General features: G+C 45.7%; 4 protein-coding genes and 1 pseudogene across 4 annotated transcripts; 2 read left to right on the top strand and 3 right to left on the bottom strand.

The window, feature by feature from the left end:
- Positions 1-17,886: 17,886 nt before the first annotated feature.
- Positions 17,887-27,724, bottom strand: LOC127213910 (cadherin-16-like). Its single transcript, XM_051174375.1, is given in 20 exon segments — positions 17,887-18,067; positions 18,772-18,888; positions 19,206-19,313; positions 19,454-19,696; positions 20,300-20,433; positions 20,940-21,181; positions 21,264-21,452; positions 21,527-21,603; positions 21,684-21,911; positions 22,086-22,236; positions 22,413-22,535; positions 23,087-23,218; positions 23,220-23,284; positions 24,769-24,927; positions 25,252-25,390; positions 25,461-25,571; positions 25,573-25,617; positions 26,492-26,578; positions 26,840-26,897; positions 27,559-27,724. Coding segments are annotated over 19 exon segments (2,493 nt in total). The 5' UTR covers positions 26,885-26,897; positions 27,559-27,724; the 3' UTR covers positions 17,887-17,969.
- Positions 27,725-31,513: 3,789 nt separating this feature from the next.
- LOC127213903 (GTP-binding protein RAD) lies at positions 31,514-33,982 on the bottom strand. The gene is made up of 4 exons (XM_051174362.1): positions 33,601-33,982; positions 32,917-32,990; positions 32,624-32,828; positions 31,514-31,863 (listed from the first exon to the last, which is right to left on the bottom strand). The coding sequence occupies exons 1-4, from the start codon at positions 33,965-33,967 to the stop codon at positions 31,586-31,588; spliced, it is 924 nt and encodes a 307-aa protein (XP_051030319.1). The 5' UTR covers positions 33,968-33,982; the 3' UTR covers positions 31,514-31,585.
- Positions 33,983-41,443: 7,461 nt separating this feature from the next.
- Positions 41,444-43,306, bottom strand: LOC127213892 (cytosolic iron-sulfur assembly component 2B). The gene is made up of 5 exons (XM_051174351.1): positions 43,132-43,306; positions 42,894-42,973; positions 42,515-42,640; positions 42,089-42,134; positions 41,444-41,676 (listed from the first exon to the last, which is right to left on the bottom strand). The coding sequence occupies exons 1-5, from the start codon at positions 43,280-43,282 to the stop codon at positions 41,579-41,581; spliced, it is 501 nt and encodes a 166-aa protein (XP_051030308.1). The 5' UTR covers positions 43,283-43,306; the 3' UTR covers positions 41,444-41,578.
- Positions 43,307-50,678: 7,372 nt separating this feature from the next.
- LOC127213968 (pyrethroid hydrolase Ces2e-like) lies at positions 50,679-59,654 on the top strand. The gene is made up of 13 exons (XM_051174425.1): positions 50,679-50,780; positions 51,903-51,966; positions 53,577-53,781; positions 54,920-55,061; positions 55,680-55,813; positions 55,888-56,146; positions 56,577-56,675; positions 56,919-57,083; positions 57,206-57,265; positions 57,481-57,625; positions 58,138-58,275; positions 58,757-58,829; positions 59,256-59,654. The coding sequence occupies exons 1-13, from the start codon at positions 50,679-50,681 to the stop codon at positions 59,440-59,442; spliced, it is 1,773 nt and encodes a 590-aa protein (XP_051030382.1). The 3' UTR covers positions 59,443-59,654.
- A 555-nt stretch (positions 59,655-60,209) lies between these two features.
- Positions 60,210-66,572, top strand: LOC127213935 (liver carboxylesterase-like; annotated as a pseudogene).
- Positions 66,573-69,708: the final 3,136 nt, after the last annotated feature.

The following is a 69,708-nucleotide window of genomic DNA, read 5'->3' as shown; positions in this document are numbered from 1 at the left end:
TTTAAAGCTCGTTAAATTTATTTTAAAACTGAATCCTCAAACTTGCGTTTAGAGCCACTCATCTTGTATTCTCAGCTGAGGATGAGAGGGCCAAGGTCTCTGAGTTGTCTGAATTTAATTGAATAGCCTTTAGTCCCTTCTTTGAGTCAAACCTTTGAGCCATACTGGGAGGTAACTTGTGTCTAATCCCTAACCCCCGGCTTTCTGCTCAGTAAAATGTTCCTCCAGGTTTAGCCACAGAATTATTCATAATTCTCATTCTTTCTGATTATATCCTTCAAACACTACCTCTGCTATGCTGCCCAGCCTCACCCTGCTGTTACTGGAAAATCTTTCACTTGTTCTATCTTCCAAAGTTTGGAAGAAAGGCAATGGTGTGGCCAGGTGGTAGTTGTGGACATTGAGGGTGGTCTTATTCAGTGGTTTATGAATTTAAGATTTCAGCCTGAGTCTAGAGTTGGGAAAAGAAAGCCCTAAGAGAATAGCCATGAGCCAAGGCTTTCTCTTTGCATCTTGGAAAGGAGGAGGGAGACTTATCAGATGGGACACCTGCCCCTGCCTGTTATGAATTGCCATTGCTATGCCTCAGGGATTAGACCATATTTGGTATGAGAGTTGGGTGGAAACTGAGATGCATCTGGTCATAGGGGCTGTAGAATCTTTGTGTTTGCTTGAAAGTTAACCCACATGGATCCTTTTTAGGGGATACATTTCTCCCTCTCTTTGGTGGCTGTGGCATTAAACAGCAGGAAATATGTCCCTAAATGGAAACACATGTTTTTTTTTTTGGTAGTTTTAATTTCCTATACCTCATCAGAGCACCTTAGGTGAAGTGTTAGTCCATTCCTTGTCTCTTACCCACTATGCCATCCATGCACTAACAGGTAACTAGGTTTGGCCCCCTTGCTTTTGCCAGTAGACATTCTGTCAAGAGTTGGGGTGGGGCTAGCAGAACAGCTCAGTGGATAAAGGCTGCCAACCCTGGAAACTTGAGTTCCATTCCTGGGACCCACCTGGTGGAAGGAGTTAAAAGTTGCCCTGTGATCTCCACATGGCACATGTACTCACAAAGTAAATAAAATGGGAAAATATGGGGATTGTTCTTCAGACATTTTCTAGTGATACAGTCTCATGTTTTTCAAATGGGACTCTTGGGTCCTTTTATTCTGAAACCATTACTGTTACTTCTGATCTCTCTCTCTCTTTTTTTTTTTTTTTAACTAAAAAGAACGAGGGCAGTTCTTTGGAGGGACCTGCCTGTATCTACGCTTGGGTATGTTCACTTTCTGTAACTCATGCTCTCAGGTGTGACTTACCTAGGGGAGGGGGGGGCCTTTCTCTTAACCCTCACGTGTAAGAGTATCCTAAGTAATTACCCCAACTGTTGCCTCAAAGTAGAAAAAACCTGGGTGTGCTGGCACATGCCTTAATCCTAGCACTTGAGTGGTGAAGGAAGATCAGAAGATCATGACACCCTGACTACCAAAAAAAAAAGTGTCCAGGTAGGCACAAAGGCCAGCCTAGGCTATACAGTGAGAACTTGTTTCAGGAAAAACAAAAACAAAAAGGTAACCCCAAATGTGAGTCATTATTATTCTAACTTGAGGATTTGCTGTTTGAATGGAAGACACTATTTGACTTTTTTTTTTTTTTCTTTGTTTTTCATGCTAGCTAAACCCAGGAGTACTCCTGGGAGCCTTAACTGGTATTCAATATCTGAGTCCTATTTTGGAGGCTGGCAGAATGGTTCTGATTTAGGTAACTTATCCTGAAGTTGATAGAACACAGGCCTCACATTTGTGTCTCCAAGAGTTTCTGTGTTTTCTCACTGCTAATGGATGCTCCTGTTTTCCAGCTGAAATATTAAGAAGAAAGGCTGGCTTATCTGCCTTTTCTCTCCTTCTGATCTCCTTTCTGTGCCTGCTCCAGTGAATATTATTGCCTTCAGGTTACAAGTCAGTATGTCTGTCTCCCTGGCCATGGGTCTTGGCCATGGCCCGCTGAAGCAAATGAGCTTTTTTGCTTTGGGACACAGAAATGGGAAAGGAGATTCATGGTCCTTGTCAGTTCTTCTAAAACTCTTATCATCCTTTTCATGTAGAGATTTCAGTTTTTAGACTTAAAATTTAAATAGTGAGATTGGCCATTTAATATTACAGATGTAACTTGAAGGAAGTATGTCTTGGTGCTTAAAATGACATTTATGATTTGGGTTATAAGACACTGATGGAAATGGTGTAATTTAGATATTCAGTGTTTTTGTACAGCGTTGCTGATTTCTGAACTTAGTAAAGCTGTAGAAAAGATAGTTTTGAATGTATGCTAGATCATCTTAATAAGATTCAGTTTTCTGAGATGTTATTTATAACGTGAAAGCTAATTTATTATAATGTAAACTTTGAGGTGTTGTAATATATGGATGTTTTCCCCAGAAGTACATTTGGCTTAAAAGCTAAAAAGCTTTTAGGCACACTGGACAAAACTTAGTTGAGACACAACTTTTAAACACAGGTAAAATGTAAATGGCTTGACCTTCAGATAAAGAAGGGTATAATTATGCAGGTCAACAACATACTTGTTTTTCAAGTATGTTGAAACAAACAACAGCTTGTTTTTCATTGGACAGCTAGTGGGAAGCTGTAACCCCCCAGGTTAAACCATAATCTGGAATGGAGCCATCAGTTTCATGTCTTTGAAGGGCAGGCGCTTGCTGTGTGTAACTCCCTTTGGATTTGAAGGTCAAGGCTAGTGATGCAGCCTGTGATGTAAGATGTCATGTGTGTAGCCTGGTGGGGAGGCATGTGTAGGCTATTTCCTGAGCCATCTGAGGTTCCATCCCTTCTTCCTTTGGTTCCTGGTGTTTAACTTGCCTCCTGGAAAAATATTTCTTACTATGCATTTTCTTGGAACAATCATTAACCATGTTCTTTAATAATTACTGGCATTTGTATTTTAAGCTGTGTACCAGTGTTCCTATCTGACCCCGATTTTGTAACCTTTGAGGATATTTAAGTAACTTTTAAATAAAAGAAGCAAAATAAAATTTGGTTTCCCGTTAGTTTGAACATTAATTTTTTAACCCTTAGGATGCTGGCCCGACTTTTGTTTCAGCGTTTTTATCTGACCAAGGACAAGTTTGGACTATTGAAGACCCTGCTCCAAGGAGAAGCATAGTGCACTAAGACTTTTAGTGCTGAGCACATGGGAAGTCCTTTTTAAGAAGTTTTTATTGTTTGTAATGTTTTATTTTAAACTAAGTATGTGCATTTGTCTCTGTGGGTGAATCATGTGAGTGCAGATGCTCAGGGAGGAGTTTGCAGTGGGAGTTACAGGTTGCTATGAGCTGAGTTAGGTACCAAACTCAGGTCCACTTGAACACACTTAATACTGAATCATCTCTCCAGCCTCTGGAGGAATCATTTGTTTGCCATGTAAGTGGAGAACTGAGAAGGGAAGGCAGGCCCACTATGCACTCTGGGCCAAGACCTGCTAGGATTTTGTAAGTTTACTTCGAATCTGCTTGCAAAAACAGCTTTTGTGTTACTAGTTGTAATTTAAAGAGGCCATGTGAGATCTTGGGTGGAAGGGTTTTTTATTGGAGGAGAAAGTGAATGGAAAAAGGGGAGGGGGAGGAGAGAGGAGACTGGCTTCTGGGGGACAGGAGTAACAGAAGAGAGGAAGGGAGGGAGAGAGTAGGAGACAGGAAGAGAAATGGGGGTGACTAGGGCCCTTTTAAAAGGGAACATAATGTGCATAGGTGGTGGTCTTGGTGGCCACAGCTTAGGGCATATCCATCCTATCAGAACCCGAAGACAGGCCAGTACAGATGCTTGAATACTTAACACTATTAGTATAAAGCCAGTCCTGGGCTTGCACTGTGCCTCAATGGGTCCAAGATCGAATTGTTCAGTGGGTCCTTTAAAAAATGTCGGTACAGGGGCTGGAGATATGGCTCTGCAATTAGAGCACATGTGCACCAGCATGGCTGGCAAACATTGGGCATCATGGTCAGATCCAGTTCCTAGTACTACATAACTACAAATTAAGGGGATCCTATGGCCTCTGCTGACCTTGGGCATTGTACATAGATGGTGTACATAGACACATATCTAGGCAAAACACATCTAAAAAGTTTTAATGTAGATACAAATCTTTAGTCATTAGTATTTTAGTTAGGGCTTGGTAATTAAACTAGGTCTCAAAGAAGTAAAGATGTTTTGATTGAGATATAAAGGCATATTTATGGGGTACATTTTGATGTGTCAATTTGTGTATATATTGCATAATGACCAAATCAAGGTAATTGGTATATTCATCACTTTTGGTCATGAACAGAATTTGGTAAAGGAAAAGTTAGAAAAAGGAGTACTGGGGATTTTTTTTTTTCAAGACAGGTTTTCACTGTGTAGCCTTGGCTGTCCTGGACCAGGCTGGCCTTGAACTCACAGAGATCCACCTGCCTTCTGCCTCTTGAATGCTGGGATCAAAGGTGTGCACCATCACCACCTGGCCTTACTTTATTTTTATGTGTATGGGTATTTTGCCTGCATGTATGTGTAGATACCACCTGTGTGCCTGGTACAGGTGGAGGTCAGAAGAGGGCACTGGATCCCCTGGGACTGCAGTGACACATGGTTGTGAGCCACCATGTGGGTGCTGGAAATTGAACCAGGGTTCTTTGGGAACTACTGAGCTATCTCTCTAGTACCAGATTGTTTGTTGAGACAGGGTCTCCCTAAGTAGCCTTGGCTGGTCTGTAACTTGCTATTATATAGACCAGGCTGGCCTTGGACTCATAGAGATCTACTTGCTTCTGCCTCCCGAGTGCTGGGATTAAAAGCCATCACACCCATTCCCTTCATCCTCCTAGATTCTTTTCAACACAGGGTCTTGCTAATTGGCCTGGACATCTAGACCCTCGTGCCCCAGTCTCCAAACCATCAGGATCACAGGTATGAGATACCATCACCCAGCTGGAAAAATTAAATGATTAAATGTATAGATTTAATCTTCCATCACTAGATGTTTCTTCTTTTTTTTTTTTTTTTTTTTTTTTGAGATAGGATTTCTGTCTGGCTGTCCTGGAACTTACTCTGTAGACAAGGCTACTAAATACCCATAAATAGTCTCTAGTAGAGACTAACCTGAATTGTCTGTGGCCAGATTCCCAAGTAACTGGTTCCATCTGGGGCTGGTGAATTTTTACTATTTGTGGGAGTGCTGGTCTCATTGGTCTCTGACCTTTTCTTTCTCAGTGTACGTCTTAGTCTGGGCAATGGCTTGGATAGGGCAGCAGGAGCATAGTGAGGAGGTCAGGATAACTCTTCTGATTTTCATCAACAAGGGTAAAAGTGGGTGGGCAGGGCTCCCAGGAAAGCGATTTATGGAGGAGCACCCTGGAGCCCGCTGTACCTGCCCACAGATCTGCCTGCCTTTCCCAGACCCTGGGAAGCCCTCACCAGCCCCCAGCCCCCTGCATTAAGAGGAACAGGATGTTTTCCCAGGGCCGCAGCTTTGCCTACCCTCAATGCACAACCTTGTATGTCCTGGAGCTAGTCATTCAGGCTAGAAAGGGGTGAGAAGCTCATGCTACCGGCAATATGGGACAGGAAAGGGCCGTCCATAGAAAGGGACACAAAAATGAAGCTTGAGAAATGATCCAGTCAGTGTCTGGGGACAGGGCTTCTGAGGCATTGAGGAGGTAGGTGAGAGAGTCCCAATAATGTGGGAAAAAAGCTTTTAAAATATGCCTGGGTGGGCAAGGAGGGGCCCTCAGATTACCTCTCAGGAAAAGAGGATGGTGCAGGGTAATCTGGGTATGGTGTTGTGGGAGACCCAAGGAACAAGAGCTCAAGGTCGTGCTCAGGTGCCTGCCAAGTACAAGGTCAGCCTAGGCTGTTTGAAACCCTTCCTAGAGGAGCTAATTCAGAGTGGCCTCAGAATGGGTATAGCTTCTCTTAGGTTAGGGCAGAACCAGGAGTTCTGCCTCATCTCTGTTTTCCTGTGACTTTACCCTGTGACGTTAGTGTTTGTCCGTGTTAGTCTTCCCACTCCATTCTCCGGCCCCTCCCACATACCTACCCCTGTTCCATCCCAGGGATACAAAAGCTGGTTGTGAAATGAGTTAGGAAAGATGGCTGGGTAGACACCAAAGAAAAGAGAAGGATCTGCAAAAGAGGAGGTCGGAGAATAGGAGGAAAACAGCAAGCTGTGGCATGGAAGCAGAAAGAAGGGAGGAGTTTGGCCACGAGGATCTAGTATCAGAGAACATGGATGTGGATAGGCAGAAATTACTAATAGCTACAAAAAAGCCCCACTGCAAGGGGGGAAATGGCTGAACCATAATCTCACTTGGGTCTGGGGACATTGTACCAGTCTAGATGCTGAGGGAGAGGAGAGGGTTGGGTGGGTGGTGGGAGTGTCATCCTCAGCCAGCATGTCTTTCTGTTTGTGAAAGAGAAGAGGATCCAAAGTTCATTCGGGAGTTCTGGGATTTTGCTGCCCCCAAATGAGGCCATAGCATGGAAAAGTGGGAGACTCTTGAACCCTGCCTGGTGGCTGGGTCACTAATTTGTGAGGATACAGGGATAAGAATATCAGCAGGGAGTGCTCTGCTTTGTGAATGAGGTCACGGCAGACACGAGGCTACCTCTAGATGTCGCCATCCAGCTGTGCTGGTGTCAGCAGAAGCAGGCTTGAGGAGGGCTGCCCTGAGCAAATGAGGATCTGCGTCCTAAAACGCTGAGCAGCATCTCCCTGCGGTGCAGCCTGATACACCTTCAGGAAGCCCCACAGTGCTGGGACTTGGGGGGGGGTATGGGGTATGGGGTGGGCTCTGTTTTGTGCTTGTGGCCATCCAGTCTTGCTTTGTGGGAAGGGGCTGTTGAGACCCAGGCTTGCCAGAGCAGGTGGTAGGTTGCAGGTGGTATCAAGTGGCTGCCATCCCGACCAGCTGTCTTCAAGGTACTTGTTTTCCTCTGTGAACTACCTAACAATTATAACCAATTGCATTCTTATTCGGTTCCCTGTAGCTGGTCCTACAGCCAAGCAGCCTTTCAGTAATCCTGCACACAGCTTGTCTCAGCTTTAAGAATAGCCTAAGTCATTTCTATGCCCCAAAGGGAAGCTGTCCCCGCCCCCAGGCAAGTGCAAAGGCCATACAGCAGTCAGATCTGAACTGTTGCTTCTCTGCTCACTTCTATAATCCTTTGGGTGAGAGCTCAGATGCCTTTTCCCTAGACAGGTCTTCCTCCCTGCCATAGTCATGGAGAGAGGTTTTATAATGTATCAAGGCTTTGGACTTGCTCTTCCCTATGGCTGGGACACCTGGCACTTTCTACCTCCTCTTGGCTTACCCAGGTCTTTGAGCCTGATTCTGCTAGATTCTAGCTTGTCTGGGAGACTCCCTGGCTTTCTAGGTCTCTCTCCCAAGCAATCCCTCTCTATTTTTAGCACTGAACAGTCCTATTTATTCTCTCCATGGGTCTCCCATCTCATCTGTCTGCTTTCTTTGTAGCACTAGGATTCTGGTTTGGCTTTCCCCTGGATAACTGTGCATCAACCCAATATGTGGCATGAAGTATACACTCAATATTTAAAATGTGGAAGAGGCTGGGGATGTAGCTCAGTGGTAGAGCACTTGCCTAAATTTATGAGGTCATAGGTCCAAACCTCAGTGTCACAAGACAGACAGACAGACAGATAGGTGATAGGCAAAATGCTAGGGATGAAAGAATGAAAGAAAAGGGAAGATTTTGGTTTTCTTCCACAAGATAAAGTGGAGTTTTCCCAAGAGTTAGAACATTTCTTCTGGCTGCTCCTGGGACAGAGACTAGAATCTTTTACTTCTCATTGTGATTTGAATAGTACCTCAAATTCTTTCACCCTCCACCCATCAACCAGTGGATTCTAATTAACTTTATCCTCTTTTTTTTTTTGTTTGTTTGTTTGAGATAGCTTTTGCTATATAGCACAGGCTGTGTTTAAACTTTCTGCCTTCTTCCTTTAGGCCTTCCAGTTGCTGTGATTAGAGGCATGTATGACCAAACAAATTCCCAGTCTCTTGAATCTGAATTGAACTTAGGGACTTGTAATCAAGACAACATAGCAAAGGGTACATTGGGGACTGGGTAGGTAAGGTGGCAAGCTCTGTAACTGATGATTACCCATTATTATACTACTCACTCTAGTTATGGTTATGTTGGAAATTTAATTTTGTCTTTTCCATTTTCTTTCCTCTTTTTTTTTGTGTGTGGTAGGAAGGATTTAACTCAGAGGTCTGTACATGCTAATAACTATTCTACTGCTGAGCTACATTCATCATCCCTTTTATTCTGATGTTTTCTTTGTTGTTGTTTTGGAACAGACTCTTTCATAGCACAGGCTTGCCCTTGAGCTTTGCTGTGTAGCTGAAGCTGACCCTGAACTTCGGATCCTCCTTTCACAGTCCCAGATGCTAACTAAGATTAGTGCACTTCCATAACCCAACACATGTCTGGGAATTCTTTTTTATCACCATCAGTGACATCTACCACTCTCTCCTGCTTCCAGTGAGAAAAATGTCTGGGTCCCTTCCTGGTGTGTGGGGGCTAAGTGTGAACTGGCTCCACCCATTCACCCCTTCTACTGCTTGAGCCTCTCTGATCCATTTTCAGCCAGGGAGGGACTATAGCAGATGCTCAGTTTATGATAATTTGAAATAATACATACATTTGTGTATGTTCTGGTCAGATGCTGTGCCAAGCACTTTATATGTATTATCTTCTTCAAGCTAGGACTGCCTCCATCCCCAACTACCCCTGCCTGTAATCAAAGTGATTGGCAGGCTGAGACAAGAAGTTTGTGGTTTGTGAGTTCTGGGCTAGCCTGGGATATGTATTGAAACTCTCAAAAATAAAGAAACAACAACACAAACCCCAAAGCTGGCTATGGTGGCACAGATCTGTAATGCCAGCTGTCAGGAGGCAGAAGCAGGAGGATTGGGAGTTCAAAGTCATCCTCAGCTATATAGTGAGTTTGTGGCCAGCATAAAGTATCCTGAGACCCTCTCTCAAAAACCCAAAACACAACAAAAACTATGTACTATTGTATTTAATCCTCACACAACCCTTTGTACTCAGAAAAACTGAAGCTGGATAGATGCTCTGCAATGCCCAAGGTCATAAAGTAAGGTGGAGCTAAGCGTCAATTCCTGCTGCTTGACTTCACAGTTGATTTCTTCCTTGTATTCATGCTGCTGTGTTGATATTTATTCCTCCAACAGGAACATGCTCCAGCAGCTGCACAAAGGGTCCACAGCATTCTAGAAAGGAGTGAGATGTGGGTTCACAGAAGTGACATAAGCAAAAGTTGGGGTAGCATTTGGAAAAGCATGAACCGAAAGGAACAGAAGGGATCTGCTCTGAGGCTAGGACTTCTGTCTATGCCTGAGATCAGAGCCACATTGATACAATTCCTTGCAAGGGACAGGAATGCTATGAATGGATTTTACCCTGTGTCCCCAGGCAGCTGGGCCTTTGAGGCTGGGAGAGCAAGTAGAAGCTAGGGAGTGTTTCTCTCCAGTGAGCAAGAGGAGCCAGCAGACCTTGGTATGGCCTTCTTTCCTGATCCCAAGGTCTTGCCCTGGTCTCTGACTCAGTCCACTCATCTTGCCTTGGGACTGGCATCTTTAGCTTGGAGATGGGCCCAGAACCCCTTAGGCACATAGTGAGGCTTGCTTTCCCATCCAACACCTGTGAAAGTTTATTTCAGAGGGCGAGACAGAGGGAGGGTGGGCCAGACAGCTATACCAGAGCATTTGAACAAAAATGGTCATGGCATTGGTGTTTGTAAAAGAGAAACAGTGTTGACATGACTTCACTCAGCACAAGACACAGACCCTGCTGCAGCCATTTCAGCAGGTTTTAAATGTGACTGAAAAAAAAAAAAAATGAATGTAATGGCTGAAGAACTTTATGGATGATATTGTAAATAAGTAGCGTAATCGGAGATCAACAGAATATACAGTGTGACTCCAAGTTGAAAGAAATCCTTCTCCCATCCCTCATGCTTACTCTTCCATCAGCTCCCTCGTGACTTACCCCATTGGCCAGGCAGGCAGTGGGGGAGGGGAATGAGACTATCTTGGGAAGGGGATGAGATCATTCTAAGGCTGGCTGATTTAGAACTGGGTAACTTTTTCCATCCATATGGCTCTCAGAGACTTCTGCACTGGCTCATAAACCTTGGCGCCAGCCTTGGGGATCGGGTCACAAGGCCCCTCCTCACTGTGCAAATGGGGGCAAAAAACTGCATGGGGCTGGGGTTAGGGCTTAAGTTGAAACAGAGTGACAGAGGGATGTGGGGATGGGGGCATGCACCTAATGAGTCTCGGTGTCCTGAAGCTCTCTAGGAACCAATATGGGTAGATGGTGCACTTTGTGGGTGAAAGTCACCTTGCAAGGAGCAGAGCTTTGCCCCAGGCAGTTCCTCTAACACCTATATTTGGGGATTCCAGTTGGCTAGCCTCTCCTGCTCCCAGTCCCCCTCACTTCCCCCACCCCCACCCCTGCCAGGATCCCTTAGGCTCTAGCCCTGCAAGGAGTCGATGTGGAGTGGAGATCTGGCCTAGGAAGAGACTGAGGCCAAAGTCTAGATCAATACTTGATTGGCTTCAGTTTGCTTTCCTCTGACCTTATGCCTCCAGCCACAGTGTCAGTCAGGCTACCTAAGTTCCAGCCTTCAGGTAATAATAAATAGTCTTGGACCTTGAGCTTGGTCACATCTCTGAGCCTTTTCCTAGGGAGTTCACTTATTCTTCCCTCTTCCCTCTCTAGCTGCCTTTGTCACCTCCTTAATCCCGAGATGAGTCAAGTACCAACTGACCCCAAGTCAGTGTCCAGCATGACAGTTTATCTGTGGTCGTCTCAACCTGGGGCTTGTATCTAGGGGAAATTCTAGTATACATTGAATAAAGGAAAAGAGGAAGGCCTTGGGATAGAGATTAGACAAAGACTAACTGTATGCTCAGTTCTGTTCTGTGCCCTACTTATTGCTACTCTGTGCTAAGACTTCCAGGGGCAGCCAGCAGCGTCTGGCATCTCAGGCCCTATCATACAAAGTAAGAGAATGTGGAATGAGGTACCTTCACTGGGCTTAGTAGGCAAGGAGCAGAAGCTGGGCAGAACCAGAATGGGCTGGAGTATTTCTTTAGCCTGGGTTTTGGGCAGCAGGGCTGGGAACAGAATACTATGGTTGGATGGACTTGTTCCTGGAAAATCCCCATAAGCCTTTTCAGCAGTGTGCTTTGTGCCTGGCACTCACTCCTTCAGAAGGGAAGGAGCAACTCCTTTTCTGCTCCTGAACCACTCAGGCAAGGCGCTTGCCCTCTCTGTATCCAAGCTGGGTTCTGGACTGGCACATCTATTGAGTATTGTCCATTGACCTCACCAATTCTGCCAGCCATTCTAAAAGCAGGGGTCAGGGTTCCTATAATTTGAGAAGGAAGTTGGAACTCTAAGATGCTATATGGCTTGGACAAAGCCATATAACTGCATTAGGGTTGGAGCCCCTATCTACTGATGGTACATGGTGCCATTCTCCCATTCCTACTTAGAAGTCTCCAAAGGGCAATGTGCCCACAAGCTGAGGATGCCACTTCAAGCTCAGTGACTTCTGCCCAAGGCCTAACCTGGCCCAGTGCCTGTCACTCTCAGAATAACCCTGGAGGTTCTGGGCATGGATTGCAGTCCATTACCTGGGACCTATTTTTATCCTTCGGGTAATGAGGAAGTCTCACCTTGTGCAGTAACCACTTGGGACAAGGCTGGATCATGTGGCCTCAGCTCCAAGTGATCTTGCTGCCCTACTGGGAAATGACCCCGACTGGAAGGGGGGAAGACCTGCCCTAGCCTCTTCCCAGAATCCTTACAGCCTATCATCCCAACATACTATACCTCAATGTCCATGCATACATGGCCAGGGTTTCCAGAGCATTGTTTGTTCTTCATGTCCAATGTCTTATGCACTTGCATAGCCAGAAACTCTTTCTTCTGTGTAGCTTCTTTTTCTTTAATTTAGTTAAAGGGTTCTCAAATCCAGGTACAGGGGCCATTTGGAGATTTAGTATCTAGAACTTGACTTTCAGAGTTTAGGTGTTAGGATGCTTTGGGGACAGTGAGTGGTGGTGTTTGAGGGGGTGACAGAGGTTGTGAGCACACTCACACAAACTCTGAAAGGTCAAGTGATTCATAACCAAGGAGTTATGGACCCCAAAACTATTTATATAGAAGAGTCAGTCCATAGACACATGGGGCACCTCATAGATCTCCTCACTGCTAAAATAGATGCGTATGTGTCTCCAGAGGAGGAGGAACTGTGTCCTGAGCCTGTCAAGGGAAGATGCTCAGAGGAAAAGACCAGAAGGAAGCTTGGCATGGTGGTAAATGACTGGAATCACATTGCTGGGAGGTTGAGGTGGGCCATTTAAAATCTGAAAACCCCAGCAAAAGTAACAATCCTATCTCAAAAACAAAGACAAAGAAACACTGGAAGAAAACTTGATTCTTAGAAAGTTACCATAGCAACACAGTCTACAATGACTGCAGCTAAGGTGACAATAATAGTAGTAGCTGCCCCACCACCACCTCCTTTAAGGCCAACATGGTGTCCACCCTGTGTTGAGTCAGGGCTCTGCTTATACTATCTCAGTGAGCCCCACAGATGGTCCTCTCTTGGTGGAGAATGGGCAGTGGGATGAGCTCCATAAATGTGATTGAGTTCTGCAGTATCTGCAGCTTTCTGGAGGTGGATGCTGAGGCCTCTGCCCTCAAACACCTTGCTGCAGTGCAGGGTATCAACAGGAGGGCTGGCCCCTTGGGGATACCATCAGAGAGCCAGCCAGGCCAACGGAGTGAGCTTCAGTCCACTTGGCCCTACTCCTCTTGGCGCTGGGGCTGGAAATAGCAGCTGCTCAAGTGCTGACAATCAAAGGGCAGCTAAAAAAAGGCCCCTCAGTCTGGGCACTGTCGCACTCGGCTTGCAGGGCCTATTTTGGGGGAGAGGGTGCCGACGTGCCAATGGAAAATCCATGGGTGGGAGTCTCCAAAGGTGGGGGGCCCATATGACTTCCTCTCTCCATATTAGCCTCCCTAAACATGAGCACGTATACACACACACACGCATTGCATGTTTAGCCTTCTTTTTCAACTGTTTGACCTTGTCATTGCATATAGTAATCCTGAAAAGGGATGAAGAAGCTGAAACTCAAAGAGATGTATCTCTGTTAGTAGAGAGTTTGCCTACCACATAAGCAGTTCTGGGCTCTATCTCCAGCACTAAATCAATTGGGCATGGTAACACATACCTGTAATCCCAACACTCAGGAGATAGAAGCAGTAAGATTAGAAATTCAAGGTCATCAATCTCTGCTACATTGAGAATTTGAGACCAGCATGGAATAAATGACACCCTGTCTCAACAACCAATGCTTACCCCCATCCCAAACTCAAGTGACATTTCCAAGGAAGGTCTCACAGCTAGGAAGCAGGGGGGGGGCATGGCACCCAGGCCAGTGCTGTTCTCTAGAGACAACCATCTCACTGAGCTAGAAAACCTACTGCTTTCTGAAGAGGCAAAAGCTCTGTGATGGAACAATGAAGACATGTTCTGTGTTGAATGAGTATGGACTGAAGACACATGGAAAGAATTCCTATTGGAAAGCCCAGGTTAGTTCTGAGGGGATTTTGCCTGACTGTAGGAGAGGCAGCTCCTGAAGAGAACCCAACCCCCACCCATCCTGTGACCACCTGCTCCCCCTCTGCCTGGGCCTCCAGAGACCAGCTGCCCCTGCCAAGTTTCCAGGGAACGTGTCAGATAAGGGGCCTGTGCTCATGACTCTCCCTCACTGGTCCCTATCTCTGTCCCTACTGCCATCACCAAGCGAATAAGAATAGCACAGTCTGGTGAGGGACACACACAGGGGCATCAGTCTCCTCGCCATCAGTGCCAATCCCACCCAACTGCCTGTTATCCTGTGCCCAAAGTCCACCACACATAGTAAAGTGCCAGTTTCAGCTGCAACTCCTGCAGCTCTAGGGGAGGATCAGGAGGAAGCCACATTGCTTGTGTGCTTTGGTCTCTGTAGTGGAGCCGTTTGATCCCACAGCTAGATGCTGTCTCTCTCAGGAAAAAGTGGCACAGCATTCTATAAAGTCTGACAGCTAGCTGGATCCTCTCCCCAGGCTATGGCCCCTGATAATGGAGGCTCTGCCTGGGTTCTGAATGCCCTTGAGAACTCTGACTCTAGCCAGTGAGGATTCAGATGGGGTAGGATCCCTGTGTCCTATGTGAAGCTGTCCCTGGGGTATGGTTATAGGGTAAAAATGTATGCCATGTTATTGCCTCTGCACAAGTCTCCTTTTAGCATTCAATGCAAGGATATGAGGGAAGGGTCTGTACTTATGGAACCCATGGTCAGTGTAGGCATGACATGGAAAGGGGGCAGAACCACATTTCTGAGTCACTGTGATACCTGATTGTAATTAAGGCATCTGAGTCCCCCAAGTCCTCTAATCACTATCCTGTATAATGCTCTAAGTCTGACTCACCATACAGACCAGCAACCCAACTTCCCTCCACCTAGATCATTGTCTTCATCACCTCATTTTCATGACTCTTTCCCTTGAACCCCAGCTTGCCTTCTGTCCTTCTGCATTACCCACCACTCACAGAGAGGCAGCCAGGGATGCTAAGGGAAGAGAAGAGATGGTGTATGGGTTTCTTGCATACTCATACACATACTCACACCACACAGAGAGGACCACACCACACTTACACACTCTCAGGCTTACACATGCATGTGCTCGACAGAGTGGCAAGTCCACCAAAAGGTCCCAAGCTCAGTCTCCCAACATTGTCCCTGCAGGTGGGTCTCCACAACTCCTGGATTCTTGGGATCCTGCCATCCCTCTGAGGTCTTCATGGTACAAACTAACAATGTCTTCCTGCAGTAGCAGGATGGTTTGGAGTGAAACCTTGGGAAGAACTTTCTTCCCTGAGGCCCAAGCTAGAGTCCTGGGGTAGGTGTAGATGTGTTTGGGTCCCAAGGTTGTTTCATTGTTTTGCTGGTGAGGTCTGGACTGACCTTGGAGCCTCTAGCTTCAGGAGCTCTATCGCTGAGGCTGGAAAAAGTTTAAAAATATCTCCATGTTTACATTCTTTTCAAGCCTGTCCCTTTGATCTGGCCCTATGCCTCTGAAAGGGGCCTGGGAGAGGTGGGAGCATAGCCCCCCGCTGTGCAGGCTCCTTATGTCCCCAGCCCAGTCAGAATTATGTTACACCCCTCACATCAAAGAACCAGAGAGAGCTTCCATCAGTGACCCATCAATACCAATGGATGCTGGATTTGGGCTCTGTTCCATACTTCTCCAAAACTTGGGCCTCAAATGCCTCTAGGGAGTATGAATGTGGGGCTGAGGGCATTTGTGATAATCTGAGGAAAGCCACAATTACTACTACAGAGTGCCTGGCTATGTGCTTGCTAAATATATTTTACAATTATATAATGTAGTTCTCCCTGAAACCTCATTTTATAAACCAGTAAACTGAGGATCAGAGAGATGAAGTGATCTAAAACACATAGCAAGGATGAAGCAGGTATGGTGCCATCTTCTATTCAGATAGACCACTGATCACTTACACATACACATCTTGTCTTACTGTGGTGTAGTAATGATGTATGATCTTACTGACATAAATCCTTACAGGTTCACCAACTCTCTCACTATGTGTTTTTCTTCTTCTGTGAGTTGGGAATGATCCTATGTGATCCTCATCTTCTTTTCTAGAATGGAGCTATGCATAACAGAAAAGTTTTGTGTCTACATATGCTCAGGGTCTGAACCTTTTAACACTAGTGGTCATCCTCTATCTGATCCTGGAAAGTCAAGGAAGATGTTGTCCAGTTTTTTTTTTTTTTTTTTTTTTTTTTTAAGACAGGGTTTCTCTGTGGCTTTGAAAGCTGTCCTGGAACTAGCTCTTGTAGACCAGGCTGGCCGTGAACTCACAGAGATCTGCCTGCCTCTGCCTCCCAAGTTTTGGGATCAAAGGTGTGCGCCACCACTGCCCGGCCAGATGTTGTTCAATTGGGACAGATATCTCCATTTGCTCTGGGTTCCTGTCATTAATCCTTCCCTTTGTTGGTTTCCCATCTACCTACTTACCAACTTATCATCCATTTATCTAATCCATCCCACTACTTATCCATCTATACACCCATCCACCCAGATGCTGATATCCATCCGTAAAAGGAGCCAGTGAGTACAAAGATACCAGCTTGGATGCTGCATGAACCCTCTTCTTTTTGGTCCACCTCCCAGTTTTACCAGAAGGAGATGGTTGAGTGATCTCTAAGGTACTATTGAGGGATCTTGAGGGAACAGAGACCAGCTGAAGGATGAGTACACTTCTACAGAAGTCACAGAGACCTCAGCCACAAAGGTGTATCTTGTACTCTGGTTCCAGACTACCGGATATGTTTCTTAACCTCTATGACCTTCATGATCATCTACCTGAATATGGGGCCAATAATCCAGCCATAGCAAGCTAATGGAGAGTTGAAATAAGATGTTACCTGTGAAAGGGTTTTTTTTTTTTTTTTTTTGTATACTGAAGACTTCTGAGCAGGTTTAAATTAGACAGTGAATGGAGTGAGGGTAGTAGGGTGGAGAAGGCCCTGGTTGGGTTGGGGTGGTCAGTGCTATATCCAGTGTAGATGTGTGAAGTGTTGGTTTCTGAGTCCAGGGCAACTGAGAGTGGCCTCAGAGTCTATCTGGAGGCTCCCTTCCAGGCCAGCTGGGATGCCTGCCCTGTTCTATTGCCTGGGCTTGGCTATCCCATAGCAACTGCCAGCAGCAGAGAGATTATCTCCTAAAAATAGGGTTGAGCTCTACTGATGTTGTTTTCTCTCTTCCCCATAATTTATCACCATCAACTCTTGGTGCCTAGGACAGCAAGTCTTTCCCTAGATGCCAGGGACTATTAGGAAGGGGATGTGTAGAATCAACCTATGTGCTGTCATAGGGGCAGGGATCACAGATTAGTCCTGAGGTATTTGTCAGGCACTGGGGACATCTTTTAACCATGGGCAAGAGGCAGGGGTTCACCTGGAACTGGGAACCATTGAAACCTCCTGACTCACCCCAATGGTGTCCATCTGAGTGACCCCCCCACCCAATTTTCTGTAAATGTGCCCATGTTCTCCTGTGGGTGAGATCCAGTGGTGTGGAGCCTGTGGTGGGACAGAAGGAACTATTCCCAGTTTTAGCTCTCCTGTTCCTGCCTCAAGCAGCCCTCAACACTCCTCCAGAGGCTGAGGCACCTCTGCCCATCCCACGTGTAGTTGACTCATGCACAGGGATTTGAGTATGCTCACACATGAATGGAGGATACATATTCACAAGACTGTGTATCCCCATATTTCAGAGATGTCATAAACACAGGAATGCCTCCTGGAAAGACACTCCACCTTACCTTCATAGTTAGGGCTGGTAGGCTCTTGGAGATCCAACTTGCATTGACCCCAAGTTCTCAGCAACAGCTCAGATGATGTCCTTGTGTTCTTTACAAGTCACCCTACCAAGCTTCTGGACTTATTTTGTATAGCAGGAGAGGGGGCAGGCATGGGGGGGCAGGTGTGCTCATTCACACATGAACACATGTGCATCACAGTACAGTCATGCTTTTCAGGGTCCAGCCTGGCTCTCTGAGCCTTTATTATTGGGCAAAGAGCTGCCATTTGGAGTGCTCCCATGGCCATCATGTAAAGTCAGTGCTCAGGCTTTGGGGACATGCCTGGTGATAGTGTTTCCACTCCAAGAAGACAAGGGCTCTTACTCTGTCTTGGTCTCCAGCGTATCTTGGGCACTGGGTCCTTTCTCAGTGAGTTCAAATGGAGCTGGGGCCAACCTCCCAGCTGGGGCTGCTTGGATGACTCACACTGCTGCCTTTAGGGGCACACTGTCTGCTGGCTGATCCAGGTCCTTCTTCCTTGCCAGGGCCAGATGGGTGAAGACAAGAATGAGGATGAAGCCTGAAGGGCCCAAGAAGAACAGGTAAGTCCTTAGCAGGGATGAAAAGGGTACCTCACTAATCTCCTTGTCATTGGTGTTGGTTCTCTATGGTATTTTCTAGACAGTATCCCCATGTTGGGTAATGAATCCTAGTGTCTGATGAAATCTGATTGGTTGGTCTATTCTGCTCTTAACTCACCAAAGTCAAAGCATAACCCAGGTTCCTAAACCCCCCTTTCAGGAGGCTGAGGCAAGAAGATAATATGTTTGAGGTCTATCCAGGCTACAGTGAGTTCCAGGCCAGCTGGCAGCAATTTAGTGAGACACCCTTTCAAAATAAAAAGTTTTTACAGCTTTCTATTAGAATCATCGAAGAAAATCATCAAAGAACAAATTTATCAGAGTAACGTAGTAAGGGATGGGGAGGGTGACTTGAAGGAATTAAGCTGAACTCCTCCACAGGCAGTGTAACCTCAGATAAGTCACCTAGCTTTTCTGAGCTACTGTGGCCTCATTAACAAAGTTAGGAGACAGCAGGATCAAACTCCCAGGCTGTGGGAAGGATTTCATCATGTGTCTGCTATAGCACCCCGCTCCCCATAGGCAGTGGATGATAATGTGATAGTAAATGCTATTTCCTGGGGTGCACAGGATGACTGATACCTAGGGCAGTGGCTCCAACCACTCATCACCCTTATCCTTGCTGGAGCTCAGCCTTCATTACCTATCGCTGCCAGGGTGCCCAAAAGGACACCCACTGCTGACAGCTTCGTAGGCATTCCCTTCATGCGGCCCACCTTACGCATGCATTGGCCTTCCACGTTGCAGCGACACACGATCACTGGGGTGAGGAATGAAGATGAGAGTGTTAGAGAGGCTTCCCAGCTGCTTGGAACCTCCTGTCTGGAAAGCTGGCTGATATATGTTTTTGTGCACACCTCTGTAGGTATGTGTGTGTGTGAAGGTGCATACTCACTCCTCTGTGTATGTGGCAGGATGCACAGATATGTCGGCCCAGCTACACATATGCAAGTGTATAGGCATGCGCTGTCTATGTGACTATGAATGATGAATACCCAGGCTCTTTCCCCTGTACCCTGATGGCTCCCTCAGGAATTAACGATACCAACCTTGACTGCACCCAAGTCCCAGACTTACCTTGGACCTGGAGTTGCCACATCTGGGCATCATGGTGGACATTCACAGGTACCGTGTATTCACCTGGCTCTACCCAATGCAAGGCCAAGGTAAGGTAGGCATGGGAATCTGTTGGGTTACAGAAAATAATTAGGGTCACTAGCCTGGACAGGCTCCATCAGACCTGCTCCCCTGTACCCAACCCTACCTGAACTCACTTTTAAGTGAGCCTACCCTCTATAGTCCCATTCCCTTCCCTTGCCACATACCATTCAAAGACTGGAGGTGCCAATCCCGCTGCACTGTGGGGTTGGGACCAAGAGTGAAGCTGTAGGGACCATGTCCATTGGCCGGGTCAGGGTCCGCACTGGCCCCACTGACAACTACACCATAGTCTTGGCGGGGTGTACAGAGGTGTCTGCTGGGCCCAGGGGCCAGAGTCAATGCTGGGACTGGAGAGGCCCTCAGGAAATGAACCACAATGGTGGCAGAAGTGCTCAGTCGTGGCTCATCTGCATTGTTGGGGAGTGAGGGTAAGCCCTAGAGAACCTGGGCTGCTCTCCATACACCCCACACAGTTCATCAGTCTTACTCTGCTACTTCCCTCCATACTCCTGCACTCCAACCCCTTCTTCCCACTGTCACTTCCCGCATCAGTCTCTTCCTCCTCATGTCCTTCATCCTTTCACTCTTCAAAAAACTGTCAGACCCACCTGCATCTCTCTCGATGCCAAGTCTGTCTTAGTGTCTATGCTACCATGCAGACATGACCTGACCCTGGGGGAGTACATCTCTTCTGATTTCCATGGAACTCCTGAAGTACCCTTCCCAACACGCTTTCCCAGGGCCAGCTGTTTATCCTATTAGAATGCCATTCACAGTTTCCAACACCTGGCTTCAGTGTCCCATCTCCTAGCATTCCTGCCTCAGACACAGCTCCTGGCCCTCCTTCCACTTCCCTAACCTTGTACTCATTGTCTTGTCTGTCCCTGGAGTTGGTACCCTGAGAAGCCCAAGGGAAATTCTGAATGGCAAACTTAAAGGGTGGTTTTCATATAAAGTTCCCAAGTGGAATTGTAACCCCCTGAGAAGACCTCAGTGCTGCTTGATCATACCTGTGTCTTGGGCCTCCACAAGCACAGTGTAGGTGTCTCCAGGCTTGGCACCTTGCAGGGACTGGGCTGTGTGCACCTCCCCCGAGACCTCCTTGATGCAGAGCCAGCCCTCTGAGTCATTGACCAGGGAGAACCTGGGGCCCAAAGAAGAAGGTATGTTTAGAGACACACTGGAACAATATACAGGTTCTTGCCCAGAAACTTCCAGGATGACATGGTCCACTCAAATCCCCTGTGATTCAGGGGCAACAACAGTGCTGGTAAGCCCAGCTGGCCACTTTCAGAATTTGTTGGTGATGAAGAATTTGAATTGTAGTTAGAGGAAAGATTATCAGAACATGGGGAGCAGGACGTGGTCTGGTTAAAATTCACTTGTTCCAGAGCATCCTGCCAAGAAGTCTGGAGGGCTCAGACCCAGGCAAAGCTTCAATCTGTTTGCACTCCCTTTGGGGTCTAAACACTTCCTCCATTCCTGCTTACTCCATCCAACCTGATCCTGCAGGAGCCAGAAACTTGGCATTACTCATAGTTTGGGAAATATTCTCAGCCATACACAAAATGAGTTTTTCTGGGGTGTTGACGTCATCCTTGGGGAGCAAGGGAAGTCCAAGCTAGGTAAGAGGCAGGGCTTTTGGCTCACCTGAGGGTTCTGCTCATGGGCTCTGAGAGCTGGATGGTCAGTAGGAGGGAGCCAGCTGGGGTGCTGACTGGGATGCTGGTCTCATAGCTCTCCTGGTCCAACTTGAGGGGTGGTATCACCCTTTCCACCAATATAGTCACTGTGGCTGTGGCTGCAGGGCCTGGGTCTGTGCCCACCAGTTCCTCCACATTCCGCACTACCACTACCACCTTGTGGTGAGGAGCTGCCTCATAGCTGAGGTTCTGGAACCAGTGAGTTCTGGGTCACTGTGTGAGTCGGGGTACAGCACACTTGTGGCCCTTCCCCACCTGTCCATATCCTAACCTTTTGGAGTCTAAGCTGGACACGATCAGAGTCTGGCTCCCAGGCCAGGTCAAAGATCCCTTTTGGGTCTCCTTCTTCAATGGCAAAGTCCATAAGGCGGAAGGCAGGTTCCAGGTCAGCATCAGTGGCCATAAGTGTGGCCACAAGAACCCCCGGCTTCGCATCCTCAGGAAGACTTACAGGTCCAATCTGGAGAGATGGAGATGTTTGGTAAATATTACCAGCACCCTCCCAGTGATCTCTGCAGCTCTGTGTCAGCTTACCTGGGAAGCTAGGAACTCAGGGGCATGGTTGTTGATGTCTGTGATCATGACTGACACCTCACATGTGCTGCTGAGGCCTGATGCAGGGGAGGGATTGTTGGTGAGGTTCCAGTGGGAGCAGAGGGAAAGGGGCCCAGGTCACCACCAGGGTACTTACCACCCTCTGATCCTGCTAGGTCAACAGCCAGCACCTGAAGCAGGATGGCCTGGCCAGCATGAAGTGGGGCGGTGCCCAGTGTTACCCTGCCTGAGGTAGAATCTAACTCGAAGGCTTCTCCTTTAGCCCCCTCTTCAGGCTCAGGACTCAACAATCGATACACAACGTGAGAATTGGGTGACCCAGGGGCATCCACGTCCTCTGCTGACAGTGTAGTCACTTCAGTTCCTATAAAACAACATTTCCATCCACATCTTGAGCTTGCTTGTATGAGCGCATGCGTGCACGCACTGTGAGGCTTCGATATAGAACTCTGAAGCTGGACTCACTCCAAAGAAGCAAGACGGATGCTTTCTATGAACTCTACTGTTCCCTCCCCTCCTGACAAGGCCCATAACCCACCTGGGGGGCTGAGCTCAGGGATGCTGATTGTTGGGCCACGTGGGGAGCAGACAGGTGCATTGTCGTTCTCATCCATTACCACCACCTGCAACTCCAGGGGTTCTGCATAGTCCTCACCATGGGAATTCTGAGCTCTTACTTGGAGCAGGTACTGTAGTGGGCAGTGGGGAGCTTCAGATCAGCCAAGAGTAGCTCCAGGCTGGAGTGGATTGAAGTCCCTTCTGGTGGCTAGCCCCACCTCTCCTGGGCTGTCTTCACTGCCTCAGCATCTGTGGGGGATGTGACAGAGCACCCTCCAGTCTCCCCTGTGTTTCCCTCTCACCTTACCTCAGCCTGGGCCTCTCGGTCCAGCTCCATGGTTACACGGATCCTCCCCTCTGCATCCACATCAAAAGGTCCTGGAGGCTGGCTTTCCAGCTGATAATGTGCATCCCCTCCATTCCAGTGCACCTGTGAGGAGGATGTAACATGAAAGCACTTAAGGCTGAGAGACAGGAAGAAGGATCTATGCCAGCCCTAATCCCCCAACTGATTCCCAGGCAAGGAGCCTGGACCCTAAGAACATGTGGTTAGCTACTTGTGACATCTTTACACTGCTTCAAGCCTGAACCTTTTCCAAGTTGCCTAAATGACAAGGTTACTTTATTTTCTGCTTTCTCAGTCTGAGCCTGACCCCAAGGCATTCCTAGAAAAGGCTGGAGACATTCCTGGCTTGGGTGACAATCCCCATGGCAGTGAAAGTTGGCAGCTGTATTCCCTGAGAGAGCCTTAGTCAAGTTGGGGATGCCAGAACACAAACCCATACCTACTAGAGGATAGCACATGATGGGCTGTGCCATTAGTCCCTAGGCCTTACTACTCACTTTATAGTGGGAAGTGTGTATCTCAGGAAGGAATGGGGGTCAAGATGAGTTCTGGGCACTCCTCCCAAGTGTCCATGCAACTCAGGCCCAGCTGCACTAGCCACACGGTTACATCAGTCACTGATAGCCACTTCTCACCTGGGCAATGCTGTGTGGGTATGCAACTCTGAGATTCTCTGCCAGGTGAACAGGCTGTAAGGGTACCCAGGTGCTCTGTACTATGGAGATCTCCACAGTGGCAATGGCCTGGTGGCCTGAGGCCTGGTCTCCCCATGTCCTTGACCTGTACCAACAGCTGGTAAGGCTCTTCAAGGGTATGGTCTAGGCTGGTGCTTCCTAGAAGGGATGGAAGGTCAGCTGAGCATGGACCCAGGGAGCAAGGCCCAAAGCAATTTCAGGCAGTGCCAAACAGAAATCCAAGTATATTACAAGTGTTCAAAAGACTCTTGGGGGCCTGGAGAGATGATTAAGTGGTTAAGGACACTGATTGCTCTTCCAGAGGACCCAAACTAGATTTCCAGCACCACAGGCAGCTAATAACTGTCTGTAATTACAGTTCCAGGGGGCCTGATGCTATCTTGTACAGTGCCAAGGAAACATGGAGGCAAAATACCCACAAATATTACATATCTGTGTACACACACACACACACACACACACACACACACACACACACACACTTTTTAAAAAAGATTCAAAAAGATAAAAAGAAAAAGTGATAAGGAATGAGATAGTCTTTTTTTTTTTTAAAAAAAAGATTTATTTTATTATTTATTTATGTGTATGTGTGTATCTGCATGAGTACAAGTACTAGCAAAGGCCAGAAAAGGGCATCCAATTCCCAGAAACTAGAGTTATAGATGTTTATGAAATGGCACATGGGGGCAGAGGATTGAATCCAGGGCCTCTGCAAGAGCAGCCAGTGCTCTTAAACAAAGCTATCTCTCCTATGACCATCATGAGCAGGCAACTAGTACTTGATAGATGGCAACTTCACTTCCATAGTAAAAAATTGATGGACTGCTGAGGTATCTGGATGACCAGGGTGGAGAGAAGGACAGATAGGTAGATGATAGGAAGAGGGAATGGATGATTGACTAGGTGGGACTTTGGGTATGAGGATAGAAGATGAGCAAGTGTTGGATAAATGGGCTGCACAGGTCATTTGGGGGTAGATGAGTGAAAAGGTGGACGGCTGGTATTGTAATTTAAGAAAAGCATCATGCTAGAGAAAGATGCCATGTGACAGGGTTCAAGAAGAAGGGTTTTTTTTTTGGTTAGGGAAAAGGATCATAAAAAGGGGGAAGGGGAGGGAGGAGACAGGCCTCCAGGGAATAGGAGCAGCAGGAGAGGAGAGAGGAAAGAGAGGAGCATAGGAAGAGAGAGAGAAGGATGGGCAGGGCCATTTAAAAAGGGAACATAGTGAATATGCACAGGTGGTGCTCTTAGTGACTGCAGCTGAGGCATATTCTGTCAGAATCCCAACGACAGGCCAGTACAGGTGTCTGAATAGTAACAGCTGGGTTAAAGTATGAGTCACTTATCCATCTATCCCCAAATTGTACCACTGATCTAACTTACAGAAGTAGATCTATCTTGATATCATTCCTGAGGTATCTTAACTACAGCTTCTTCACCCATTCTAGACTGGTCTCCATCTATCCCACATCTAAACTTGCCATGCACAACACAGCCTTAGCCTCTGCCTAGAATGCCCTTTTCTTTCATCTCAGCTCCAACCCATCAATCACTTACAGCTCAGAGGCCCCTTCTTCAGCATTCCATGACTCCCCTTGCCACCAAACTCAGTCCATGCTTACCCTTGGGACTAAGGGCCAGAGATCCTAGTCGAGGGTCCAGTTGGAACATATCTGGTAAAGGCTGAGTTGGAGACTGGCTCAGAATGTGGAATCGAAGATCTGAGTTAGCTGTACCTGGTGCATCCCCATCAGAAGCCTCAAGGAAGAGGAAGGGGATCCCTGGGGGTGGGGATACAGTGTAAAGTATGGTAGGGACAGGGAGTATCCTGTACCTCCCCTCTCTTCTCAGAGCTTCCTTCTATGTTCAGCATTGTATCAGGGTTCTGGAGGTGAGCCTGTTTTTCATTCCATTTCTCAAACAGGCAAACTGAGACCCAAAGCAGATGGAACTGTTAAAGAAGTTGGAGGGTACAGAATGGAACAGACTTTGGAGGACAATGGGCCCTGCTGATTTGTCAATGGTACCTAACTGTCTCTTTACTGTCTGATGTCTCATCAGTGTCTATCTGACTTTACCACACATTGGTTGTCCTTGTCACTCACCAGGCCTGGTGCCCTGGCTCAGCTGAGCTCTGTAGATGGCCTGGGAGAATTGGGGTACCTGGTCATTCTCATCTTTTACATGCACAGTCACGAGCTGTGGACCCCACAAGACATGTCTATCCTTAGACTCCAAGGTGACCTGGCAAGAAGGGATAGTTAATCTCCAGTCCTGTCTTGTCTGCTCGCCCCTATACCTTACTCTGCCATACCTGGAGTTGGTACTCTGCCTTTTCCTCCCGGTCCAGGGTCTTTGTCACCATCAGAAAGCCAGAATCTGGATCCACAGCAAAGAGTTCTTGATCTGCTGTGCTTGAGTCCCCCTGATAACACAATCTGGCTTTCATCCCTCCCAAGGGGCAGTGGTAGCTAGGGCGTTAGAACAGAGGCAAAAGAGCTACAGGTGTGGGCTATTATCTCAACCCATGGGTAATAAACCCCTTAGGGGTCATATATCAGATATCCTGCATATCAAATATTTACATTGCAATTCGTAACAATAGCAAAATTGTAGTTATGAAGTAACAACAAAATAGTTTATTTGGTTGGGGGTCAGGACAACCTGAGGGACTATATTGAGGGGCTGAAGCATTAGGAAGGTTGAGAGCCACTGGGCTACAGGGTAACACCTTTACATAAGGCCCCATTTTATTTATTTATTTTTACTTTTTTATCTAAATTAGAAACAATCTTATTTTACATACCAGTCCCAGTTCTCTCTCCCTCCTGTCCTCCCATTCCCCCACCAACCTCCCAATCCACTCCTCTGAGAGGGTAAGGCCTTCCATGGGGGATCACCAAAGTCTGTCACATCATTTGGGGGAGGACTTAGGCCCTCCCCCGTGTATCTAGGCTATAGGCACTATTTTAAATATAGGGAAACTGAGTCTCAGAAGGAGCGGGCACCTGCCTAGAACCTTAAATCCAGTAAAGAAAGCTTCAAAGGCCTTCTTTTCCTTTTTAGACATGGTTTCACAATATGGCCTAGACTGGCATCAAGCTCTTCATCCTCTTGTCATGGCCCCTCCTGTGCTAGGGCTACAGGCACATGACATTACACTTTCTATTCTTTAACTCAAAGCTCTGCTCTCTTTGGGATTTAAATCTTGTTAGCTACTTACACTAATCCATCATTTAGAAAGTTATCTAAGGAGAGCCAGAGCAGGAAAAAGAACAGACCCTAGAGGTTGGAGAAGCATGATATCGAGGGTGATGGGAAGCCACCCTGTGTGCGCAGGCTCACCTTGATTATGTAAAAAGGGAAATTTCCACCATAGTTTTCAGGGACTTCCACATGCAGTTCTGCAGGCTGGGCCTGGGTGCTGAAAGCCTGTTGGAAATTCTCACCTTGTTCCACAGGCACTGGCAGGAAGAGGGAATTTCTGCCCCTTCCCCCAGCCTAACAGCTCTTAGCCCCATCCATCCTCTGGTCTTAGGCTTCCTGCTTCCACAGCAGGCCCATAGCTCTCACTCTGAACTCCGACTCCCACACTACTTTTGTGGGCTAGTGTGATGAGTCTGGGTGGGATTGGGGACAAGGGTGCTAACCGCCAAGGATGAGATCTGAAGGAAGAGGCAGGGCCCAGCTCACCTGAATAACAGAGAGGCAAAGCAGCCATAGCCAGGCAGCAATCATGGTCAAGGTGGGCCTGAGAGACATGAAAGGTGAGAATCTAGCCCAGAAAGTCAGGAAGAAGGGCTCTGTCCTATGCACATGTCCAGAGGGATCTCACTATAGACTAGTCTCTTCTCCCTGCAGTGGACTGTGGTTCTCTGTTGCAAATGTTCAGTTCCTTGGTCAGACCAAGTGAGGCCCCCAGGACCAACAATACTGCCTCTTGGCTCTTGCTATCACAGAGCACCATAGAAATTTTCACCTCCAAATCCCTTAACTTGCTGCTATAGCCTGCCCACCCCCCAGCAGCTCCTAAAGTGGTAGTCATTTAGCAGCCCACCAAATCACAGAAATTAGATCCTGGACAGACAACTGTCACTCCAGCAGTTCCATGTTTCAGGCAAGGCCTCAACAGCATGGCCTGGCCAAGGTCATAGAGGACTTGACCACAAGAGGAATCATTCTGGAACAGAGGACTTCTGGCTCAGGCCTTGGAGATTATCCCGTTTCCTACTACCACCCTTAGGGCCAGAACTCTGTCCTCACTTTATATTTTGCACGTAGCTTAGAATATGCAACATTATCTGCCCTCTGAAAGATGGATCCCTGAGAATTCTTACCTAAATATCTGAAGGATAGGGCAATGTCCCTACTCCCAATCTCAGCCCTGCACACCATAGCTCCCAGCCTCTCACCTACTGATGCCCCAAGTGTCTCCCTTGGTCCAGCAGCCAGGAGAGAGGGATCCTTCTTCAGGGAGCTCTGGCACGTTGGGCTAGGTGGGGCAGGGCAAAGGGGACACTTAAACAGGTAGGCGGTCTGGACACTCTTGCTTAGGAATGGAAAATGCCACTGAGTCCACAGCAGTAGGCCTGGCCCCGCCTAATCCCCCCAAGTTACTTATTGACTTTGGAAAGCTAGGACTGCTCAGCATCCGTGACTGCCAGCCCTAGGAGGTGGGCAGATCTTGGGCTGTCACTCCCACCTTGACACAGCCCAATGAGCACTTCTTGGCCCTCTGGGCTTGGACACAGCTTCTTTTTCTGTGGCTTCAGACTTGGCCCCAGTTCTCTGTGCAGTGGCATCTGTAGCTAGATCACTGCAGATACTGTTCCTTGTGCCTGGACTGCTTGTCCCACACTTCCTCACGGTGGTAAGTAGCTACTTATGCTTTAGCAAAAGGCACAAATAACCCCCTTTCTAGGAAAGCTTCAACCTTCCTAATGCTTCGACCCTTAAATACAGTTCCTCAAGTTATGCTGATCCATCCCCAAAAATATTTTCATAACTGTACAGCTACTTCCCTAACTGTAAATTCTGCCACTGTTATGAATAATAATATAGATATCTGATATGCAACCCCCATGAAATGGTTCTTTGACCCACAAAGGGGCTGTGACCCAGGTTAAGAACCACTATCTTATGCTAATAGGCTGGATTAGGACCATCTCTGGAAGTATCCCCATTCCATATCATGAACTGCCTCTACCAAAGCACAGAAGGCATCAGCTTGTCTCCCATCTATTAGCCGGTGAGTCCCTCTGGGCAGGACACCTGACCTTGTCTTGCCCCAAGTACTCTCAAGTGGCTTGTGGTACTAAGGACTGGGAGTGTAACCCAAAGAACAGGTGACCCTGAGTGGGTGTTAGGAGCTCAAGACCGTACATCAGTGACACCAGTGTTTGGGAACAGAAAACTGTGAGGTCCCCTGAAGCTCCCCAAACCCCACACTGGCTCCTGAACACTGACAAGGGTCCAGCACTGCACTGTCTCATGCCTTCAAGCAGAAGAGAAAAGACTGACTTAGCTCAGGTGACTTTGAGGGGGTTCCAGGGATGACCAGGGCCTCCTCACATCTCCCATAAGGCTCACCAAGGAGTCCCAGCAGAAGTTCTGTTTTCTGGGAGTCTCAAATGAGGGAGAGGGTAAGAAGATGCTGGCCTCCCACCTCTTACTGTCCTTCAATGTTTTGGGGTCCCCTGAGGACTTCTCATGGCGCATCTGGTTGGCTTCTTGGGATGGAAACCAGGCCAGGACAAACTGAGTATCTACTTTGGGGTCACTGAGGTACCCAGTCTGGACTAGTGCTGTATGTAGGGTTGTTGAAGGGGGCCCCACGCATATTGAGTGCTTACTGATCAGCACACAGAACTTCTCTGAGCATATACATTTGTTATTACACCCACTCCATTATGAAAAGGGGACTGTCCTTTTTCATACATTGGGGTACAAGGAGGCTAAGCAGTTTGCTCAGGGCTTGGGTTGCTCTTCAGGTTTGGGGACTTTTACCTACCTTGATAAGAGCAAGCTTTCACATACTTCAGTGTGTGTGGAAACAACAGAAACTTTGAGCAGTTAATACTGCTTGGGTGAGGATGCACGGGAGTCTCAGGGGTTCTTCGTGTACACACTGAGAAGCCGCCTTCAAATCTCTTTCTGATACTGAGTGAGGTGCAGCCAGAGTTATAACCATGTCTCAAGGGCTCCCAAGAGTTTGTGGAATGAAAAACAATGTGGGCTCTTGTCCCAGGCTGCCTCCAGGCTTCGGAAATTAACAGACCTATATAGCTGTTCCCCACTCAGCCACTTCCTATCCATCACCAAGTGGGATTGCTAGCTCCTGAAAACATGTTCAGGAGTCCTTATCCTGAACACACGCCAAGACCCTCAGTGGATGCCTGGGCCGTGGGATAATACCCAATCTTCTGTATACTGCATTTCTTCCAGTACTGGCCTTTTCACTTTCTGAAGCACTTCATAGCCTCTATTTGTCATATATTAATTGCCAGTGTTACTCTCTACAAAGGCTATCTGGTGACTAGCACTGTTATACTAGAAAGCCATTTTGATAACTGAGGTGACTTCTAGGTGACTAATAGGTGGGTAGCATATACAGCATGGATACTCCTGACAAAGGCTGACTCATATCCTGAGTGAGACAGAACTAGATGGCTTAAGATTTAATCACATTACTCAGATCATTATCTAATTTAAAATTCATGAATTGTTGGTTCCTGGTATTTTCCTTTTCATATTTTTAGACTGTAGCCAATCAATGGTAACTGAAACCATACACACAAAAGAAACTATAGGTAAGTGGAGGCTCCTACAGGTAAACTCCTGTGCTATCACCTGTATCAAGAAGGGTGAAGGAGGGGCTGAGAAGATGGCTTAGTTAATAAAGCATGGTGAGCTGAGTTCAGATTCCTAGGACCTATGTAAAAAGCCAGGTGACACTGTTGTAATCTCAGTACTGGGAAAGTGGAGACAGGGGAATCCATGGGGCTTGCTGGCTAGTTGGTTGCTATCCAGTTGCTAAGCTACAGTTTCGGTGAGAGACTCCATTTAAAGAACAAGGTAGAAGTGATGGGAAAGACACCTGACATCTGCCTTTAGCCTCCAAATACACGCTAGCCTGTGCACATGCACACACAGCCACAGCCACACTTAGAGAGACACACTCAGAAGGAGGGAGTGGAGGAGGGAGACAGAAAGAATCTTGAAGGAGAGCTGGCCTGGTAATCCCAGCTATACAGGAAACCAAGACACAGAATTTTTAAGTTCTAAGGCAGCCTGGGCAATTTAGAGACCTTGTCTGAAAATGAAAGGGCTGAGGATATAGCTAAGTGGTAGAGAACTTGCCTATAACACAAGAAGCTCCAGTCTCTGTTAAAAAAAATAATATAGGGAGAGTCATGTGCTCCACTTATAGGAGGGTCTGGATGTAGGCAGTGGATGGCACACAGGGACATATCCTACACAGATGTGAAATCTACATTTCCAAACAGGAGTTGTTCTTTCAAAAGAGGGACTAGTCAATTTATTAACATAGACACTCAGAGTACAGAATGCTGAGCCCCTGTAGGATAATGTCAGCCAGGAATTGGAGAAGCCATCAGTGCCTGAGTGTGCCTCCCTCAACACCTACTCTTAAACACCAGCCACCTTACCTCCCATCTCTGAAGTCTTCCCCTCCATGTCTTTACTTCAGCTGATTTCCACTCCTTGGGAGAGCCAGGGCAGAAATACTGCTGCAGAGCCTGAGCCCACAATCTTGCCAGGCTGTGAGATCCAATCAAACTGTGCTTCCTGGGGCAGCCTCAGTTTCCCTTTATGCATGGAGAGGCAATGGAATCTTCAGTCAGCCAATGCCAGGCCCCAGTGTGGAAGAGTCTAGATAATAGGCTGACTTCTGGGACATTTCTCCCTAACCACCATAGGCTTCCCACCTGTTCCCTCCATTGTGCAGGCCAAACATTAGGACCATCAAGACCACATACTAGGTCATGGGGGCTGGGAGCCCTTATCTCTCAATTTCAGCATCTTTTTCTGCTTTTGAAACTACCATGAAAGAAACATACTCAACAGCCCTGGCTTGTCAGGAAATAGTCTTTATTACAAAAATCTGCATGTAAACAAACAGCAACCATACTGAACAGCCTCACTCCAGGGCACACACCCCCCACTCGGAGAAAGGCAGAGTCCTGTCCAGGATCTGGGTTCAGGCTACTTGGTATGCATGTGGGCCTGCACATGCATCTCTGCGGGCCCAGGCCTTGCTGGCCTCTTGGAGTTGCCTCCTTGGTCAGAACTGTATGTCTGTCCATGACCATGAGACTGAGCACACACAGCTGACAGTTCTGAGAATCACAGAGCATGGGTTGGCCCTGAGGCATCAAGAGTGGTTGGTTGGGCCAGCCCCTCTACCCATGCACTTGGGCCTTAGAGAACAGAGAGGTCATGGCAGGACTTGGACTTGGCACGAAAGGCCATCTTGCGGCTGTTTCGAGCTACAATGCGGCCCAGAAAGCGTTTGGCCTTCTTGCCAAGGCTCTCGCGTCGCCGAGTACCAGCTTGCCGCCGGGCATTATCCTCTTTGCTGTCCCTTCGCAGGCGTATCTGGCGCACAACACCCTCAAACAGTGCCTGGACATTGTGATGCAGTGCTGCTGATGTCTCGATGAACTTGCAGTCGAAGACCACTGCGCAAGCCCGGCCCTCTGTGTGGTAGGGACAGACATGTGCCAGTAAACAAGGAGCAGAGTATGACATCTCAAACCCTGGCCATATCTGACAGCGATAACTCAAGAATTCTCTAGTAATGGAAGAAGAAACCTTAGATCCTTTTTTTTTTTTTTTAAGAGACACAAAGATCCCAGCTCCAAACATCGCTGGGTCACTAGTAGGCAGAATGTGCCTCCAAAGTTTATAGTGGCCCACAAAAATTACATTCATTTATTTAAAGCCCAGTGTTTAAAATATATTCTGTAGTAGTGGATGAAGGCAAGTGAAAACTATTCGACGACTGAGTATTTTAAGACTTGCTGTTATAATGAATGGCCTAATGGACTGGGCAAGGTCACCAAGTTTGAAGTACTACATGCCACAAAGGAGGATGCTGAAGCCTGATGAGGAAGAATGGTGGGGTCTAGAATCAGGCTCTGACCTCCTGATTCTCTATATGCTCTTCCATTTCCTCAGTCTCACTCTTGTCTCCTGTCAGGCATGAGCCTGAGGAACAGTTGAGGAGGGTGGTTGCATGTCTTAGTTCTCCTAGCAGATCTGGTTCTTACTTTCTCTTTGTTTTAGGCCTTTGGGAGCCTGATGGACCAGAAGCATCTCCCTACCTTCCAACACCAAGTTTTCTTACTGAACATTTTTAGCCACTGATGATCCCCAGGGACTCAAGCTGAGCCAAGACTAACTGGCCTACAGCCCAGCTAGGATCTCCCTCCCTTTCCTGACCTAATGCCTGCTTACCATCCACAGAGACTTCACGAGAGCGCACCAGGTCACTTTTGTTGCCCACGAGGATGATGGGCACATTGTCTGTTTGTCGTGCCCGCCGTAGCTGGACCCGAAGTTCGGATGCTTTCTCAAAGCTGCCCTTGTCTGTTATTGAGTACACAATGACGTATGCGTCTCCCATGGCCATGCAGTGGCCAGGCAGCCAACAGCTCCCATCCTGGAGAGGACACAAATATATACACATAACCCTGTAATTCCCAGCAAGACCCTTCCCCTTGCTTTCCCTCTTTCAGACTGAATCCTACCTGTTCCCAAATGTCATAGACCATGAGTGATGCCTCTTCTCCATCCACAGTAATAGAACGATCATATGTGTGCCCTAGGAAGGGAGCCAATAGCCAAGTTATCAGTTGCCTGGCTAAAGTTCCCAGTGTCCAGTTCTTCGGACCACACCTCTTGATAACTCTTTTCCACTAGCAGATGGTTGCTATGATCAAACAAAATGACAAGCCTGGGAGCTGGAGGACATGGGATGCCCCACCTCCCCTCTCTATGACCCCAAATTAGCAAAGTACTGGGTGTCCAGAGCTCCCTGCACTCCTGCTGCCCAGGTCCAGCGTGCATGTGATCACAGTGGCTGGAGTTAGCATAGTGGCTGTCTCCCACTGGAGATCGTGGGCGCCTAGCTTTCCTCTCCTGGAAATTTCTGATTTTGTTCCTGCCAGCTCTGGCAGGCAGGAATGTCCTGTCCTAAGCCGCAGAGAAGTCATACCCCACACTCAACTTCTATACCCTACCAAGGACTGGCACATGGGTAGGGAGAGGTTGGAAGCAGTTAAGTAGGGATGTGTGGTGGCCCTGCAGTTTCTCCATCTTGGGCATAGAAGTAACATGATTCTGAAATTCTTAAAATTCCACAGTGTTTGCTACTTTTAGTCTAGGTACCCTGCCTCCCAACTATCTTTCTCTAAACAGCTCAATTCTCTCACCTGCAGCTTCTGCATCAGGCCCGTCCTCTATACCACCAAAGATGCGAGCTAGAGCGCTCTTGCCCACACCAGGTGCCCCAAGCAGCAGCACCTTGTAAACGCCCTCCTCTGAGCTGCTGCCTCCTGAACTGAGCGAGTCGGAGGAACCTTCGGGCCAGTCTAGCCTCTGCCCCTGTGTCCGAGTTCCCGCTGCAGTTGCTGCTAGGGAGCCTGGGGCTATGGCAGCCTGAAGGTCTCGCTCATCCACCGGCATGCTCCTGCGGTGCAGTGGGGGTGCCGGGCCCCAGGGTGTGCTGCCTCGACGGCGGTCACGCTCCCTGCCCGCGCCACGGCTCCCTCCTGCTCCGCTGCCGCCATTCAGGGTCATTGTGTTGGATGCCGTCTAGGGAACCAGGAATCCGGATGGCAGCTCTGTCGCGGGAGCAGGCGGGACCCTGGAGTCAAGAAAGATGCTTAGGACGACGGACCTGCCAGAACCCATTGCCAGCCCCGAGGTCTCCATGTCTTAACCAACAACTCAGATGGACATGGGTCCCCATCCGTCCCCAGTCCAGACGGGGTGGTTCATCCCACTTGGTCAGGACACTCACCAACTCTCACAGACGCGATCAGGATTTGATCTGTACTCCAGCACAGCTCACCGGGGAATGAGATAGAATCCGCTCGCAGACCCCTGTTCAGAAAAACTGGGACCCCTTGTCGCTGTCAAAACTGCAGTCTTTTTCTCCTCTGCTACTTTAGCCCCTCAGCTGGCGCTGGGTCGCAGCCCTAGGGCAGCCTATTTAAACCTCCGCCAGCCTGGCTCCCGCCCTCACTCCTACCCCCACTCCCGCCCCCGCTCCCCAGTCCAGGTCCCAGGTCCACGCTGCTGCTGCTGCTGCGAGGCGGCTGACGCATCCATCCGCCCCCGGGAATCCCCCACCTCCCTTCTAGGACCTCAAACTCGCTAGGGAGGGGCAGGTAGCTGGGAAGAGGCGGTGCGTGGGGGAGGCGGGGGGGGGGGGGATGAGGGGGAGTGTTTGTTGAGGCGGGTGTAGAGGGCAGGCGGTGGAGGCGGATGCTTGGTCCAAAGGCTGCCAGTAGTGGGTAACTGAATCTGTGAAGTACACTCCCTTTGGAGAAATATTGACTGTCCCTTTAAGAATGAATTTTCCCTTCTTGTATTCAAACCAGGCCTGTTACCCAAGCCAGTACACTAGTTATGGGCTGGACACACTCAAAGCTCATGACACCCATTCCTACATGTATGGACCCTACCTAGCTCCAATTGAGAGTGTCCTAAACTGGCATTTCTGGTTTCAACACTAAGTCTTTCCTATTCCAGTCTTGTTCTGGGACTTATAGTCTCCCCAATGAGACTACTCTTCATACTGAAGGTTGGTATCATCCACGACTCCCTGGGCCCCTTAGAGAGTTATAGGGAGCCCACGTGTGTGTGTGTGTGTGTGTGTGTGTGTGTGTGTGTGTGTGTGTGTGTGTGTGTGTGCTCCTCTGTTAGGGAGCCCACGGGTGTGTGTGTGTGTGTGTGTGTGTGTGTGTGTGTGTGTGTGTGTGTGTGCTCCTCTGTTAGAGCCTTCTAGGTGGAGGTGTATGCTTGTCTTCTGGAGAGAAACTACAGAGCCAGAGAAAGGAAAACACAAACTCAAGTCCCCACCCTAACTCTAAGCATGCCAAGCAGCTGCCAGTAACTGCTAAAAATATCTAACCCTGGCCCTAGCCATTTTGTTTCTGGGCATGAGGTTGCCCAGAGTGGGGGAGATCCAGGCAGATTGTGGGGAAATGCTCAATGAGACAGCTCCTTTATAGTCTTTCTGTTCCTGAGCCCCATGCTGGGCCTTTTGCTCATAAACATCTCACCCAGAGAGGGGCATAAATGCAGGGTGTGGGCAAGAGTAGGGGAGTTTTCCTGCCCATGTCCCAGGCCCTCTGTTCTAAGACTTACTCCTTTCATTGCACTGATCTATATAAGTACTTGTGTGCCAGCCCCTTTTATCAACAGGAGAAATAGATGTAGTGAGTGCTATTACCACTGCCTCAGAGTTCACCTTTCTTAGACATTGGGTGAAAACTGGGATAATCTCAGAGGGAAGGAGAGGTGATTAGGTGTGCTGAGTGTCTAGTTCTGGGTCTGCCTCTCCAAGCTCAAAGTCCCCAGTCCTGAATATCATGACCTATTCCTTCCTTGCTCATCTCTAGAGTGATGAAGACACTGTGTGTGTGTGTGTCTGTGTCTGTCATCTGTCTCTGTGTATTAGTTGTGACGTACTTTGGGACAAGGACTTGATTTTAGACATTTGTGATGACTATGGTGGGGTTGGAAGGGCACCCGTTTGGGGCTCAGGTGACATCATACATAGATGGACCTTACTGGGCTGTAGCAGGTTGCCATGGAAACTTGAGCCAGACTTTCTGCTGCTGCATTAGTTTCCTTGGCAACACCTAAGAAGGCCTTGAATTGAAGAAACTGGCTAGGGGATAAGGTTAGGGGAGTTTATGATGCAGAGTCCTCTTGTTCTTAAGGCCCACAAAGTAAACAAAAGCTGAGCCAAGGCACCTGCTTATGTGTCTTTTCCATGAAGGAGGGATCTTGGAGGCCCGGGAAGCCCATGCTGTTTTTTGTTTCTTGGAGGAGGCTCCATGGGCCTCCAGCCTCTCCTTACAGGACAGAAGTTTCTAGAGTCAGGGCACCACTTCCCATCAGGAGACATACACTCTCATGATACACACATACAGTCTGGCTGGAAAGAACCCTGAGGTGTCCAAGACAGTGTCTGGCAGAGGAAGGGTGTTGGATAGCTGTAGACCTTCCCAGAAGGGGGCATACAGAGAAACAGGGATGACTTTCTCCTTTGGTAATCTGAGCTTTTGACCTCTCAACAGTGTATCTTCTTTGCCAAGGCAACGACATCCACACAGAGCCACTCAGACCCCAGGCATTCCTGTGGCTATGCCAACAGGCCAGAGATGATCATCACAAGCCTAGGTATAGCCAGGAGCCCATGATCCAATATCAGGACATGACCTTTAGATCATTTCCTGCTACACTCCTGCCATCTGGTCCTCTCAGCTCTCCCAGCTGCCCAGAAGAAACAAACTGAGGTTGGAACCAGCTGTTAGTACTTTCACCTTTGTTCATTTGTTTCAGATGAGCCTGTTTCCTCAGATGTAGACCAAGAATGATGTAGATAAGGTCATTGGCTCAATATGGAAATATGGAGTAGCATATTTGCTCAAAAGTGGTATATATTAACAGGCATTTTTATAGTCTCATCACCCTTGGTTGGATGGGGCAGGTTGAGTGAATCCATGGACTGTCTCTTGCTTTTGCTTCAATATCTCTAGGATGATGTTCTGTCCCAAGGAAGGTCAGAGATCTCAGGGACAATGCAGATAACTCTCCTCTGTTACCTAACCCCATCTCTTCTCTGTGGGGCCCTTCCCTCTCTCTCAGGTGACTAAATGTTGAAAAGAGCACTTGGCTGATGTGAGGGTCATCTCCATTGTTAGTTTGACTGTATTTAGGATTGTCATGGAAACTTCTGGGCATGTCTGTAGGTGTTTTCAGAAAGGGTTAACTGAATGAAGACAGGACCCATCTTGAATGCAAGTAGCATCATTTTGTGGACTGAGACCCAAGACTATAAAAAGGAGAAAGTGACCTGAGCACCAGCATTCATCTCACTTGGCTTCCCAACTGTTGGTGCAATGTGACCAGCTGCCTCACATGCTTGAAGCCATGCCTTCCTTACCACAGGATATATCCTCAAACTGCAAGCCAAAACAAACCCTTCTTTCCCTCAGTTGTTTCTTGTTATGTATTTTGTACAGCAATGAGACAAGGAACTAACACAGCTGATCATCAGCATCTCCAGCCCTCTTGCCTCAGGACCTCTGCTCTGTTCTGTGACTTCATTTATTTCACTGAGCTATACTAAGTAAATGTGTGCCAGATCCTTTTGTCAAGGGCAGGATGATGGGAGAAAATAAATGTAGCTGAGTGTGTTCCTGTGTGTCATCTAATCTCTGAGGCAATCTCATTTAGCTGTGATTTGTTATTCCCATTGTGTAGACATAGTAACCGAGGCTTGAGGGATCACAGTCCAGAAATAGCAGTTAGATATATGTGGTGGAAGATCTCAGAGATCTTAAACTTCACCCTCCTCCAGCCACTACTGTGCCTTCATAGCACAGCCAGGGTTCCAGAAAGTTCACTGGGAGCTAGTACAGTATTCACAGGTGGTGTCCTGCAGACAGCCACTGGCCAGGCACTGATGACTCAATAATGTCAAAGTGGGGCTAGAAAGATGGCTCAGCTGTTAAGAGTACTGGCTGTTATTCCTGAGGACCTGGGTTCAATTCCCAGTACCAACGTGGCAGCTCACAACTGTCTGTAACTCCAGTTCCAGGGTATCCTACACCCTAACAGACATATGTGCAAGCAAAATGCCAACACACACACACACACACACACACACACACACACACACAAAAAAAAAAAAAAAAAAAAAAAACTAAAAAAATGTCAAAGGGAATGAAATGGTAGCAGCTTGATGTCTTTCACTCCAGTGGCCTGGCCACAAAGAAAAGCCAGTCAGAGTGACTCAAAAGCACCTTCCTACTTTGAATATGGCTGAATATGAATACCATGGCCACTTCAGACAAATGGGGCTTGACATGCTGAGGTTCACATGTGGTGAGGTCCACAGCTTGGGAAGCATCTTTGGGGCTAATCACCCTGGTGGGTCACCCCATCTCACCAGTTCTTTCGCTGGTGAAAACGGTGGACCAATGTGTCTGGAAGATCATTAGAGATAGGCCAAGGGAGTTTCCATGTGCACAGAGCAGCCCCAGATTGCTATGACTATTCCCATGTGAACAGATGAGAAACTGAGTGACATGGGCCAATGGTCCATCTTCTTTGTCTTGGGTAATCACATCCTCCTAAGAATGAACTGAGAACAATAGGAGCTGCTGCAGTCTGGGATGGGCCTAGGCCTTTCTATTGGAGGAAGCAGCAACCCTTGCCAAGGGAGCAGTATTTTTATCTGTAGCTGGGAGTCTTTAGGATATTCTCCTAGATCACTCCTCACCTTCAAAGTGTAGATAAGGAAGAAAAGCAACCACCACATGGAGCAAGGTGATTTGCTGAGCTGGACATGGTGGCACAGGTGTACAATCCCAGCACACAGGACTAAGTCTGAAGCAGCCTGGGGTACACAGTGAGTTCAAAGCCAGCCTAGGCCACACAAACAGTGAGACCTTAACTCAAGGAGTCAAAACAAACAAACGAAGAAGCAAACAATTCGACAGTGTTCAAGGGCCCAGGCTCTCTGATGAGGACCCATTAGGACATCGCCCACAATTATGTCTGGGCTCCAGTAGAGGAGGGCATCCTATCAGAGACAGAAGCAGAAAATCCCAAGGCAGTCCTGGAAAGAGCTTCCAAATGGCTAAGACCTAAGACCAGTGGTCTCTCTTGAGATGACAAAGTGCACTCTGGGCATAGGGCCAACAAGAGGCAGAGGCCCAGACACAGCCTTTTTTATAGAGGTTCACTTCGCTTACCCATTACCTAGGGTGACACAAACTCCTGGAAGGATGGATGGTGATTCTCCAGGATCCTTTCAGTAGAGAAAATGAGTATTACTATTTTGATCTGGGGACTAGGCTAAGTATCACCATCAGTGGACAAATAGGTATCCTATCTGCAAGTTACACAGACCACTCCTGGGGAAACCCCTCAAACCTGAGCTCAGTTAGGCCTTTAGACTAACTTCCAGTGGACAAGGAAACAGCTCATGGTGGGACTTCTCTAAAATAACTCTCCTGGATTTTTTTTTTTTTTTTAAAAGAGGTTATGTCTAATGGGAGCTCTTCAGGATCTACTTGAAGCAGACTGTAACTCTGGCTGGTCTTAATCCTTTTTTTTTTTTTTTTTTTTTCTCTGCTATATACTCTGTAACAATGTGGCACTTCACCACAGGCCCCAAAACATCAGTACCAGCAGTAAGCCAAATCTTTTTTTTTTTAAGATTTATTTTTAAAAATTTGCCAGCATGTATATCTATGCATCATAGGCATGCCTCGTGTCTGCAGAAGCCAGAAGAGGGCCTCAGGTCCCCTGGAACTGGAGTTATGGATGCTTATGAGTCACCATGTGGATGCTAGTAATCAAACCTTGGTCCTCTGCAAGAGGAACAAGTACTTTCAACTGCTGAATCATCTGTGTAGGCCTCTCTTCTAAAAACAAAACAAAACAAAACAAAAACCCATGTTTTTTCTTTTATTTGTATGCATGTGTGTCTATCTTCCATATGGTGTGTTGAGTGCTTGTATAGGCAAGAAGAGGGTGCTAGATCCTCTGGAACTGGAGTTACAGGTGGTTCTGAGCTATCTGATATGGGTGCTGGGAACCAAACTCAGGCCTTCTGGAAGAACAGTACATGTTCTTAACTGCTGGCCATCTCCCCAGCCTCCAAACTTCCTCCCTTTATAAGTTACTTCATGTATGTAGTTATGGAAAACTGACTACCAGTGGGAAGGGGAGAGAAAAAATCTTAGAAGCTGGAGAGAACCAGACACAACATAGACTTTGGGAAAACACATATACGACTGGATATTGGATATTATTTTTTTGTTTTGTTTTGAGACAGTCTCATGTAAGCTCACTTTAAACTTACTACGTAGTTAAGGATGACCTGGAATAACAGGCATGCAGTACCATTCTCAGATCAGGCTTTTTATTTTTGGGGGGGGGGCAGATAAAGAACTGTGTTATACAGTTGTTTGTGGTGGTTTGAATGAGAATGACCCCTATAGGCTCATATATCTGAATACTTCATTTCCAGGTGGAACTGGCAAGAATTAGGAGTGGACTTGGAGGAGGAGGTGTGTCACTGGAGGTAGGCTGAAGTTTCAAGACTCCTACTATTCCCAATGTCCTTCTCTCTCTGACTCCAACTTGTGGACTAAGATGTGAGCTCTCAGCTGATCGCTGCCATGTCATTTCACTGCCATCATGGATTCTGACCTCTCAAACAGTAAGCCTCAAAATAAACATTTCTTTTGAGTTGCCTTAGCCATGGAGTCTTATAACAGCAACAGAAAAGAAACTAAGACATCAGACTTATATCAGTTTAGGATGTTTCTGTAGGTTCCTCTAGAAATAGTTCTATAAATACATACAAATAAGGCCAGTGTCACAACAGGTCAACTGAATCTACTGAGTTGAACCCATTGGTGGCTTGGCTATCCAGATATATTTATATATTTCTTAAAAAAAATTTGTTTTACATTTGCAACTTTGCTAACTGAAGCACTAGAAGAGCTAGAGAGACAGAGAGAGACAGAGAGAGATAGATTGATTTATTTTCATTTTTTTGAGCCAGGGTCTCTCTAGATAGCTTTAGTTATCCTGAAATTCTCTGTTTAGACCAGGCTGTCCTCAAAAAGCAGATTATCTGCTTGTCTCAGTCTCCCAAATGCTGGGACTAAAAGGGTACACCACAACACCCAACTTACTAATTTATTTTATGCATATGAATATTTGTCTGAATGTATGTGTACCGTGTGTGCCCCTTGTGTCTATAGAGGCCAGAAGAGGCCATTAGATCCTGGAACTGAAGTTACAGATGGTTGTGGGCCTCTATGTAGGTGCTAGGAACCTAAACCAGGTCCTCTGCAAGAGCAGTAGTGTTTTTAACTGCTGAGCCACCTTTCCAGCCCCACTGGGAGAAATCAAAAATGATGGGGCACCTCATGGGCCCATCCTTCATAGACATCACTATCCCCTCCACAACCCTGAATGACTCCAACAGGAAAGATGCTAAGGCATGCTGGGAAATGAACATAAATTAAGGGTTTATTACAAAATGTTAGTTTCTCATTGTCAGTGATTCAAGAAAACAAAGTCACAAGCCCTCCTTGGTGGAGCTGAGGCCAGGACACCTGTGTGCAGGCTGGTGGTCAAAAACCAGGCTCATGATCGGGCTGACAGACACTGATTAACGACCTCTAGCAGGTGGGTATTCTCCAGGGCAGCTGCCACTCGCTCCTTATCTGCAAGCTGTTTGTTCACTAGGTAGGAAAGAGAGGTAGAAAAATAGGGTTAAAGAAACGTTAGCCATGTTGCTAGCCTCAGTACAGATTATACCTCTACCAATAAAGTTCTCCTTTCACCTTCCCAGGGCTCCCTATCTTATTTGTCAGGAATACCCCATGCCTCCAGGGACTGCTTAGCCTGCCTCCAGTATTCCTGAAGCCTGACACAATGACATTGGGGAATATGGGAAGTTCATGGGAAGTAGGAGACTTAGCAGGCCAGTTTGGTCTAGGCTGTATCTGGCAATTTTTTTTTTTTTTTTATTCACTTAGACAGAACCCTAGTCCTAATTTTCCTTATAAATTGTTGTGGCAAAGGGGAAGTCTCACACAGTTTGGGGCCCTGGTGGTGGTGGGGGAATCAACATCCCCATCAGCTCACACTAACCTGCATGTTCTGAAGCGTGGGTCCCGGGTGTAATGTGCACATCCATCTGGGAGAAAGACAACCTGGGCCTGAGCACTTATTCATCCTTTTTTGATCCCTTCCCTCCAGACACCACCTCCACACCACCCTTTCTTCCAATCCTCTTGATTCTGGCACAGGTCCACCTGCAGTCAATCTACTTCTACCCAAGGACTTTGTCAGCTGCTATTGATTTAAAGGTCTGCCAGTGCCTCCATCAAACCCATCTACAGCTGCCCTTTCTGCCACGGTCCTCACTATTTTCTGGAGTATTTCCAGTATTCTTGTCACATCAGTTTGGTGTTTCCTCGCAGTTCGTCTCTGCGAGTTGGCATCCTTCCAGTCTCCACTCTGATGTCCCCTGTCTCCTCAGAAGTTGTTTCACCCTTAGGCTGGACTCCAACTGACCTTGAAACGCTGGGGAAGGGATCGAAGGAGCTTGACTTTGATAGAAAGGCCTATAAGCGTGGCCATGCTGCAGTGTGGAATGGTGGGCGTGAAAGCTACAGCCACTGTGCTCTCAGGGTCGCTAACCTGTGTTGGCAAGGGAGATTATAAAGATCATACGACCGCCCGTAGCACCGAAACCCTCTCTTTAATCTATTAATTTGGGCATTTAACTTTTTATGGGCTTCAGCTTTAACATCCATAAACTGGTAAAAGCAACCTCCCGCCCCAAGCTCCTCTTAGGTGCTTGTGAATGGTGAACGCCAGCCTCTAAAGCATAATAGAACCGTTTAAAGTACTTTGGACAAGCTATCACACTCTGACACGATAGGTGACTCACCTGAATCCGAACTTGTTCTACTACGTTTAATTCCTCTAGTGTCAGTGGATGTTCCGGGTCATTAATGGAGCGAATAAGATGTGCCAAGTGAAGGAAAAGGAACTCTTAAGTTCTGGCCCACTCAAAACCTCCGCAGACATGCCTATCCCGGACACCCCTCCACCACGGTGTTGCACACCACTTCTTCCCGGTACCCCAGGCCCCCACCATCCCGCCAGTTCCCAGCCGCGGCGGATATCGAAGATCTCGCGGGCGTCGATGCTGTCGGGCACCTGTTCGTCTTCCTCGCCCGCCGTCACTGGCCGCTCCCCCGAGCGCTCGTAGATGAGGGGGTTGGCGTTCTCTAGAAGCCCGGCGCGACCACCGCCGCCACCACCGCCGCCCACCATCCCGGAACCGCGGTTCCCAAAACCTCCGGGTGTTGTGTACTTCCGCCGCTACCGCGCACTTCCTGGGAATGAGTAGAGGGCGTGGTGTGACTACGGGGTCGCACAAGGGACATGCCAGGCTCTCGGGATTCGGCGGATAGTTTACAAGAAGCATTCTATTTGTCTTGCCTGCTACCCTGAGCCGGAAAAATGCTGGTAGTTCTAGCCAGGGTATCAGAAGAGACTCCCGCGGTTCTTGGCCGAGCGATCCTGCCGGGAGCTGGAGTGCAGAAGCCAACCGATTGATAAGGGCCCCTTGAGATTGAACCTCTACCACCCCCTTCAGGAGGCTAGGCCGAAAGGGCATTCGGATGCTCAAGCTCGCTCTCTGGCTATCTCGGAACCATAGATCCACAAAAGACATGCTCGCTTCTCCGAGCAGGGATTGGCAGGCACTAATGACATACTTTTTATGTACACAAGCGATCATGAACTTGAATTACACCGGGGAAGAAAGGCCTATGGGGGAGAGGTTTCATTGAAAACGTCATATTCACGTATGAGTTGGGGAGGGCCGATGTAGCCTTTCAGACCAGGGTCTAAAATAGATAAGATAGTGTAAACTTGAAGGTGGATCCTGTAAACTATGAATCCTGAAAGCAAAAATGATTTTTTTTTGGTAGTTTGATGTCTGGTTTCTTGAATTGTTTATATATTTTGGAGATCAGCTCCCTGTCAGATGTGGGGTTGGTGAAGATCTTTTGCCATTCTGTAGAGAGCCATTTTGTCTTGTTGACCATGCTCTTTGCTTTACAGAAGCTTCTCAGTTTTTAGGAGGTCCCATTTATTAGTTGTTGCTCTCAGTGTCTGTGCTACTGGTGTTCTATTTAGGAAATGGTCTCCTGTGCCTATGCATTCAAATGTATTTTCCGTGAGGTTCAGTGTGGCTGGATTTATATTGAGGTTTTTGATCCATCTGGACTTGAGTTTTGTGCATGGTGATAGATATGGATCTATTTGTATTCTTTGCTTATTGATAGCTAGTTATACAAGCACCATTTGTTGAACAAGCTTTCTTTTTTCCAAGTTATATTTTTAGCTTCTTTGTAAAAAAATAGGCATTCATAGGTATAGGTTGGTATCAGGGTCTTTGACTTGTTTCCACTGTTTCACCTGCCTGTTTTTATGCCAATACCAAACTGTTTTCATTACTATAGCTCTATAGTAGAGTTTGAAGTCAGGGATGGTGATGCTCCCAGATGATCCTTTATTGTACAGGATTGTTTTGGTTATCCTGTTTTTTTTTTTTTTTTTGTGTGTTTCCATATGAAATTGAGATTGTTCTTCCCAGGTCTGTGAAGAATTGTGCTGGGATTTTGATGGGGTTTGCATTGAGTCTGTAGATTACTTTTGGTAGGATTATCATTTTTACTATGTTGATTCTACCGATCCAAGAGCATGGGAGACCTTTCCATTTTCTGATGTCTTCTTTAATTTCTTTCTTTTAGAGACTTGAAGTTCTTGTTATATAGGTCTTTCATTTGTTTGGTTAAAGTTACCCCAAGATATTTTGTTATTTGTGGCTATTGTGAAGGGTGATGTTTTTCTGATTTCTTTCTCAGACTATTTATCATCTGTATATAGGAGGGCTACTTTATTTTTGAGTTAATCTTGTATTCTGCTACATTACTAAAGGTGTAATTGTCAGTTGTAGTAGTTCTCCGGTATAAGTTTTGGGGTCATTTATGTAAATTATCATAGCATAAGCAAATAGAGAGAATTTGACTTCTTTTCTAATATGTATCCCCCTGATCTCTTTTTTGTTGTCTTATTGCTCTGTCTGGGACTTTGAGTACTCTATGGATAGAGTGGACAGCCTTGTCTTGTTCCTGATTTCAGTGGAATTGCTTTGAGTTTCTCCATTTAGTTTGGTGTTGGCTGTTGTATTACTGTATATTGCCTTTATTATGTTTAGGTATGTCCCTTGTATCCCTATTCTCTCCAAGACCTTTATCATGAAGGGTGTTGAGTTTTGTTGGAGTCTTTTAAAGCATCTGATGAGATGGCCATTTGTGGTTTTTTGTTTGTTTGTTTGTTTGTTTATAAGGTGGATTACATTGATGGATTTTCATATGTTGAACCATCCCCTGCATCTCTGGGATGAATCTTACTTGGTCATGATGAATGATTTTTCTTATGTGTTTTTGGATTCTGTTTGCCAGTATTTTATTGAATATTTTTGCAGCTATGTTCATGAGGGAGATTAGTTGAGTCTTTTGTGTGGTATCAGGGTAACTTTAGCCTCATAAAAAGAGTTTGGCAATGTTCTTTCTGTTTCTATTGTGTGGAATAATTTAAGGAGTATTGGTATTAGACTTTCTTTGAGCATCTGGTAGAATTCTGCATTGAAACCATCTGGGCCTGGACTTATTTTTGATTGGGAGACTATTGATAGCTGTTTATATTTCCTTAGAAGTTATAGGTGTATTTAAGTTGTTTATCTGTTCTTGGTTTAATTTTGGTATATGGTACTTATCTAGAAAATTGTCCGTCTCCTAAAGTTTTCCAATTTTGTGAAATACAGGTTTTTGAAGAATGATCTGTGGTTCTCTGGATTTCCCCAGTATTTGTTGTTACATCCTCCTTTTTGTTTCTGATTTTGTTAATTTGGACAAGTCCTTTTTCATCCACTCCATTGAAGACCAACCACAGGATATTACAAAGTGAGCATTGCTCACCTTCGACACCAGAGGGCAGACAAAGATAAAGTTTTACAGGGCACCAAACAGCCTTTGAGCTGATACTTCTGCTGGAGACTGAACATATTGCTGGTTGATAGGCAAACATATTTACTTATTTATAAATTTAATTAAAATTTGTTTTTCATTTTATATTCCAACCCCAGTTTCCCCTCCCTACCCTTCTCCTGTCTCCCCACCTCTCACCATCTCACCCTATCCACTCCTCAGAGGGGATAAGGCTTCTTTTGGGGAGTCACCAAAGTCTGGCATACGAATTTGAGGCAGGGCCAATCCCTACCTCCAGAATCATGCTGGGCAAGGTATCCTGCCATAGGTAATGGGCTCCAAGAAGCCAGTTCCTGTACCCAGGATAAATTCTGGTCCCACTGCCAAGAACCCCCCCCCCCACATCAAGCCACATAACCATCACCCACATTCAGAGGGCCTAGTTCAGTCCCATGCTGGTTCCCTAGGTATCAGTCCAGAGTCTGTGAGTTACCAATAGCTTGGGTTGCCTGTCTCTTTGGTTTTCCCCATCATGATCTTGGTACCCTTGCTCATATGATCTCTCCTCCCTCTCTTCAACTGAACTCCATCTATTTAAGGAAAGCATATTTTAGCAAATAGGGCACATCATCAAGAGTGTTAGCAGGAGACTTTTTAGATTTCAGCAACAGTCTTATTTTTGTAGAGCTCTATTGTCATATGATAAGTATGCAGTCAAATTCACTCATTTACTTCCATAGCTTAGTATATTAGAGTAAATGTATGAGGCATGTACCACACCCACTTCAGGTATGAGAATATTTATTTTCTGACTAAACAACAAATGTTTCTCTATGTTCCTTTTCATTAATCATTGACCTGAACCCTGCTCTCTGGCAACCATCTGACTGCTTTCTGGAGCTGAAGATTGGAAATGAAATCTAATTCAGGAACATCAGGGCTTGTCTACCCTAGCACATAAAGGAATCATTTGTGAAAGGTCCTGTTGATGGGAGATGTCATTCTGTATATGTTTCTCATACTGGTTTAATGAATAAAGCACTGTTGGCCAATAGGAAAGAAAGATAGGTGAGACTAGGAGACAAGGAGGAAAGAGGAAGTAGTAAGAAGGAGAGCCAAGATGGAGAGTCGGGAGAAAGCAGTATGCCGGCCAGCTCCTGGGTAAGAGAAATACATAGATCAGCAGAAATGGGTTAATACTTAAGACAGAGCTAGCCGATAAGAAACATTACCTGGCCAACAGAATTATATCAAATACAGAGTCTCAGTGTGTTATTTGGGGCTGGCGTGTCGGCGGCGGGACAAGACTGGTGGCGGGAGGAAAAACCATACTCGTTACAAATGGCGCCCACGTGGCTAATAAGAACTTCCACTTAAAAGTTAACAAAAGCTTAAAAAAGGGTTTTAGAAACAAAAGAACAAAGACTAACAAGGTTTCTTGGTAGCAGCATTTTTCTCAGTTGGACTCTGCTTTGCCAGAGACAAGCAGATTGCGCGGCTCCTTTAAGGGAAGGTTCCTGACTTAGCATAAGAAGGGGGGTGGGGACCAGCACGGCTTTTAAGAAGCACTGCTAACAATTTATTGGTGTGTACGAGAGCATGCAATGGCAGTGACCACATCTCCAAGCCGGCAGCATGAGGCTGGATGGCAGTGCAGACCAAGGCAGTAAGCATAGCTCTCACTGCTGGCGGTAAAATAGCCGCCTCCATGTTTGATAAACTGCCGCAGAAACAACTATGAATTTCATTTTAGCAATGTTGTTTACCAGATAAAGACTTGTGGCCAGACAAAGATAAAGATTTACAGTAAAGACAAATTCATATTAAGAAAAACCTCTAAAGGTTTACAGTGTGTTTTAAAATATACGTAGGCTTGGGAGAGAAAAGAAATAAAATGGTTTTAAAAAGAGAGTGAGGAGCTGGGTGTGGTGGCATACGCCTTTAATCCCAGCATTTGGGAGACAGAGGCAAGCAAATCTCTTGTGATTTCAAAGTAAACCTGGTATGCAGAGTGAATTCCAGGACAGATAAAAGTTACACAGAGAAACCCTGTCTCAAAAAATGAAAAAATAGAAGAAAGAGTGTAATAATAAAGCCACGTAAAAATGAAAAGCTCAGAGAGAATCTGTATACTGTATGGCATTATATTGTCTTTATATCGTTTGACTGCTGAGGAAACAACTGTTAAAGGAAATACTGCTGGATTAATTCAATTTATATATTTTAAAAATGCTTTGACTCCAAAATTTAAGTTCAAGGACAAGTTACTGGGGAAAAGGATTTCTATTTTTGTTTCCACAGAAAATGAAAAGCTGTGGATTCCTTCCAGACTAATATGGTTTGATCAAGCCAGACCCCCTGAAACAGAGTTCCAGGTGATCCTACATTCAAAACAGCTGAACAAAGCAGCCTTACAGACTACAGCCAGGATTTCTGCATCTTCTTAGAATCCCCCAATGACAGCGCCCCTTACCAGCAGGAAGTAGTTTGGAAAGAACAATGCCCAAATTCCCAAATATTATTTATAAATGTTTGTTTTCATTTATATGGGGTTGGTTATAAATGGTTAGTGATCACAACCAATATCTTTTTAAAGGTAAAAAAGGGATTATGGTATAGATATGAGTACTTTGTTTTTGAATGGATTTTCATTTACTGATACAATTTAAGGTCAATTTTGTGATATGCATAGTATATGCATGTAATGTATAATGTAGTACAGATTATAGATAATTACCTATGATAGTCAAAGCTTAGAGTTAAGTTAGCTAGGTTTTCAAGATACACAGAGATGTATTTGAGATAGATAGGCATTCTTCAAACCTTTCAAAGACCTACAGAATATGGCATTTAAAATGGTTTAGGGTTTTCGTGACAGTGAGACATATTTGCTCTTGGCAATACCACCTGCACCAGAAAGGAAGATGGACATTGAAGAAACTCGTCATGGAGTTTGCTTCCAATATGGCAAGACTAGCCATTTGGACAAGATACTGCTCTTGTCTGGACTGTTTGACTTTATGCTATATAAACTGGACATGCAGGACCCACAGAAAGGTGACTGCTGATTCAAGATGGACATTGCTGTAAAATTCCTGCTTCATGGAAGAGTCTGCCAGACAGTCTGCAGGACACAGAGGAAAGTGACTGACAAACTGCCAATACAAGAAGACAGTTTAAAGTTTCCTGCTTTGCTGAAGAGTCTGCCAAACACACTATGGCCTATGGGCTGAAGATGGAAGATTACAAAAGAACTTCGGGTGACCAGGCAGTGAGTTGTCTCTGTCATTTCTAGATTTTATATACTATCCTTCTGTGGTCTTTGAAGGAGTTGAAGACAGATAGTTATGGTTATAGTTTTCCTTAGTTAGGTTTAAAGATAAGTTACATATAGGACTTTAGATTCACAAATATAGGATAGATGATAGAATAGTTTCTTTTAGTCTTGCTAAATGTTAATGGACTACATATTGTTAACTGTGATTCTTACTTGATAACTGTTGTGTTATATATTTTGCTATGTTAAGGTTAAAACCCTTCTTTTTTTAGACAGAAAAGAGGAGATGATGGGAGATGTTATTCTGTATATGTTTCTCATACTGGTTTAATGAATAAAGCACTGTTGGCCAATAGGAAAGAAAGATAGGTGGGACTAGGAGACAAGGAGGAAAGAGGAAGTAGTAAGAAGGAGAGCCAAGATGGAGAGTCGGGAGAAAGCAGTATGCCGGCCAGCTCCCGGGTAAGAGAAATACATAGATCAGCAGAAATGGGTTAATACTTAAGACAGAGCTAGCCGATAAGAAACAAGTACCTGGCCAACATAATTATATCAAATACAGAGTCTCAGTGTGTTATTTGGGGCTGGCGCGGTGGCAGGACAAGACTAGGCAGCGGGCAGAAAAACCGTACTCCTTATATCCTGTCACTGAGCATGATGTCTTTGAGATACAAATGGCATTTTCCTTTGATTTTGAGTGGGCACACCACCTTGCACCCACTCGCCTGTTGATGCCCATCTGAGTGAATTCTGGTCTGGTCTATTTTAATCAAGCTGTCATGCATATCTTCAAATGAGACTTTAGCTGGGCATGGTGGCACACGCCTTTAATCCCATCACTCAGGGGATAGAGGCAGGTGGATCTGTGAGTTTGGGCCAGCCTGACTGAGTCTACAGAGTGAGTTTTCAAAGAGCCAGAGCAAACAAACCAAACCCATGACTTGGTGTGATGACATTCACTTGTTTCCTCAGGCTAAAGTCCCGAGAGTAGAATTGTTGAGTCATAAAACAAATATGTTTAACTTTCAGAGAAAATATGTAGTTGACTTCCTCTATCACCATAATCATTTTACTTCCCCTCTAAGCATATGTAGTTGTATCAGTTGCTCCATGTCTTTGCTAACACATTTAGTTATGGGTCATAATCTGATTATATCTAATTGGTGTGTAGTGGTGTCTCATTTCAGATGCTCCCCTGATCTTTACTCCCTTACCAACTTCCACAATTTCCTCATATACAGAAACTTAGTAGCGAGACCCTCCATTACACATTTTCTATGGTCTTTGCCATCATTGATGCAGAGCCTTGGAATGACAGGGTAGTAAGTATCAGAGTGCGTGTGAATGCTCCTCTAGCTTGGTGCAGGTGCCCAGGATTCAGAAGATTACCATGATGTCCGTAACTAATGAAACTAGTTCTATGAATCTGAGCTTGGAGGAGCTAAAGACCTTCAGCCTCCTCTCGTCAGCTGCTCCTTCAATCCGGGAATTGAGAGTAGAGAGAGCATTTCCTCTAGACAGGAGCTGGGAGCACAGAGTGGTCTGAAGAGGGGACAGCTAATTGAGAGCAGGGTGACAAGACAAGCACTGATTGTACTATACCAGAAAAATGACCAGAAAACTGCCTCAGAACAAATCTTTCTGTGTTGTTTTGTGGGTTCCATAGATGTCTGGGGACTGGAAAATGGAGCCAAGGCCAGTTCTTAGGTGGCCGTAAAGTCTTTCTGAGATTGAGCCTTATGATACTACCTTTGGGGAAATCAGGATGGGCTAGGCAGGAGCTCCTGATTCTATACTCTCAGATGTAGTTTGCCAAGGTTCGCCATGCTTCTGAAACTTCTGCTCAAGGACCTGTATTCCAACCTTAATTCAGGCCCTGAGAGCCTAGACTGTTCTCAGTATTAGAGCTTGTGGGTAACTAACTGAGAAAGTGATAGAAGCTGTCCACCAGGGTAGCTACAGTAAAGAGGCAAAGTGAATAAGCTATGGTGGTAGAGTTGCAGTGTGTTTCAATGATAGTCAAGGCACAACAGGGAAGGGTACATGCAGACTCTAACTAAGATCATTGTTGGACCCTGAACCCACGTGGACTCAGGAAACTGTAAGTCCTAAAAGCAGGGGTTGTTTTCAGGGTGGTGGGCTTGTGCGTGCGGTTCCCCTTTACTCAGTTCACATTTCCTCAAGTTTTAGTCTGTTCTCCATCTGTGACATCCTGAGTATGCATCTATTCAGGAAAGCCCCTAGCTTCTCCAGTTACAGATTTCTGCTCCCTCCTCCTTACCCCATTCATTCATTTAAGTATGTGCCTGCTTAATACACCTGAAAATGGAGACTCCAGATTTGGAGAGAGGGCTTCAGAATTCCTGCTCTGCCTCCCAAAGGAACTGAAGGAAGAGCAGGAACAGGAGGCAGCTTTGCCTTACTTGCTGCTCTTGGTTGCCACTATGTGGCACAGTCTGTAGAGTTTAAGGACTTTGACCTGTCCTTTGCTGCCCCACTGTACTTACTCTCTTTGCTTCCAAGTTTCTGCCTGGGCAAGGTTCATATATTTGTGACATTAACGTGAGGTCAATCGCACAGCAGCAGACTCAGGACTGGGATGTAATCATGCTAGCAGACAGACTTCCCCGGATGGCTGAATTCTGTGACCTGTGGGCTTCTGCTTCTCTTCTGTGTGCATGGTAAGACTATCTGGAGAGGGAATGGGGGGCCCAAGTCTTGGCTGTCAAAACTTGATAAGAGTTATTGTCTGAGACTGCAGGAGTAAAAGTACCAGGGAGGAAGGAGCCAGTGGAGATGGCCGTATGGGAAATGTGCATCTCCTAGTGCCCTGCAAAAGCCCACAGGCTAGTCCCCCTATGAAACAAGGGGTCTGTAGCCCCAGGGGACCTCCAATACTGAGGGGCTGTGATGGGCTCTCAGTTATGTTGGATCTAAAGGTCAGGGGACAGGGGAATAGAGGGGACATTTCCTCTCTATGTGACTGAAACTGTAGCTGCTACTGACTTGGATAATAACAGTATAGCTTCATGCTGCCGAAGAATATGGATGTTCCACTCTCAGAATAGAGAAATGCCAAGGCCCTCTCAAAAGGCCCTGCATGAGGCACTGGCGACCACTAAGGTATGCAGAAGGTCCCAGTCCTACACCTGAACTGGGAAAACCTGGGTTCCCTTCCCCATGCACCTCGCCTGGGGCTTGGTTTCCAGGGCAACTAGCATGTGCTTTGGGCATGTCAACAGTTTTCAGGTCCATATCAGAGCTGAGTCAGGAAGGCACTGTGATTGGGGTGTGTGTGTGCAGCCCTAGATGCCCCTACCACAAATCTTTCTAGTGTGCACTCTGGTGACCTCTAGCCAGGCCTCCCCACTGAGGAGGGCACATTCACCTCACCCTGGGTCTCTTGCCTGTTGTTGCTAGGGTTTTCAGAGGTTACCAGCACCTTCTAGACAGGAAGTTCTGCCATATTTACTCATGGCTGTTCTTCTAAATGTTGTTTGTTTGAATGCCTGGGTTCAGAATCACTGGCAACTGTAAGAGTAGAAAGAATTGTGTCTCACCCCCTTCTATACCTCCCAGGCCTGGCTCATCCACAGGGACACAAATGACATAGTCTTACATATAGTACCTAGGATTACTCAAGAAGAAATGTGTGATCTGGGTGTAGCCACAAACAACTGCAAATTTAACACTCAGAAGGCTGGGCCAGGAGGATCTCCGACTGCAAAACTGATCTGGGCTACCAGGCAAGACCTTGTGTCAAGAAAATAAAAAAACAAAACAAAAAAGGAAGCAGAAAATGAAATTTCTTCAGCTATGTTTGATTTTACCTGTTGATCAGAAACTCTGTCCCCCTTCTCGGTTATGGTTTACAGCTTCTGGTGGGAAGGACAGTTTACCAGATTTCATATGAACTTTATAGAGAGCTTTTCTGTGAGGATAAAACATTGTGCATGTAGCTAGGCTACATGGGGTAATTTTCCATGTGACTCCTATAGACCCTATACTGTATCACATATAGTTGATGGAAAGGAGACTCTGCCATTGACACATATGTGGCCCAGTGCTGCAAGCTCATAGGGCTGAATGAGTCCCATGGTTCCTAAATGAGTCTGGTCAATGGACTAGACCTGACAGTACCTCAGTGAAGACTGTAACAGGCAGGGAATATGTAAAACCTGTGTTTTCAGCCCAGGGTCTTTTGATGAGGTTGACAAGAGGGTAGAAAGGATGGAGCAACAGAAGTGACTGATTGGACAGGATAAGCCAGATGATACCTCTTTATTTACAGGACAGGATTCATCCAGCCCCATCAGGAACACACATACTGGACAGGTACAGGGCAGCCTTGTCTACTTGGAGGACATCAACATGGGAGTCCACACCTTCCTGGGAATTCCCTTTGCCAAGCCACCTGTAGGACATCTGCGGTTTGCTCCTCCTGAGCCCCCTGAGCCGTGGAGTGGTGTGAGGGATGGAACATCTCACCCAGCCATGTAAGCTCTTCTGGGGTCTAGTAGACTTCAGGCCCTGGAGTGGGCTAGCGTGCTGAGCTATCTATCATCCAGGCTGCAGTGCTTCCTACTTCATAGTCCCATATCCAGTTCCCTTTTTCACAGAGTAGAGGGATTCCCACACACATTTCTCCAGTGGATTCAGAATGGAACAACCTGCGCCAGTCCCCGGCTTCAGTGCTTTGCACCCATAAGGAACTAGCCTTGGGACTGCAGAAAGGAGCACCATGGTACATTTGTTGTGAGAGTTAGGTTGTGTCATGTGTCTCTGATACAAGGGGAAATGTCTCTGGGAGGAGATTAGGCTCCACCACTTAACCAGAAGAACTCCTGGGTTTAATAGCAGAGAATGAAGAATCCTAAACAGTGAAGCAGTAGTCTCCAAAGGACCATAACCTCCAGTCACTATGTCAACCCATATGGGCCAGATGCCATTTGACAAGGAATAAGTGTATATGCTGACAACTAGGAAGCCTGTGGGAGAGATGAAGGACCCTAGAAATTCTGACTTTAGGTGAAGGAGGTCCTATTATCTTGGGGGAAACTAATCATACTCATTTATGCAATAGCTCTGTAGGGGCAATTCACCTGTTCCAGGTCTTAATGGGGGCAGGGAAAAGTGGTAAAAGTGTCAAAACCCATGCTCAATGGCTACCATGGAGACATGCAGGGCCCTCAATTTCCTGGCATCCCAACAGGTAGATTCCAAATCTCTATCTGAAGGACTGGGCTCCATCACAGCTTCCACAGAGCCTGAGGCCTTTATCTGTGTTGGAGGGGTTAAGTTTATTAATTTATTATTTTGTGTATTTGGGTGTTTTGCTGTGTGTTTATCTGTGCTTTGTGTCATTCAGTGCCCTCAGATCCCCTGAGACTGTGGTTACAGAGGTTGTGAGCTCTTGTGTCAGTGCTGGGGATCGAACTCAGGTCCTCCAGAAGAGCAGCGAAGGCTCATAACCACTGAGTTATCACTCCAGCCCCAATAGGGACTTTAGAACATGAGTTCATATTCCCAGAAGGTAGTTGTTTTTTGTTTTTGTTTTTCAGTAAATGTACACAGGTTCTTGCTTTGACTACTGCTTAGTCCTTAGAATAATCACTTGTTTACTATTGTTGACAGGTGTCTACAGAGTACCACTGAAATGAGTGCATTGTTAGAGACCCTGTTCAAAAGAACCCCACCTCTTCTTTCTATGTCTGAAGACTGCCTGTACCTCAGCATCTACTCACCTGTTCATGCCTCTGAGGGCTCCAACCTGCCTGTGAGTATCATCAGGGTGGCCAACTAGGGTAGGAAGGACATTTCATCTGAAGGAATATAGAAGGACTAAGATCAGTCTGGGCTTTGCTTCAGTAGAGATCCTGATGTTATGTTCAAGAATGCCTTCTTGCTTACCGTAGGAATTTAACTCATGGGCTTAGGAACAGAAACCCCTGAAGGCACTGACAAGTTAGAGTCTGTAACTTAATGAATTCAGGACTTGTGCTCAGAAAAACCACACAGATTTCCAAGAGATGAACTTTGGGATTATCTAAGTCCTAAAAAATTGAGTCTTCTGTTTGGCTAATAAGTATGGTGGAGAGGGCACTTGTTCTGTTTTCATGCAATCACGAAGGACATGTCCGGACACTTTTTTTTTTTTTTTTCACCTCAAAGCGGCTCCTGGAGTGTTGGAGACAGACTTTGTACACAATGCAGAATTAAGGGTTGAGAGACTTTTCTTCCTAATGGAATTTGGATTCTTCACCAGATTATGGCAGCTGGAATCTGTCTATATGGGCAGCTTCAGAGCCAAAGCAATGAATTCTAGATGACAGGTGCCATTTGGGCAGGATAAGAGAAATGATCTATTATTTTATTTTATATTTTTTTTTACCAGGTGATGGTATGGATCCATGGTGGTGGACTGGTTATGGGCATGGCTTCTTTGTATGATGGATCGAAGCTAGCAGCCATTGAGGACATTGTGGTGGTCACTATCCAGTACCGCCTGGGTGTCCTGGGTTACTTCAGGTGAGCCCAGGGCTGGGCAGGGGGTGGAACAGAAATAGGACAACCCTGTGATTCCTATTCCTGCCACTTTTCAGCACTGCAGATGAGCATGCCAGAGGCAACTGGGGTTACCTGGACCAAGTTGCCGCCCTACGCTGGGTCCAGCAGAATATTGTCCACTTTGGAGGCAACCCTGACCGGGTCACTATTTTTGGCGAGTCAGCAGGTGGCATAAGTGTGTCTTCACTTGTTATGTCTCCCATGTCTCAAGGACTCTTCCATGGTGCCATTATACAGAGTGGAGTGGCCATAATGCCTGGTCTCATCTCCCACTCTGCTGAAGTGGTCTACACTGTGAGTTCTTTCAATTCTCCCCACCCTGGTCCCCTATCCCAGCCCTCACTCTCAGAGCTCCTGGTTCTGTCTGCTCTGTGATGGCAATAAACATCATAGAGGTAAATGGGAACTCCCTTCATCTTTCTCCTTGTGAAGGCTTCAAGGGTCAAAATGCATACTCCTCTGCTCTACATAAGCTGAGTGTTTTCTGTGCCCCAACAGTTGTACCTAGTAGCTTCCATTGTGTTCAGAACCATAGGAGCAGGAACATTAGCTCCCTTGTCTGTCTCATATCAACACTGGGGAAGTAGGAACAATTGCATTCCTGCTGCAATCCACACACTTTACCCCATGTAATTTTTGGGGTATTCACACTAGCCAGGATTATTAAGAAAACATTTCTCCCTGCCTGGAAGGATGGACAGGTTGCTGCTTATGCTCTGTACAGATGGTGGCCAACCTGTCTGGATGTAATCAGATGGACTCAGAGGCCCTGGTGGGCTGCCTGAGAGGCAAGAGTGAAGAGGAGCTTCTGGCTATTACCAAGGTTTGATTGCATGGTGTTAGTGTCTAGGAAGGGGTACAGTAGGGAGTGGAAGGGAAAACCCTTTTTACTCAGGGACAATTATCCCAATGCACATGGCTTGATGCCCTTTGATGCCCTTGTAGCTATCAATGCAACATGGACACAAGTTCAACTAAACTAAATGTGTATAAACATTATGGGATTATTTGACATCAGAAATTATCTGGGCCATGAACTTGACCCCTCACCTTGAGTGCTCCTTAGGTCTTCAAGATCATCCCTGCTGTGGTAGATGGGGAATTCTTTCCCAGACACCCTGAGGAGCTGTTGGTCTCTGCTGATTTTCGACCTGTCCCCAGCATCATAGGTGTCACCAATGATGAGTATAGCTGGGACATCCCAATGGTAGGTCCCAGATACAACTCCTTGATTAACTGAGGAATGCATTGGATGGAGAGCGGGCTTAGAGCTCCACAGCCCCACCTATATCCTATTTCAAAATCAGCTTGAACCTTTCTATCCTCTTCTCAGTACATGAGCAACATTGATACTGGAAAAAAATGGACAGAGAGGCCATTCAGGCTGGTCTACAGAGCATACGAACACAACTGGTAAGATCCTTAATGTTGTGGGCCAATGAAAATGGAGTTTCTGGCTATCTGCCAATGCCAAGAACCACTTGAGCAAATAATGGAGTCTACTTCTGCTTGGGGATGGGGCCACCCTCAAGTTTGTTCATCCCAGATCCTTCTCTTTTTACCTGAGGATATTGCTTCCTGGTGCTGAAGTTTTCCTCACCCATCTTTTCTGGATCTCTCTGAACTAGATGTTGTCTCCTGATTTTACTGACATGCTGGTACAAGAATACTTGGGAGACACCGAAGATCCTGCGACTCTCCAAGTACAGTTCCAGGAGATGATAGCAGACTTGATGTTTGTTATCCCTGGCGTGCAAGTAGCACGTGCTCAGAGTGAATAAGTCTATAAGGATGCCTCTGGGTTGGGACTCTAGCTAGTGGTAGAACACTTGCTTCATATGCATAATGCCACATGTTTAATTTCTGGTATTGTTACAAAGAAAAAGGAGGCCTGATTCCTCTGAGATGTCTCAGAGTTGTGGGTCTAAGGACAGCCCTCTGTTGTCTAGATCCCTGTCTATGCCTTTATTTGTTCTCTGGTCCCAGGCTTCTGAGGGCTCTTACTTCAGTGAATCCTTATGGCTAGTGTAAGAGCATGGTACCTTTTTCAGGCACAGATGAGGAAAATGAGGTAATGATGCTCTACAGCTTCCTCAAACTACTTACAGTCATGGTTTAACCAAGGCCTTTCCAAAGGTTCATGCTTCAGCCTTGGAGTCCACACTCCCTAAACTCCCAGCCACTGTGATTCCAGACAACTTTAGGCCAAGGTATCTTACACAAAAGATGAGGCAGAACAGGTCCAGGTAAAAGGCTACTGTGTTACGATGTGTCCACACTTCCAGGTTCTCTTGCCCCTGTCTACTTCTATGAGTTCCAGCACCCGACCAACTTCTTCAAAGGTATCAGGCCACCCCATGTGAAGGCTGACCATGGTGATGATATTTTCTATGTCTTTGGATCATCCTACTGGGGTAGCAAATGTGAGTCTTCCCTTTGTTCCATGCATAGGATGGGGACTCAGGTGAGAGATGACTGATCTCACTGTCCAGCTGAAGAAAATGAAGCTTGTGGAGAGCCTTTCACAGCCAACTTGTAGCTCAAAATGTTATACTATGATTGGACTCCAAATCCTTTCCAGTCCAGACTGTACTTTCTGTCCCTGTCCCTGCCCTAATGGTGGTGTCAGGCCTGGTATCAGAGAGGGCCAATTAAAGCCAGGATGTTTCCTTAAATGACTATGCCAATGCAAAGAAAGGGCCTCTGGACTAAGAATAAGCTGGGGATTGTAGTGGTAGATTCAGTTAGAGGCCGGGGCAAGTGAGGGAAGGGTGGGAAATAGAAGAATGTGGATCTAGGCAGGTAGGGCAATGTGCACCAGAGTTAGGCTATAGCTGAGGTCGAGAATGTAGCAGCTGCATGGGGTGATTCAGACCTGGACCTTTGTCTTCCCCATGGCTACAGTTGACTTCACTGAGGAGGAGGAACTCCTGAGCAGGAGGATAATGAAGTATTGGGCCAACTTTGCAAGACATGGGTAAGAAGCTATGCTCCTCTGAATTTCCCAGGTCCTCCTCCTGTTTGGGGTAGCCTCATGAACATACACAGATTCTTTATCGCATGATAGGTTATTCCTCAGGGTCAGGTTTCTCCTACACAGTAGTTCCATCTGAGTGTCAGTCAATAGTCACTTTCCTGTGACCTGGGGTGTGTGTGGCCAAACTGTTCTAGTTTTGTGTACATGAGCCTGCTATAGAAAGAAAGGGAAAAACATCCCTTGCCTCTTATGGAGTGACTCTACTGGGAGTTTCTTTTTTGCCTTTATCATGAGACCGTCCTTCTGTGTCCTTATACTTCTGGCCTGCTTCACTCACTATATTGACCCAAACTAAGGGATCATGTCTTGGCACAGCATAACTAATAGTCATCCTCACCCTGCCCCACTGTGAGGGTGTGTTCACAGGAATCCCAACAGCATGGACCTGCCCTACTGGCCTATATTTAACCGGGATGAACAGTACCTGCAGCTGGACATCCAACCTACTGTCAGCCATGCTCTGAAGGCAAACAGGATGCAGTTCTGGACCGAAACCCTGCCCCAGAAGATCCAGGAGCTGAAGGATGTTGAGAACAAGCACACAGAGCTATAGCATGTTATGCACAATAATGGGGTGTCCTGTTTAGAACTGGAGTCAACCTAAGGTGCCCACACACTCAGAAGACAAGGGTGACTCCATCTTTCAGTATTCATGTATCCCCTCTCCATATATCTGTTCACCTAACACTTTATTATGTCACTGGTACCCTGTTTGTCTGGGTCATGTATTGATTCACATATTCAATAAATGCTCTTTTGACAGTGTGTGTTGTGTGAGCCCCAGTGGATGCCAGCCTTCCTTTGTACCCTAGTGGACTTGCATCTTTTCCTCTCTTCTTTACCTCATCTTTTCCCAAACCCTCTTCCTCCTTTTTCACAAATCCTAAATTTCTTCAAATGAATCAGAAGCTCTGGACAATTTTGAACACACCAGATGTGGGTGGATATTAAAACCCCATATCTATCTCTCAATGAGTCCCTATCCATTATCTATGTCTTGATTATAACCTGATTGGTAACAGCACTGGTGCATTATTATATTCAAGATGCCATGAGAAAATCATAAGTTGCTAGTTGAGTGTTATGACAGATGTGTGGCCTCATGCTAGCAAGACTGAGGCAGAGCATCCAATGAATGCAAAAAATGCAAGAGTAACTTATTGTAAATATGAACACTATAAATATATAGAATGAATATGCAGATGAATATGCAGATCATTGTGTAATTAAGGATGTATGTATCTTAAACATGACTTACAAACAACAGAAATTTGTTCCCAGTGTTGGTGCTCATGGCGTGCAGGGTTAAGAGTGCCAGCCATGTGGTAAGGGCTCACTCTCTGACTCAAAGATTGCTCCATGTATCTTCCTTGGGTAAAACAGACAAACAATGATGCTAATAGCCTGGCCACTGCCTAGTGGACCCAATCTTACTATCATGACATTGGATATCAGGTTGCAAAATAAAGTATGAACCACAAAAACATTCAGAATATAGCATCTAAGATCCCTACATCAGCCAACAAGGTTGCCAACAACTGAAAACCTTGCTATCAATTGTCTTCATAGATTGTCACCTGTGATTGATGCTGTAACAATCCATTTATTTATCGATTTCTGTTCTCAAATAATGAATAGAACTTTTTTTTAAAGTGAGAAACATGTCTAGGCATGTCTATTTGCACTTTGATCCTGGAACAGTTTGTGTGTGTGTGTGAAGAAGAACCACTTTAGTTCCTTGCTGTCTGCTTACATCAAGGTTTGTTCTTATTCCAAGGGCTCTACAGATACAGTGAGACCCTACTTGCATGATCATAGCACAGATCTGTGAAGATATGTGACTAGGGGTTGTATAGATATGGGTGTGAGATGTCCAGCAGAAGAAATTGTTTCCATGATAATTACATCGAGGGCCCTTTGGCCTTTCACAGTACTCGAAAACCCCTTGCTTCCTTCTGGATCCCATACTCTGCTTGGTCCTCTAGTTTATTATTTTTTAGTCTCAATTTAATGCTGTCCCTAGATCTTGCTTTTAGTCCTCCAATAAAAACTCTCTCCCATATATCACCACATAGTGCCAAACTGCACTTAATCTACCTCTGTATTCCCATAAAACATTTCTCTCTGTCATCAAGCAGCTACCCTTTGTATCAGACTCTGAGGCTGCCATAGCTCCTTGCCTTTGAGCAATTTACCTTCGAGCTCTTCCAGGCTGGCCAAGTCCCTCTTGGTTCCTCCAGTGCACTGGAGATCACACATAGGCTAGTATGGGAGTAATAATTCTTTGCACTAATCACTCCTATTGCAAAGAGTTTTCCTCCCCCAGGTCTTTTTTTAATTGATTTTTATTTAAATTAAAAAACAATCCTATTTTACCTACCAATCCCAATTTCCTCTCCCTCCCATACTCCCCATCCCCAAGCAGCTCCCCAATCCTCCCATCCCCTATCCACTCCCCAGAGAGAGTGAGGACTCTGATAGGGGAAGAAATAGAGGAAAAGACCAAGCAAAAATGCAAGAAATGAATAAATCTCTTAAAGTAAGGAAAGCCAAGAAAAAAACAAAACAAAACAAAAACAAAAACAAAACATCCAATCAAATAGATGAAGGAAACAATTCAAACAGTTCAAGACTTGAACTGAAATAGCGACAATAAAGAAAACTCAAACTGAGGAAATGCTGGAAATAGAAAAACTGGGTAAATGATCAGGAACTACAGATGCAAGCATAATCAACAAAACACAAGAGATCGAAGAGAGAATCTCAGGCGCTGAAGATAAACTAGAAGAAATAGATGCATCAACCAAAGAAAGTCTTAAATCCAACAAATCCTTACCACAAAACATTCAGGAAATGTGGGACACCATGAAAAAGCCAAACCTAAGAATAATAGGCATAGACGAAGGTGAAGAAGCCCAGCTCAAAGGTGCAGAAAACATATTCAACTAAATCATTGAAGAAAACTTACCCAATCTGAAAAAGGACATGACCATGAAAGTACAACAAGCTTACTGAACACCAAATAGACTGGTCACCCCCCCAAAAAAGTTCCCTTGCCACATAATAATCAAAACACCTATCATACAGAATAAAGAAAGAATATTAATGGCACCGAAGGAAAAAGGACAGGTAACATATAAAGGCAGACCTATCAAAATTACACCTGACTTGTCCATAGAAACTCTCAAGGCTAAAAGGTCCTGGACAGATGTTCTACAAATACTAAGAGTTCACGGATGCCAGCCCAGGCTACTATACCCAGCAAAACTCTCAATCACTATAGATGGAGAAAACAAGATATTCAGTGAGAAAGCCAAATTTTCATAATACATATCCACAAATCCAGCCCCACAGAAAGTTCTGGAGGGGAAAACTCCAACCCAAGAAAGTTAACTACGCTCACAAAGACATAGGCAATAGATGAACCCACTTCACCAGAACCCAAAAGAAAAAGTGGGGCAAATATACTCACAATACCACCACCACCAACAAATTTAAAACAAGCAAGAATTAACAATCAATGGTCCTTACTTTCCTTCAACATTAATGATCTTAACTCGTCTATAAAAAGACAGGCTATCTATTTTTGGCGAGTCACCAGGTGGCACAAGTTTGTCTTCACTTGTTGTGTCCCCCATGTCCAAAGGACTCTTCCATGGAGCCATTATGCAGAGTTGAGTGGCCCTGCTGCCTGACCTTATCTCTGAGAAGTCCTAGGTGGTCTACACAGTGAGTGCCCTCCCAGCGCCAGCCCCCTACTTTGCCATCTCAGTCCTTGCTTCTGGTTCTCTGTTAATCTGTTAATTGAGGAAAACAAGGATCATGGGAAATTGCTTCCTTCCAGTAATTTCTGAAATTCATAAAACTTAGAATCAATCCTCTCTGCTTTTATGTGTGCTGAATAAATTATATGACAGCGAAGCTATGCACAATGGCTTCTACCATTATCAAAAAAAATTTCCTCATGGTTTCCTAGTTTGTTTCTTACTGCTGTGATAAAGACCATGAGTAAAAACTACTTGGGAAGAAAAAAGGTTTATTTCCAGAATACTGTTCATAGTCCATCTTGAAGGGAAGTCAGAGTGGACACTCAGAGATGTTCCTGGAGAACTAAACAGAGGGCAGGGAGGGAACACTGCTTACTGAACCCATGGCTTCCTCTGTTTGCTTTCTTACACAGACCAAGACAACTGTCAATGGTGGCACTACCTGTAGTGGAATGGGCCCTTCTGCATCAGTCAGGAAAATTCCTGGAGTCACCTATGAGCCAATAAGATACATTTTCTTAGTTCAAGTCCCTCTTTCATGATTACCCTGGCTTGTATCAAGTAGACATAAAATATCTAAGTGGGTCACATGGATTAAGGGAAAGGGTCAGCTAATATAAACATTTGCTGTGAAAGTGTGTGGTCCCAAGTTCAAATCCCCACAGCTCAAATAAGGCTAGAGGTGGTAATATGTTTCAGTAAACCCAGTGCTTCTATGGACACATGGGAAGTAGAGACAATAGAGGTCCCTGAAATGTTATAGTTCAGGTGAGCTGGTGTGGACAAAGAACACAAGGGGTAAAGTAGCAAGAGACACTCAAGTATGTTCACTGACCTTCATAGGCAAAATATGACACACCATACCTATTGTCACACATGAATACCATACACAAAAACCAAAACAAAACAAATATGCAAATATCCCTTTCCCAGCTGTTACCACTGAAAATGTGAATAATTCCCTTTAAGTTCTTTCATACACACCAAACAGTAGGGTGTGGTATTTAGAGACAATGATAACTGATTGAAATCAAGAAAAACTCTGCTCCCTGATGGGACAGATGAGCAAACCAGTGCTGTTCCTTTTACAGACAGTGGCCAATGTATCAGGATGTGAAGCCAAGGACTCAGAGGCCCTGGTACACTGCCTATGAGACAAGACTGAAGCAGAGATTCTGGCTATCAATCAGGTTGGGAGAATTATGTGGATTGGAGGACCTGGTCATTAGGATGTGGGGTTGCCAGTACTTACTACTCAAACTAGTTACTGGTCTTCATGGTTTGGTGTCCTTTTAATGCTTTGTGCAGAGATAACAAATAGGTGAATTTTGATGTCCACTTTCTTCTGGAGTGAGCATAGCATCTTGGGATGATATAGGAAATGGGGAAATAGTGTGGGTGTTCTGTTCTATATTCTACTCTGTTCTGATAGTTGGCATCAGAATATTTATGTGATTCTTCTTTATCATTGACTCCTAACACCCCATAGGTCTTCACTATGGTCCCTGGTGTGGTGGATGGGATGCTCCTACCTAGGCATCCTCGGGAACTGTTGGCCTCTGTGGATTTTCACCCTGTCCCCAGCATCATTGGTATTGACAGTGATGAGTGTGGTTGGGGAGTTCTCTTAGTGTAAAGCCACGTTCTAAGCCCCCTGTATGCCTAAACTGAAATTGTGGGTGGTGGGAAATCAGAGACACTTTTATCTAGATCCAACCCATCCTATACTTAAGACTCTCCTCTACTTCCTAGTACATGGGCCTTGATCATGTCATAAAGAACATAACCAGAGAGACCCTGCCAGCTTTTCTGAAGAGCAGAGCAGCACACATGGTGAGAGACCTTGGTTCTTGTCCTGATAGAATTATTACTAGTATTATATACTATTATTACTGATTATCTTAGAAAAACCATTAATAATCATTATTATAGTTATTCCCATACACTCTTCAGATATCATGGCCAGAAAAAAAAAAAGAATGTGTATGTGTGTGTTTCTGTGTGGGCTTATCCAAAATTTGTACCTTTCCCCTACACCATGTCTCATCCCTGGCTACATTCCTTACTAGGAGGCTTGTACCTACCTACATAAGGGCCTGTCCTACATCTCTCTTCCTGATTCCTCCTGGTGTAGATGCTGCCTCCTGAGTGTAGTGACCTGCTAATGGACAAGTACATGGGGGACATTGAGGACCCTCAGACCCTCCAAGCACAGTTCAGAGAGTTGATGGGGGACTTCATGTTTGTGATCCCTGCACTCCAAGTAGCACATTTTCAGTGTGAGTGCATCTGTAATAAGACCAAGTGCAGATGGAGGCACTTATTGTTGTGGGTCCCAGTTGATCTCTGTAGTGTGTGGACCCTGACACATGTCTTGATCATGTCTCTGATACCATAATTCTTAAGCCATTTACGTAAATACTTATGTCTAGTGGAAAAGAGTGATATCCAAGTCCAGAGGAGGAAATATGTAAGTTACTCTTGGGGATCTTGTCAAAACTACTCATCTGGGATTGCCAGGGTCACTATTAAAAAGTAGGTTTTTTCATAGACAACACTCCAGTCTGGAACTTACCGCTCCACTGTGATTCCAGATAACTTTAGAGCAAAGTTTCTTGTCACCAATGTTAGGTGGGAAAGCTCCCATGTGAGAAATCAACATGTCAATATGTGTTCTCACTCTCAGGTTCCCGTGCTCCCGTCTACTTCTATGAGCTCCAGCACCAGCCCAGCTTCATTAAGCATAAGCATGTCAGGCCATCCCATGTGGGGGCTGACCATGGTGATCATGTTAACTTTGTCTTTGCTTTGATTTCTGGGGTGTGAAAGGTGAGTCTTCCTAGTTTTCCTTGAGCTGAATGGAGTCCCTGATGTGTTCCTGAGAAATTAGTGAACTCTTGGGACAATTCAGGAAGCTGAGGCTCTAGGAGAGAACAGGATCAAGTCATAACCATTTCTGAGCTAATAAAGATAAAATAAAATAAAACAAAATTGTAACACGGTTAGAAAATGAACCTTTCCTAGTTTAGCTTGTGCTAAAAAGAATGAGAGCACACTGGGGTAGGGGTGAACCTGAGAAAATTCAAGTAGAGTCTTGTGTAAGAGTATGGAACCCAGCATCTTGGATGGATGCTGGGTTCTGAGTGCTGAGGGAAGAGTGTGTACACCAGGTTCAGGTTCAGGCTGTTGTTGCTATAGAAGAACATGAGTTGGATCTACACCAGGTGGTTCAGGACTTTGACCCTTGTCTCCTTCTGTCTGCAGTTGACTTCACTGAGGAGGAGGAAGCTGCTGAACAAGAGGGATGATGAAGTACTGGGCCAACTTTGCAAGACATAGGTGGGAACATGCCCCTTCCTCAACCTTCTATGGTTTTGTCTGCATCCAGGGCCAGGGCTCTCATGTGTCCTGGGGCCTTATTTATGCCAGCACAGGTATACTTAGACAGATACCTTCTAGCTTTCAGTTACTGCTCATCCTGCAGAGATCTGGTGGGTGAGTCACAGTATTATGGTTCTGTTCTTTAGATTTTCTCTTTGAGAGGGAGACAGAAAACTTCCCTTGTTTCATATGGACACTAGTGCATGACACTTATATTCTATATCAGTACACCAGTCTTTCTGTATCCTCAGGACCTTGGCCTTCTTGTTTATTACTCTGACACAAATCAAGGGATCAGGTCTTGCATGAGGCTGACCTCATCCTTTCCTGTTGGTGGCATCTCCACAGGAACCCCAACAGTGAGGATCTACCCTACTGGCCTGAGTTGGTCCATGATGAGCCGTACCTGAAGCTGAATGTTCAGCCTGCTGTGGGTCAATCCCTGAAGATGAGAAAGCTGCAGTTCTGAACCAAGATTCTGCCCCAGAAAATCCAGGAGCTAGAGCAGGCCTAGGACAAGCATGGAGAGCTTTAGTGCTAGTTACAGGAAGGTGTCTGTGGTTAAGGGCAGATTTGGTCAACCAGAGGTTTCAAAGTCTGCTTATTTATTTTTACTTTTGCAACCCTTACACAACATTTCTACTCTCAGCATTTGTCCTTTCAGTCATGTATGACACACCCTCTGTGTGTTACTCATTCTTCTGTACACTCAATAAATGGTCCCACTACCATATGAATGTGTGTTCCTCCCATTTTCTTTAATACTTCACTCTTTTAGGTTCTGTCCTTCCTTCCACCCTCCCTCCTTTGGCCATCTTTTCCCCATCCTCTCTCATCTTCAAGCCTCAGACCCCCCCTTCAAATGACTCAGAAGCTTCAGGCACTGTTGATTATAGTAAAAACACATGTCTTCTCTCTCAGCGAGTTTATGGTTTCACATATTTCTAAGTTGCCAGTAGAAAAATCTGATTTTCCCAAGCTGTATTGCCTTCTTATGTTCACATTGCTGTTCCTAATAGATAATAAACTACAAACTGGACTCAGTGTCTGTGGCCTCCCCTCTTTGCAGGCTGAGACAGGAGGATTGCATAAACTCAGGGCGAGATAACAAGACCCACACATCAGAAACAAAATAAAAATCCATGAACCTCAGTATCTTACAAGCAGTAACAAATGTACAGTTTTGTAGATTGAGAAATCCTTGCTCAAGACACCCACTGATCTGCTGTGAGGCGAGAAGCAGGTATTTTGGCTAGAGTTCTTGTGCCCTCTGCTGGTAGAATGTGTAAACAATGGCAGTTCAAGGACAACATTAGGTCCCTGCTTGAACTGGCAGCAGGGAAGATTTTTCTGTTAGTGACACTGACCATGCAGGTTGTTTCCATTCTCTATGTATTTATTGACCTTAATACTGCTAGCTTGTCTCTGCTTTTTCAGTTCTGTATACACATACTAAACTTCCAATAGGGAGTTAAAATATGTTTTAGACTTTTAATAATTATCCCATTTTTAGTAGCTTAGTATGAATTGTTTTATGCAACTCTGATCGATCTTAGGGGTCGTGGTATGCTAGGGTAAGTACTCTACCTATGACATATACCCTCAGACTAGTGTGGGTTGTTTAAATGTAATTGGTCTTGTTTAGATGTATGATTAGTAAGTCTGAGGAAATTCTCAAGGCATGAACCTGCTACCACATCAGATTTAGAACAACCCTCCCCAACCCACCCAAGGATCTCCTCAGGCCCTTGGTATCAGTCGTACCTTTAGCCTGGTTTCAAAGTAACCACAACATTACTCTGTCTTGTTATATTGGTGCTTGTCTGGAATCTTAAAATAAATAGACTGTTTGTGACTGAATGTCACTTTGCATAATATTTTTGTTTTTACTGTAGAATTTTTTGGGGAATAGTATTTTTATGTGTGTGACTTTTGTTTATGCTGCATTGTTCAACTCCTGAAGCTGTGTTACTGTAGCTGTCTAAAACACCCAAGGTCTAATAAAGAGCTGAATGCCCAATACCAAGGCAGGAGCAAGGATAGGCAGGGCTGGCAGGCAGAGAGGATAAACAGAAGGTGAAACAATGAAGGAGGAGCAGGAAGCGAACAGGAGAGGAGGACATCAGGGGCCAGCCACCCAGCCGGCCACGGAGTGAGAGTGAAAGATAAAAACTTACAAAGAAAAGGTAGATGGGTCAATTTATGGATAATAAAAGCTGGCTAGAAACAAGCCAAGCTAAGCCTGGACATTCCTAAGTTAAAAAAAAAGGTAAAATAGTTAAAAACAAACAAAACAAAAAATATTTTAAACAATATAAAGGCACCAAATGGGGCACTAATTTGTTGTTTTTTCTTTTTTAAATTGTTGCTACCTTTTAAGCAATGACTATCATATTCAGGAATTGCCACTCTGCTGCCACCAGCAGTGCCGAGGAATTCTGTTCCCTCAGTAATTGACCCTTTCAAAGGAAACTTATTTAAACCTCTGTCCTGCTAAAGAACTCAAGATTCAGGGGCTGAGGTAGAATCCTCCTTCCCAGAGAGACTGAATAGCAAGCAGCTCACCTCTTCATGCCTCCTAAGAAGTCCTCCTGCTTTTTTCTCCCCATTCCATATAAACCTTTCTCCACCTGGCTCCTCCCTACAACTTCCTGTCAGCTAGTTGCTGACTCAGCCTCTTTACCACAGGTGAATTTATTTAATCAAACACATCTTTGCATCTCTACCAATAGGGATAGAATTAACAATGCCCCACGCCTAGTGTGAACCAGGCAGTGAGAGACAATGCTTTAGCAGCAGCCAGCACAGCAGCACACCAGCAGAGAGAACTATCTCTCTGCTCATGCTAATTTCCTGGGCTACCAGTTTGTGCTGCACATTAGTTTAAAAGTAGTAAATTTCTCTAATTGAAAGGGGAAAAACATCTCTGTTCTATTTCTAGTGTTTTATTATGTAATGTTTAACCTTTTTAAATGTTTTTATAATTTTCATTTAATTTTTTTCTCTATTTTACATCCCAGTTCCCTCTATCTCCTGTCCTCCCATGCCCGCCACAGATTCCCCCCATTTCATCCCCCATCTACTCCCCAGGGAAGGTATTTATGAGTAGGTTTTTCCTGCTGGTCTTGTCCCATTAAGAAGTACCAGAGCCTCCAATAATACACTGAGACTCTGTATTAGATATAAAGCTGTAGGCCAGTTACTTGTTTCTTATTGGTTAGCTCTGTCTTAATTATTAACCCATTTCTATTAATCTAAGTATTTCCACATGGTCTTATCTTACCACAGAAAGAGAGGGGCTGGTATTCTTCTCTCTATCCTCCATCTTGGATCTCCTCCTATTCCTCTCTCCTCCTAGTCCCGCCTATCTTGCTTTACTATTGGCCAACAGTGCTTTATTCATTAACCAATAAGAGAAACATATTTACAGAATGACATCTCCCATCATCTTCTTTTTTCTGTCTAAAATAAAAGAAGGGTTTTAACATTACCATAGCAAAATGTATAACACAACAATTATCAAATAAGAACCACAGTTAACAATATTTAGTCCATTAACATTTAGCAAGGTTTAAAGAAAATATTTAATCATATCTATTCTATCTTTGTGAGTCTGAAGTCCTATATGTAACTTATCTTTAATCATAACTAAAGAAATCTATAACCATAAC

The sequence above is a fragment of the Phodopus roborovskii genome, unplaced genomic scaffold (genome assembly GCF_943737965.1).
Source record: "Phodopus roborovskii unplaced genomic scaffold, PHOROB, whole genome shotgun sequence".
NCBI classification, from domain to species: Eukaryota; Metazoa; Chordata; class Mammalia; order Rodentia; family Cricetidae; genus Phodopus; species Phodopus roborovskii.
Note: the sequence above shows the minus strand (reverse complement) of the source record. Positions and strands in the feature narration are given on the sequence as shown.

What these genes read in the sequence shown, in the direction of transcription:
- LOC127213903 (XM_051174362.1), bottom strand. Translation starts at nt 33,967, where the DNA reads ATGACCCTGAATGGCGGCAGCGGAGCAGGAGGGAGCCGTGGCGCGGGC. An exon ending in GCCTGATGCAGAAGCTGCAG is followed by an intron (nt 32,991 to 33,600) that starts GTGAGAGAATTG and finishes CTCCCTTCCTAG; the next exon opens with GGCACACATATGATCGTTCT. An exon ending in TCTATGACATTTGGGAACAG is followed by an intron (nt 32,829 to 32,916) that starts GTAGGATTCAGT and finishes TGTCCTCTCCAG; the next exon opens with GATGGGAGCTGTTGGCTGCC.
- LOC127213892 (XM_051174351.1), bottom strand. Translation starts at nt 43,282, where the DNA reads ATGGTGGGCGGCGGTGGTGGCGGCGGTGGTCGCGCCGGGCTTCTAGAG. An exon ending in TAGAACAAGTTCGGATTCAG is followed by an intron (nt 42,641 to 42,893) that starts GTGAGTCACCTA and finishes TTGCCAACACAG; the next exon opens with GTTAGCGACCCTGAGAGCAC. An exon ending in CCACGCTTCAGAACATGCAG is followed by an intron (nt 41,677 to 42,088) that starts GTTAGTGTGAGC and finishes TTTCCTACCTAG; the next exon opens with TGAACAAACAGCTTGCAGAT.
- LOC127213968 (XM_051174425.1), top strand. Translation starts at nt 50,679, where the DNA reads ATGTCCGTAACTAATGAAACTAGTTCTATGAATCTGAGCTTGGAGGAG. An exon ending in GGAACATCTCACCCAGCCAT is followed by an intron (nt 53,782 to 54,919) that starts GTAAGCTCTTCT and finishes TATTGTTGACAG; the next exon opens with GTGTCTACAGAGTACCACTG. An exon ending in AGCTTCTGGCTATTACCAAG is followed by an intron (nt 56,676 to 56,918) that starts GTTTGATTGCAT and finishes AGTGCTCCTTAG; the next exon opens with GTCTTCAAGATCATCCCTGC.